The sequence below is a fragment of the Orbicella faveolata genome, unplaced genomic scaffold (genome assembly GCF_042242905.1).
Source record: "Orbicella faveolata isolate gen_17 unplaced genomic scaffold, um_ofav_v1 contig_47, whole genome shotgun sequence".
NCBI classification, from domain to species: domain Eukaryota; kingdom Metazoa; phylum Cnidaria; class Anthozoa; order Scleractinia; family Merulinidae; genus Orbicella; species Orbicella faveolata.
The window spans coordinates 20,527,723-20,588,670 of record NW_028301577.1 but is presented as its reverse complement, the minus strand read 5'-3'; the positions used below and the strand labels follow the sequence as shown (position 1 = coordinate 20,588,670).

At 40.1% G+C, this 60,948-nt stretch overlaps 7 protein-coding genes across 9 annotated transcripts in view; 2 read left to right on the top strand and 5 right to left on the bottom strand.

Moving 5' to 3' along the window:
- Positions 1-278: 278 nt before the first annotated feature.
- LOC110047584 (uncharacterized) lies at positions 279-2,446 on the bottom strand. 2 transcript variants are annotated; one of them, XM_020753325.2, is made up of 3 exons: positions 2,197-2,446; positions 1,482-1,797; positions 279-1,024 (listed from the first exon to the last, which is right to left on the bottom strand). In XM_020753325.2, exons 1-3 carry the CDS (start codon positions 2,354-2,356, stop codon positions 766-768), a joined length of 735 nt encoding a protein of 244 aa, XP_020608984.2. In that variant the 5' UTR covers positions 2,357-2,446; the 3' UTR covers positions 279-765. The 2 variants fall into 2 exon arrangements, with proteins under 2 accessions (XP_020608984.2, XP_020608985.2); XM_020753326.2 differs by having other exon boundaries at positions 2,257-2,446.
- Positions 2,447-7,937: 5,491 nt separating this feature from the next.
- On the bottom strand, positions 7,938-10,180 carry LOC110047633 (uncharacterized). Of its 2 annotated transcripts, none has more exons than XM_020753389.2 (3): positions 9,915-10,180; positions 9,137-9,452; positions 7,938-8,683 (listed from the first exon to the last, which is right to left on the bottom strand). In XM_020753389.2, exons 1-3 carry the CDS (start codon positions 10,012-10,014, stop codon positions 8,425-8,427), a joined length of 675 nt encoding a protein of 224 aa, XP_020609048.1. In that variant the 5' UTR covers positions 10,015-10,180; the 3' UTR covers positions 7,938-8,424. The 2 variants fall into 2 exon arrangements, with proteins under 2 accessions (XP_020609048.1, XP_020609047.1); XM_020753388.2 differs by having other exon boundaries at positions 9,855-10,171.
- Positions 10,181-16,224: 6,044 nt separating this feature from the next.
- LOC110047647 (uncharacterized) lies at positions 16,225-21,381 on the bottom strand. Its single transcript, XM_020753402.2, has 6 exons — positions 21,223-21,381; positions 20,408-20,464; positions 19,718-19,850; positions 19,101-19,329; positions 18,639-18,777; positions 16,225-17,304 (listed from the first exon to the last, which is right to left on the bottom strand). Exons 2-6 carry the CDS (start codon positions 20,448-20,450, stop codon positions 16,643-16,645), a joined length of 1,206 nt encoding a protein of 401 aa, XP_020609061.2. The 5' UTR covers positions 20,451-20,464; positions 21,223-21,381; the 3' UTR covers positions 16,225-16,642.
- A 1,719-nt stretch (positions 21,382-23,100) lies between these two features.
- Positions 23,101-41,056, top strand: LOC110047646 (uncharacterized). Its single transcript, XM_020753399.2, has 24 exons — positions 23,101-23,464; positions 24,960-25,012; positions 25,224-25,439; positions 26,197-26,279; positions 26,712-26,778; positions 27,142-27,178; positions 27,845-27,890; positions 28,624-28,681; positions 28,775-28,837; positions 29,014-29,115; positions 29,503-29,580; positions 30,277-30,370; positions 30,488-30,543; positions 31,280-31,325; positions 31,465-31,553; positions 32,206-32,297; positions 32,775-32,883; positions 33,353-33,386; positions 33,922-33,972; positions 34,072-34,225; positions 34,754-34,973; positions 35,924-36,040; positions 36,581-36,679; positions 37,425-41,056. Exons 1-23 carry the CDS (start codon positions 23,371-23,373, stop codon positions 36,674-36,676), a joined length of 2,055 nt encoding a protein of 684 aa, XP_020609058.2. The 5' UTR covers positions 23,101-23,370; the 3' UTR covers positions 36,677-36,679; positions 37,425-41,056.
- A 1,546-nt stretch (positions 41,057-42,602) lies between these two features.
- LOC110047685 (uncharacterized) lies at positions 42,603-45,056 on the top strand. Its single transcript, XM_020753451.2, has one exon. The coding sequence runs from the start codon at positions 43,018-43,020 to the stop codon at positions 44,293-44,295; it is 1,278 nt and encodes a 425-aa protein (XP_020609110.2). The 5' UTR covers positions 42,603-43,017; the 3' UTR covers positions 44,296-45,056.
- Positions 45,057-49,289: 4,233 nt separating this feature from the next.
- LOC149097536 (putative skeletal organic matrix protein 5) lies at positions 49,290-52,312 on the bottom strand. The gene is made up of 4 exons (XM_089280072.1): positions 52,033-52,312; positions 51,476-51,512; positions 50,923-51,061; positions 49,290-50,054 (listed from the first exon to the last, which is right to left on the bottom strand). Exons 1-4 carry the CDS (start codon positions 52,265-52,267, stop codon positions 49,536-49,538), a joined length of 930 nt encoding a protein of 309 aa, XP_089136198.1. The 5' UTR covers positions 52,268-52,312; the 3' UTR covers positions 49,290-49,535.
- Positions 52,313-57,224: 4,912 nt separating this feature from the next.
- Positions 57,225-60,948, bottom strand: part of LOC149097535 (putative skeletal organic matrix protein 5) — a 4,190-nt gene continuing 466 nt past the window's right edge. Inside the window, exons 2-4 of the mRNA XM_089280513.1 lie at positions 60,019-60,055; positions 58,870-59,008; positions 57,225-57,993 (exon numbers count right to left, since the gene is read on the bottom strand). Coding sequence (XP_089136639.1) covers positions 57,475-57,993; positions 58,870-59,008; positions 60,019-60,055 — 695 coding nt within the window. The 3' untranslated portion in view covers positions 57,225-57,474. The remainder of the gene's footprint in view (positions 57,994-58,869; positions 59,009-60,018; positions 60,056-60,948) is intronic.

The window sequence follows — 60,948 nt, the reverse complement described above, 5'->3', positions numbered from 1 at the left end:
ATAATTTTTAGTAGTTATATATGTGAAAGCGCCTGAAAACTTTTACAAATTGCACTTCACGGGAACTAAGATAAGGGGTGAAGTTTTAGATCACAAAGGCCTATCCCAACGAAAAATTCTGTTAAACAAAAAGGTCAGTTGAAAATTTTGAAACTTGACTTGAGATGCACTTTGCTGGTGAACGGGGTTTGCAAAATAATTTTTTTTCTTGAAAGGAGTCGATTAAAGGGGAAGACAGGGAAAACTTAACTATGTACTAACACAAGTTATGTGAAACATTTGTCGAGTTTATTATCCCTTTAATTGTTTCTGAGAAACAGTAAAATACAGTTTAACTTGCAACTGGCAACTCCGGCCAAAAGCTTTTAAGAAGCTTTCAGTCATAAAGTCCAAACTTAGCACTTTGTTCTTCTCAGGTTGCCATGAAGACTATTAAAGGACCCTAGTCAGCCTCCGCCGTTTTTGATGTCATCGATATTATTGATATTCTGCACAGTGAAGCGTATCTTATTGCTTTGCTGGAAGTTGTGTTCCTGAAAGTATGTTTAATTATGTTTAGTACTTACACAGTGATTTCCTTCGTTTCGATATGCTCCCAATAAAATATAATAGCCAAACTCTCGCATGCAAACAAAACTAAAGGTGTGGCTGACTAGGACCCTTTAAGCAACTATCAGCCCCTGATACGAGCGTATCATGCTAAGCTTGAACTTTATGACTGAAACCTTTTCTTTTTCAAAAGCTTCCAGACATGAAGTTCAAACTTCACAGCTTTTTGAAGATCCTGAAGCCAGTGGTGGTGTTTTCAGCGGCACACGACGATTTGCTGTTAGTGCTGCAACTTCGGGGATAAAAACGGCTACTGTAATAGTACAACCAGGCGCTGTTGAATGCGTACGGGTATTTGAACGCCACTATGTCACCATATTGGATAGGGGTACCATCAACAGCGTTCCTGGAGAAGATCTGGAAAGTGACGTAGTTGTAACTGAACCAGGTGTTCCCTGACAGGCTGCTGGTAGTCCTGAAGAAACACAGATTTTCTCTGGTTCATGACTTGGCATAGAATATTAATAATTATAAATTGCCCAGCAGCTATACTGAGATTTTCCTTAGTCTTTTGATTGGGACCTTACCCAACGGGACAGAGATTTCCCTTCTCTTGTCTTGCAGGGTATTGGGATCTTGAAAGTGCTAAGCGACTAGAAGCATGTTCTTTCTTTATTATTTTTATGTAATTGCACATTTCTGGTGCAATGGTTTTACTGGGACCCTGGCTGGGGTCACAGCATTTTCTTGGACAAGACACTTCGCCGACAGTGACTCTACCCACAAAGGTTTATAAAGAGGTACCAGCGAATTTGAAACCGAGATAAGTTCCAGCAATGCGGGCCATTTTGCCCTACGCAACCTATGCCTTTTTTTATGTGATCCCCTTTTTTGTTAATGGATTTAATGGTAGTAGATTGTTCAGCACTTACGAATACATGCGACATTGGTAACTGGTAGATGTGCTACAATAAAGCCGGTAGCTGGTTCCATGGGCCTTGGAGCTTATAGATACAATATCGCCACTGTTAATGGGCTGTCCGTCCAACTTTCCCATGGCATGGATGTAAAAATACATGTAGCTTGAACAGCCAGACCACGCCGCTGAAGTCATAACAGTACCCTTGCAGGTACCATACCAGCAGTAAGATGAACTACAATGCATCCAATACTTCGAGTAGCTGCCTGAAGGATAGGACGAGCGCAAGGCAATCATGTCACCACTATTGATGATGGGGTATCGGTTGCCTTAAGGAGTAAACATAGAACAACTCACAATTATTTTTTTTCTGGATGTAGCTCTTAAAATATACGCGACTGCGTAGTTTTCTTTCTAGAAAATGTCAGTTAATGAAGCAAAAAACAGTATACAGACTATTGCCGTAAAAAGTATAATTATGTCAAATGAAACTGGGTCTTTCAATATTCCTGTAATATTGTATGAGATTTCATGTTAATTTAATCGACATACTTTAAACATCCCAAGCCCAGCCGTAGACACTGCAGATGACAAGCGTGTTACTCGTGCTTCGCGTATTACGTTTTGTTCTTCGATTCAAAGAGCCTCCGTACCGAGCTAAAATTCGAAATTTATTTACCACGCTAGAATGGATTTTGAATACAAGAAACTGAATTATAAATTTTTACCGTTGGACAAACCAGCCCAAATCTCTTCTTTAGGACCGTAAAACTGAATTTGAGCGTTACCATTGAGCGTCAGTTGGCTGCTGGAAAGGCTGACGGACGCTGAATCCACGCCAATCGCCAAGACGAACGCCAAGAAAACGGCAACAGCGACAAACTTCATGTTCTGAATCTCGAGAAGGAGGTTTACGTTCTGCTCAGTGGAACTCCGTACGCTTTGAGGGTTGAATACCAACTGATCAAAAGCAACGTTCAACGTTTTTTTCAAGGCGGTAATTGTTTGGTTCATACGTGTGAGGCTAACAAGTTCCATGAACATGTTTCGGGCTTTTCAGAAATGTAAACCGAGCTGTCAAAGGAATGAAATGTTTAACAGACTGACTAAAACTTAATTTTTTTGTGTATGATGACGGCCACGAACGAAGTTTTTTCGCGTGGATAGTATAGCTTTTTCCCCAGTTACATAAGCAAGAAATGGACGAAAGAAATGAAAGTTGCCTTATGGCAACAAGTTTACCCATCCAGTTTCGTGAATTCCAATATTTAAGTCTAGCTAAAATTCTATTGAAAAAGAAAAGCAAAGATCTTTCCTCTTTCTTATTTATTCTTGAGGGCCGATGTCAATGCTGACAGCAAAAAAAGGAGTCAATTTGATCAAAAATAGTTACAGATACTTAACAAACAAACAAACCAGAAGACATTTTTCATGTTTGGAACTTCGCAACTTTATGACCACCGCAGGGCCAGAATTTAATTTCACGCACGCGTAGTTATCGACCCTTAGGAAAAAAACGTAAATGTAAACAACCGATTTTAGAGAAATATGTGGCACTATTACTTCTGCGATAAACTGTATAAAATCCTATAAACCTGAATAAAATGTTCGATCTGATATCGACAGTACAACTTCTCCTGATTGAAATTTCATTGTGGATCTAGATACCCGGCAGCCGGAAAATGTTTTAAAATATTACATACCCGGCAGTCTGAAATTATTCTAAAACTGAAGATCGTTGTTTAGAAATATCAAGCGATTTCAATTATAATTTTGGCTTTGTGGTTGAGGAAATTTTCGAGCTTGGGCATACTAGAAAATCTCGATGTTTCGACACTTGGAAAAAATTCGTACTCTGACTCCGATGTCAACTCTCACAGAATAATTTCTGAAGTTGACACCTTGTGAGAGCATTCGATATTTGTTCAGAAATGCGAAGCGATTCTAAATAATGTTTTGCTTTTGTTGTGGACGAATTCTCTTAGCTTCGGCATACTATAAAAACCTCGACTCACGGGCACGGTCGTTCAAAAACTAGATACCCGGCAGTCAAAAATTCATGAATAATCGAAACATTCAATATCCATAAAAATGATCATTGAAACCTTCCGAGACTATTTCAGCATTTTGATCTTTGGTCGGAAATGCCAAGCGAGTTTTTGGTTTTGCACGAATTTTACGAACTTTGGGTGACTCGGCAGTCAGAAATTCTTCCCGTTTTTCCACCAAAATTTCCATTTGAACCTGCTGAGAAGTCGGTGTAAAAATACCAAGCGATTTCCAACTTCAGGCCTTAACAATATTAATTGCCTCGGCAAAGTAGTACAAATGGCTACAAAACGCTTGAACGTTCGGTGACGAAAGTCCTCCAAAGAGAAATATGGATAACACTTCAGTTGCATGACAAAGGTTGCCCATGGTATTGGTTTTCGCGCCAAAAGGAACTTGGCGTTAGAAGCGTCTAAGTTCTAATGTGAGCTAAACTGCTTAGCGATGGAAGCGAAGCGAAGTTCTCTAAGGCCCAGTTCAGACGCCGAACTTTTCATGAGCCGTCAACGCAAGTTTATATCTGTTCACTTTAAAATGGCAAGGAAAGTCACTGTAAGTAAATTCAATTGAGTGTTTTGAAGTTGTGAGAGTTTGCTTGGTTGTTTGTAGCTTGGCGCTGTAATGGCGCGTAATCCTGTGTTTCTCTCGCCGTAAAATTTGAGTCAATTTCAGTCGAGTTTACCTCTCTGATCGTTGCTGTATTTAGGAGAATTTCTGTGGAATACACTTAACGAATTTCCTCGCTTTCTGTTATTCAATTTACGGTAGAAAAGTCTGATTTCAAGTGATTTTAAAAGCAACGACTGACAAAACTTGTTTTTGTAGTAAAACTTCAAACTTCGCACGAAATTTCACACCGCAAAAACAATTTTGAAGAACTTACCTGGTGAAATAAATGCAACTAACATAAAGAAGTTCGAAAAAAATCTGTTCTTTAATACATCTTTCTTTGTCTACTATCTGAGTTACTCGCTCGTTGCCAAGATTGTTTACAAATCGTTAGTAGACGGCGCGCAAGCCGATTCAATGACAAGACGTGCGTAAACAAACCCATTTGTAACCTGTAAAACCAATTTACCACAGGAAAAAAAAATAATAAATTTGTTATTTGCCGGCTTAGGGTCGGTCCGTACAGTGAAAAACTGTGACCTCGGGTGTCATAAAAGTGTGTTATAAAAGTGTCACAATAAATGAAAAAATTCAAAAAAAAAACAAACGAAATGTTTCTATATATATATTCACTCGCTTGGTATTTCTACACCGACATCTCAGCAGGTTCAAATGGAAATTTTGGTGGAAAAACGGGAAGAATTTCTGATTGCCGGGTATGTAGTTTTTGAAAAATCGTGCCGGTGAGTCAACGAAAGTTCGTACAATCTGTGCAAAACCAAATCATTGTAAAAACTCGTTTGGTATTTCCGACCAAAGATCAAAATTCTGAAATACTCTCGGGAGGTTTCAATGATCATTTTTGTGGATATTGAATGTATAATGATTATTCATGAAGTTTCGAATGCCGGGTATCAACTGTGCCCATGAGTCGTGGTCTTTATAGTATGCCGAAGCTAAGAGAATTCGTCCACAACAAAAGCAAAACATCATTTAGAATCGCTTTGCATTTCTGAACAAATTTCAAATATTCTCACAGGGTTTCAACTTCAGAAATTATTCTGCGAGAGTTGACACCGGAGTCAGAGTAAGAATTTTTTCCAAGTGTCGAAACATCGAGATTTTCTAGTATGCCCAAGCTCGAAAATTCCTCAACCACAAAGCCAAAATTATAATTGAAATCGCTTGACATTTCTAAACAAAGATCCACAATTTTTTTAAAAAGGATTGGATGGGTTTTTCCGTGGAAATTCTAGAATAATTTCAGACTGCCGGGTATGTAGTATTTTAACAACACTTCCCGGCTGCCGGGTATCTGGACACAATGTTTAAAATTGTGCCAAAATTGAGTCCGTAGCTTAAAGCTTCGCGCTTCCCAACAAAAAATTGAAAAGCAATAAAACTTACCTTCGTATCCCGCACAAATGTCTGCAACATCGAGTACCGTGCTCTAAAATGATGATTTTCCTTGCTTCGTGGTCACAACACCCTTGGTAAGTTCTAATTTGTTCGGTGCGACATTTCAAGTTGACATTCATCTCTTTTTAAGTTGTCCCTGTTTTAGCGACTGTAAATGCATCCTCGTCCTTCCCATCCCACAACAATGAAGGTCAACATTCGGGTCTCTACATAAATAACACAGCAGCGTGACGACATGGACCATTCGAAAATATTCTGTGCGTTACGGTACTGTCTATGCTGTGAAACATCGATCTCCTGTTGATTTCTATCCGCCATTTTGCTTTCATCGTTTGAGTTCGGCCTAAGTACTAATAATGCTCTTGTTACAGGACCTTTGATTGGTTTAAAAAAGACAAAAGATGATTATATATCCGGACACATAATTGGCGAAGATGAGGCCTGGCGAAGATCAAATTTGCAGCGGAATATAAATAAACGCGCGACAAATTTGGCACGTTCGTAGCATTTCATTCGTCAATGAAAGATAAAATCTTTTACTACAAACAAGAAGATCTGTTAGATCTTATAACCACGCTTTAAAAATGAAACAGTTCGCTTAGCACTACCGTGGGAACGCAGTGCACATTCTTGATTCTTTTCTTACTGTAGACATCACATCACTTGATCAACACAAACTGTGTTATTGCACCATCAGTGGTAGCCGTTGACAAATCTCCGATGACGTAATGGTCTTAATCTAGAACTTTCTTCGGGATATGTATGGGCATGAACGATATGAACGACACAATAATAACACTATTAACAACAGCTTTCTTTCTTAAAAGTCATGATTAAATTTAATTGGTGTTATCCACGAGTAAAGGGCTAGCAAAGTAGTCACACAAGTCATATCAAAAAAAAACCCTATCCCGACCGATGTATCGATTTTGGTCACTCCAGTGACCACAGATTGAAAACGTGACAGAAAATTGGCGTTACTTTTGATTCTCACCAAATTCGTCATATCCTCCCCTCGGGAGAATTTTGTTAAGTTAGCTAATTTAGTTTGCAAGCCACCGTAATGGTGGTCGCCGCGGCGAAATGTTTATTTGCTCAAAATTGGGGCAAAATCTTTCGGAGATGGAAATCAGGACATTTGTAAGGATACAGAAAGTACTTTGGGACCAGTTGCTGGCTTCTAAGGCTGAATTTATCCAGAAGTAAGCTGTATTTTCGTTTTCGTGCCGAAAGCCATGCGATGAAATATTATCGGTTTGTTCTGCTGTCTTGTTCTGCTTTTTCTCTTGGTCTTTTTTGTAGTCCGCCGAGGCCAGTCTTTCGTCTAAATCAGTTGAAAAAACTTCGAAAAAGATGTTCCCATTCACGTTTAAGCTTTCAGTCGATAATTCTGGAGTTTTTTGGCCGAAACGTTGGCTTTGTTATGTTCGTGCCTTTCGGTTCCTATGGGCGACCGTTGCTTCCTTTGTTAGGTAAAGTCTCGGGAGTGAAGTCACAAAAAAATTCTAATTCTGGTTTTGTTCGATTTCGCTGAAATTTTAACACGATAAAGCTGGATTGTTAAGGAATAGATTTACCGCCTGCCAATGTGTGGTAGCTATTAACGCTTAAGTGATATATCGCTTCGAAATCAGGGTTTTGAAGAGATTTTTTTGCAACGTGTGGGTTCGGCGTGATTTTGTAATCGGAGGTTTTCGTTGACCCCGAAGGAAAAAATATTCCGAAAAAGTCATTTCATCGATGATTCAAACGAATATAAATATGTATATGTTCCGAGCGAAATTTCTGCTCAAAAAATATAATTATTGACGAACGCTGGGTTTTTAATTTTTTTCCCGCGAAAGTCAGTCTCGGAGATGAGATTTATTAATGTTTCAACAGCTTTTCAACAGCTTTTGTGGGAAATTGTAATTGTTATGATTAATTGGGAACAGGACATCGTGTCATCCAATTCAGTCTGTAATCACACTCGTGGTCCATTGACCCTCCCCCTGGGACCCTGTGATATGGAATATCTTTGTCTTTCTTTCCCCTTTTTTGCTTTTCTTTAATAAATCCTTTTCCCTTCGTTTTTTTTTTTTTTTTTTTTTCCATCAATTTTAGAAGAAGTTGAAATAATTTTTAGTAGTTATATATGTGAAAGCGCCTGAAAACCTTTACAAATTGCACTTCACGGGAACTAAGATAAGGGGTGAAGTTTTAGATCACAAAGGCCTATCCCAACGAAAAATTCTGTTAAACAAAAAGGTCAGTTGAAAATTTTGAAACTTGACTTGAGATGCACTTTGCTGGTGAACGGGGTTTGCAAAATAATTTTTTTTCTTGAAAGGAGTCGATTAAACGGGAAGACAGGGAAAACTTAACTATGTACTAACACAAGTTATGTGAAACATTTGTCGAGTTTATTATCCCTTTAATTGTTTCTGAGAAACAGTAAAATACAGTTTAACTTGCAACTGGCAACTCCGGCCAAAAGCTTTTAAGAAGCTTTCAGTCATAAAGTCCAAACTTAGCACTTTGTTCTTCTCAGGTTGCCATGAAGACTATTAAAGGACCCTAGTCAGCCTCCGCCGTTTTTGATGTCATCGATATTATTGATATTCTGCACAGTGAAGCGTATCTTATTGCTTTGCTGGAAGTTGTGTTCCTGAAAGTATGTTTAATTATGTTTAGTACTTACACAGTGATTTCCTTCGTTTCGATATGCTCCCAATAAAATATAATAGCCAAACTCTCGCATGCAAACAAAACTAAAGGTGTGGCTGAGTAGGACCCTTTAAGCAACCATCAGCCCCTGATACGAGCGTATCATGCTAAGCTTGAACTTTATAGCTGAAACCTTTTCTTTTTTAAAAGCTTCCAGACATGAAGTTCAAACTTCACAGCTTTTTGAAGATCCTGAAGCCAGTGGTGGTGTTTTCAGCGGCACACGACGATTTGCTGTTAGTGCTGCAACTTCGGGGATAAAAACGGCTACTGTAATAGTACAACCAGGCGCTGTTGAATGCGTACGGGTATTTGAACGCCACTATGTCACCATATTGGATAGGGGTACCATCAACAGCGTTCCTGGAGAAGATCTGGAAAGTGACGTAGTTGTAACTGAACCAGGTGTTCCCTGACAGGCTGCTGGTAGTCCTGAAGAAACACAGATTTTCTCTGGTTCATGACTTGGCATAGAATATTAATAATTATAAATTGCCCAGCAGCTATACTGAGATTTTTCTGAGTCTTTTGATTGGGACCTTACCCAACGGGACAGAGATTTCCCTTCTCTTGTCTTCCAGGGTATTGGGATCTTGAAAGCGCTAAGCGACTAGAAACATGTTCTTTATTATTTTTATGTAAATGCACATTTCTGGTGCAATGGTTTTACTGGGACCCTGGCTGGGTTCACAGCATTTTCTTGGACAAGACACTTCGCCGACAGTGACTCTACCCACACAGGTTTATAAAGAGGTACCAGCGAATTTGAAACCGAGATAAGTTCCAGCAATGCGGGCCATTTTGCCCTACGCAAGCTGTGCCTTTTTTTATGTGATCCCCTTTTTTGTTAATGGATTTAATGGTAGTAGATTGTTCAGCACTTACGAATACATGCGACATTGGTAACTGGTAGATGTGCTACAATAGAGCCGGTAGCTGGTTCCATGGGCCTTGGAGCTTATCGATACAGTATCGCCACTGTTAATGGGCTGTCCGTCCAACTTTCCCATGGCATGGATGTAAAAATACATGTAGCTTGAACAGCCAGACCACGCCGCTGAAGTCATAACAGTACCCTTGCAGGTACCATACCAGCAGTAAGATGAACTACAATGCATCCAATACTTCGAGTAGCTGCCTGAAGGATAGGACGAGCGCAAGGCAATCATGTCACCACTATTGAGGATGGGGTATCGGTTGCCTTAAGGAGTAAACATAGAACAGATCACAATTATTTTTTTTTCTGGATGTAGCTCTTAAAATATACGCGACTGCGTAGTTTTCTTTCTAGAAAATGTCAGTTAATGAAGCAAAAAAACAGTATACAGACTATTGCCGTAAAAAGTATAATTGTGTCAAATGAAACTGGGTCTTTCAATATTCCTGTAATATTGTATGAGATTTCATGTTAATTTAATCGACATACTTTAAACATCCCAAGCCCAGCCGTAGACACTGCAGATGACAAGCGTGTTACTCTCGCTTCGCGTATTACGTTTCGTTCTTCGATTCCCAGAGCCTCCGGTACCGAGCTAAAATTCGAAATTTATTTACTAAGCTAGAGTGGATTTTGAGTACAAGAAACTGAATCATAAATTTTTACCGTTGGACAAACCAGCCCAAATCTCTTCTTTAGGACCGTAAAACTGAATTTGAGCGTTACCATTGAGCGTCAATTGGCTGCTGGAAAGGCTGACGGACGCTGAATCCACGCCAATCGCCAAGGCGAACGCCAAGAAAACGGCTACAGCAACAAACTTCATGTTCTGAATCTCGAGAAGGAGGTTTACGTTCTACTCAGTGGAACTCTGTTCGCTTTGAGGGTTGAATACCAACTGATCACAATTCTCTCAACGCGGTGAATTGTTTGGTTGATACGTTTGAGGTGAAACAAGTTACATGAACATGTTTCGGGCTTTTCAAAAATGTAAACTGAACTTATATTCAGCTGTCAGGGGAATGAAATGTTTAACAGACTGACTAAAGGTGAAAATATATATATATATATATTGTGTGTATGTGTGTGTAGTGACGGCCACACGTTTTTTCACATAGATAGATTGCCTACTCGCCGATTTTACAAACAAGAAACGAAGGGAAAGTAATGAAAGTTGCCGTAATGGCAATGAACTTAACCACCCTGATTCGTGAATTTCAATATTTAAATCTAGCTGAAGAAAAAATACCATTGAAATTAAAAAGGGACGGCAAAGATCTTTCTTATTTATATGATATATATATATACATTCTTGGCGGCCGATGTCAGTGCTGACAGCAAGACAATCAATTTGCGCACGAATAGTCAGTAATCGATATTTGACAAGCAAACCAACAAACCTGAAGACATTTTTCATGTTTGGAACATTCTCAGAACGATTAAGGAAATATATCTTCGCAACTTTAAAACTTCAGTCTCAGTCTGTCGTGCACTTGAAAGAGAAAAAAAACCGTTCCAAAGAAGAGTTTTGAAAAAATGAAAAACGCTCATTTTACGAAAAAAAAAATTAAAAAAGCGTGTTGTGAACCATGTTAATATGTAACGCTGACACGCGTAATAACGCCCGCATCTTTTTAGTTCCTGAGAGGCGAGAAACCTGTACAGTTAGAAACCTTTAACGCTGATTAGCAGCATTCTCTTTAGAGCCACTCAGTTCATAAAAGTGCAACTGGCAATTCGAAACAATCGAGATCTGAATGAAAACCTTTTCGAAAAGGGGGGTTCAATATGACCTCAGTAAATTATCAGATTTCTGTTCGACAGTGTCCAAAGAAGAAATTGGCAGTTAATTTGTTTGTTTTGTATAGTTTTTTTTTTTCTTCTTCTTAGTCAGTTTTTCGCCCGGCTTTTGGCAGAGTAGTAGGAATGTTGTTTCATCAAATTAAAGTACTCCTTAGTGGCAAACCTGAAAATTCGCTTTTTGAAGAAAGTAAAATCCAGACTTTCCACTTAGATTCCAGACTCACGGACGAAAATTTAACTCAAAAAATGACGGCATGATATAGCTTAACGAAATGTTGACTGTATTACAGAAGGGAAAGTGGCATAAGCCTGATTGAATAATTACGAGGCTGATGACTTTTCGTGTCTGAGGAAATATTTGTTTTAGAGCAGACCAAAAACAATCAATTCATTGTGGTAACCGACAGTTTTATGCGGTGCCATAAATTATTAGACTGAATCAGGTGAATTTAACAAACAAACTACTGAACTGTTTTTGTTCTTCTTCTTCACAATTAATGCAGCATAGGTCAACATAGATGTTACGCAAAGCTACACAAACTTAAAATCGAAGGTGACGAATCTGTTGGTTTGTTAGTGATCTGTGAGACTGACTAAAAGATTTATTTAATCTCAGAATATTTATAGGGAAAGTGGAGGCTGTAAGGGGTGACTTTCGTGAAGAATAAACAAAACATTTCTTAAATCGACATTTTGGCTAATATTATGTAGCGCTATTGTTGTTGGTAATCTCACAAAGTTTCGGTAGTATTTTCTCTGTCGGTTTTACAACCGATCTCGGAAGGTGATAATTCGCCCCGGGGCTATTTGACAAAAAAAGTGCACTATTCCACTACACGAGTCTAGCCGATATAGTTTGCTTTGAACAGTTGTATAACAAAAAAGGTGCGCGGGCGAATCATGATGAAAATATCATTTACTAATTATCACACTCGCTATCGTGTTTTCTTACCTATTTATTTTTTTTCGCGCCCGCTTTTTACTTAAAGACTTTCAGAGATCATGCAACAGGCGAGAGGGAAGCTCAGACTTAATATCAGTTCAGTGGATCGCGAGCTCTCAACGCGCTCTGATCCCGCGTGCTCTCATCACTAGAATTAAACCTGCTCAGACTTTGGTGTCGGAATCGGCGACCGGGCGATCAACAATGAGAAGAAAATCCCTCTCCTGCTCATATATAGTCCTTTCTGTTCATTTCATCCGGTCTTAAAATACATCTTAGTTTTCAGACTAAGTGATAATTTTTTTTCATATTCCTTACTAGCTCATTTGGTTATGGTCTATCTTTTACATATAGTATCTTTTTTTCTCTTCAGCCCATTTCTTCTGTTTTCAAAGTGATCTCTTTGTCTGGGTCTTCTAGAGATGTGAAGCTCTTTTTTTCTTCAATGCAAGATTCTCGACTGTTAATGTATAGAAAGTTGCTCCTTGTAAGTAGCGATTTAGTATTGGCTTTGAGATTTTCTTCTCCTCGGTCCAGTCATGTTTACTTCTAGAGTTTTCCTCTCCTTTGCCAGTATGTCTTGTTTTAGTAATTGGTAACGTAGTCTCAACCATAACATACAATGAAGATTTTTGTAAGTTAAGCTCAGGTTCCTAGACTTTTAACCGACAGCTCAGCCTGTACATGTGCTTTCAAAGAACGAGGCACGCAATTTTTCTTGAACTTCTTTGGTTAAGTCGCTGATCTGAAAAAAGAAAAGCAACCGTATTTTTCGTTACGTAATTGTCTTCCGTCTCGCTACTTCCAATACTTGTTTCGTGCTTCAATCTCGATCCCGGTTTCTGTAAAGTTCTCATAAGGAGTTGAAACGTGTGATTGCTCAGTCGCTATTCCTTTGGTCAGTCCACTTTAGGGGCCACATTTCTCTGTGTTTTCTTGATGTTCTCGTTCGGCGTTTTCGACGGTCTCGCCCTCTCTCGGTCCTCTCTCTCCGGCTCTCTTCAGCGACTCTCGCCCAGCATAATTTGCCTCCGTCGCATTTTCACTTTGAAATCACCTTCACTTTCTTCAAGCTGTCCTAATTCATCTCACAGTGCATCTTTATTTATTTTTTTACTCATCGAGAAATACCTGTGTCTCCAAGTCAACAATAGTTAACATGTCGGCAGGCATCAATCTACTCTTCCCACCCCTATTTGTAATATAATGGCTTTTGAATATCGGTTTGGTAGAAGATCTTAGAAGAAGATTCATAGACTACGTGCAATAGTTCTTTTCGTTACTTATTTTACCTGTTACAATTTAATGAAAGTTGTTGCATTTTAATTTTGTACTTGTCTATTGTATGCTGCATTTTTTCAGTGACTAAATAAAAGTTTACATTATTATAAAAGATAAAAAATATCTTCTCGACTTTTCGCCACTCGCTGTTATGAAAAGCCACCAAGACCACCAAGGGTCTTCGTACCATGCCACAAAATATTAACTCCTTAAACATTTGTTATATCCTGGTACTGTCGGGAAATATATTTATTCCTGCCCGTCTCGTGTCCTACAAATAAAACTGTAAGGGGATGTCGCGTTTCTTTAAACCCAGCGTGTTATGGTAGAATACTTTGTGTTTAACTTCGTTTTCGATTTTTTTGAACCAGAATCCAGTTGAAAGGGTAATTAAAGTATATTTGTAAAAGAAGTTCCTTTTCAGAAATGATTTAGTTGAGAACTTCCAATTTCACTGGCATTATTCACAAAGAGTTAAATGTTGCTCTCCAGTAGGCTCTACCACTATTCAATGTTCATCTGAAGAACCCGGACTGAAAATGAAATCCTTGTAAACTATAGCTTGAAATTCTCAGTTTCTCCATGATGTCAGACATAATCGCTGATTGATAAACAGTCGCTCCCTCGTACCTTCTTCTCGTTTTCCGATATATTTGCGAATTATTTTCTGTTCGGATGGTTTTACTTTTTAAACCGAAGCAATACCAAATGGGAACGGTAAATTAAAATTTCTGGGTGAAAAATTGTTTTCACTCGCCGCTCTTTGGCCTCCTTATGGCTTCGTGGCAACAGTGAAAGCTCTCTGAAAACAAGGCCTATTTTAGCGAAAATGCTCTTATGACTTGACACAAAACTTAGGCGAGATTTCACTGTAACGTACTAAGTTAAAATAGGTTCCCGAAACAGTAGATTTAGCTAATGCTAACTGCTAATGCAATACGTTTATTTCTCGGCATGATTTTGCTCGGTTTACTAAATTTCTCGCGATCCCAGCTGTGACGACTCCCTCAATATTGGAGAAAATAAATATTTCGCTATTTTCAAATTACCGACCCAACCTCTGACAGTGATATAGCTCAGTGACCCGCCGTTCATTGCCGCTTTGTCCTGAAGAACGCAGGAAAAAAGCGTCGATTTGTTTCGCCCAAACATTTTGTAGGAAGAAGCGCAAGAAGCGAGCGTGGAACGTGGAACGTGAGGCGCAGGTATTCACGAGTGACTTACGCGCGTGTGGAAATTACAGTGATGACGTGTACTTTCGCATAACTCGCGCGAAAGGAAAAATAGACACAACAAGCGAAAATTTTGGCGTCCAGACTTGGAGTACCACTGCCATAGTAATGTAACTAACTCCTAGACTTACTTCATCAAGATATCCATTCTTGTTTCCACAACTGTAGTAGATTTCCGTAGGAATGAATGCTGACTGATGGAGAGTCCTCCAGATATTACGAATAAAAGATCTCGTGTCTAATTACACCGTCCTCTTTTGGTTGTAAATTCTTTCGTGCCAAATCGTATCGAATTAAGGCTTAAAATACAGACATTTTTTGCGAGAGATCCCTAAATTCTCTCAGTTAAACTTAAAGTGGCGAGAGAACATAGGGCGAGGCAAAAAGTAGATCCAGGGTGTAGGGGGGGGAGTCAAAAAGCCGAGAAGCAGGGAGGGGTAAGGGGTGTTTTCGTCCCCAGGGCCATTCGTGTCTTTTTGGCCCGTGGAGGTCTTAGCTGTTACCAGTCCTCTAGGGCTAATAGACCCGAATGACTCTGGGGACGAGAATGGAAAAAGGCGCGAAAAGAATTCCCTTTGCACCAGTTCTCCTCATCCTCCTTTGGCATCGAAGCACATGGGACAATTCAGTGATTGCCTATGGGTCCATGTTGTCCTTATTTTTTGAAGTAAATGCTACAATTTTTGTGTGAAATGGTCAGGCAAGGAGGTTATGTAAAATTATATTAACGTTAAAAGATAAATATGGAATCGAATATAAACCAATGACACAGGCATCATACTGAAATCCAAACATTACGATTGGGAGTGTCTGATCACAAGAAAAACAACAATGGTAAGTAGAAAAAATAGCACGGACAACAACAAGAAGAATTCGGCAAAAAGAACAAGAAGAAACAAAAGAACAAGAACATTTGCAAGAACAAGTACAAACAGGAGCAAGTACACTGCAAGTAGAAAACGATTAAGACCATAAAGAGGGCCAAAACAAGAAAAAAAAAAACGATAAAAAATAAAGCAACATCAAGAAAAAGTACAAAATCAAGAAAATGAACAACAACATCAAGAGTAACAAGAACAACTTGAAGAAAAAAAACACTGAGTAAAGGAACAAGAACAATGGGCATGCTCAGGTATACAAAAGGGTAGGGATTTCACAAGTTTGGGTATGTGAAAGAGTAGGGAAATCTGCCATTTAGTTCTTTTAAAGAGCCTTTAATTGAAATATTTCGAACGGACGCACCTTGTGGCTGTATCATTTCATTTATTAGGCGCTAAACGAAAATGGCAAGAACATTTCATTTCTTAGCGGTTTATTCATAATGCGGGCTGGTTATGAAAGCATGTTAAAGGAAAGTCTTTTCTCTATTAGAAGTATACAAAAGAGGTACTCTTTCTGTCAAAATGGTATAGAAAAGGGTTGGACCTGGGTGCGGATCCTCCCCTTTTAAAACTTTGTAGAGTACCACCCCCCTTCCCCCGTGGCGTTTCTCTCTAGACTGTCTGATATCAAACGAATGAAAAGGGGTTTGCAAAATTCTTTTTTCCATCTTTGTTTATAGGACATTTTACCTGCGAAACTTAACTAAATTTTAAAAACTGTTCGTTCATTAAAACGTAAAAAGATAATACCTATGAGCTTCTAAGCATCATAACAAACTTGACAACAACAGCAACAACCTCCTTCAGTTACATCTAAAAGTTACCGGGGGTTAAATGAGTAGAACAATTTGACTATACTTCTTACAGAACTGTTTTGAAATGACTGTCATAACAAGTTTATGCGGCAGTCTAAGTGCATGCCTGTTTATTAGCTAGGTGTAGCTAAGCGCTTTGATCACAACAACATATGAACATGTTTTTGAATGATGTTGTATTTCCACTAGCCAGTCACAATACAGAAAGAGTGTAATTTATTAATCAGAACTGAAGAGGCAAAAAAGGTTCAACCAGCTAAGTCAAGCCGCAATTGTTTTATTTTGCTCCTGTTTGGTTGAGAAAAGCCTAGTGTTTAATGGTGATTAATTAGAACAATTTACATGACGTCCTTTCAACCAATCACAGATCTCGGCAAACAAAAAACCAAAGGAAACACAGAGTTATGCTCGACAGTCAGTTAAGAACTGTTCAAATGGACGTTTTTGTTATGTTAACTCCCGTTCACTGCGAGTCATTGCTGTGCTGTAACCACGTTGATTAATTTTGTTTGCTGTTGATTATTTCTCCTCTCTTCTTCCTCTTTCTCTCTGTTGCTTCTTTGACATCTTCCACTTTGAATCCCAATCTGTTATCCTGCGAATTCAACTTCGTGTTTTTGGACAAGACGTGCCTGGGTTCGAGTTTCTGCATCTCTCTGTTCGCCATGGTCCTTTCCCTCTCGTTCGCCACGAACAAATCAAACTCTAGGTTGCTCAGCCGAGTGAACGATCGTCTGGGAATGGCATCAATCTCTGCTATGCTCAGACTAGCCAGCTGGTCATGACACAGTTTGTAGCTCTCATGAGTAGGGTCGTCGTACAACACGCAAACCCCTCCGGGCTGCTTGAACTGATCCAACAAGTTCTGAGGCCTGAGCCGGGGGGATATTCCATACAGTTTGATGGTGCCTTGAGTGTAAGCGTTCTTGTAGCGGCTACCCTTCTTCTGCCAGTCGGTCCAGATTTTGTCGGTGAAGGCGTGGTGCAGAAGGAACTCTGGGGCATTGGCTGAATAAATGCCGCACATGGTTCCAGTATTCCCGCCAATTCTGCAGTGCATGTCGTTGTGTAAGTTGACGCGGAGTGTCCTCTCAAATTCGGGGAAGTTGTTGTAAGAGGTGCGAAGGCATTTGTGAACTGCTATGCAATCTGGTGGTTTTCCTTTTGAATAAAAAGAGTTCATATCAAAGAGAGAATGTGCCTATCGTGTGAGTTATCCTCAGAGCGAAGTGTCCCATACCACGGGAGCTTATCTTGGTTTCTGCATTTATTGCAAGGTAACGCCCAGCACCCATTTACAGACCTCGATGGATATAGAGGGGCCTAACAGGGAAAGTTAAGATGTCTTGCCCTGGGAAATAACGCAGTGATCCCCACCAGGGCTCGTACCCGGAGGTAAGGTAACTAACTTTATTTTATCAGGGTAGTGCATTCAGCAATGAAGCTATGAAATAAAGATACAGTGTAATCCCGATTTCTCGAATCCTCATTTTTTCGAACCTCGCGATAACTTGAACCAAAAGTCGTCTCCCTCTCCACAGTCGAACACTGTAATTTTACCGTCGATTTCTTGAACTATCCGAGTTTTTGAACCAATAATTTACGTTTCCCTTGGAGGTTCGAAAAATCGGTATTCCAATGTATGTAGTCTATGTAGAAGTTATAAAATTTAAAAATTAAGTACAATTTAAAAATTTAAAATTAGCGAAAAAATTATTAAAACCCTAAAGAACATTTAAAAGGCTAAAATACGATAAAAGATTTTTATAAACTTCCAAGGAATAAGAAAATACAAGTAAGCATGCTTAATTATCAGACTTTTAAAATTGCTCAAGGACGGAGCACTTTTAATTCAAGCGGGTAAATAAGTTGAAGCAGATTGTTGCTGCGTGCTGAACTACGGAACGTACAATTTGCAGTTCAGTACGCTAACCATTACGTCACCGCGCCTCCTACTACATCGTGAAAATATGTTTCTAGCCACACAAACGCGTTTTTTCTCTCAATATCTAACCACTTTTTCTCGCTATAACTTATAAAAGACTACACTGTGTAGATTGCGTTTAAATCAGTGCAGTCTATTCAAACCTAATAAAATTTGTATTTTTGTATATCTTATTCAGTTCACACAACTATTACTTCTTAAAATTATCAAAAGCGCGACCAAAACAAGATCAGCTAGGCGTGGTCCTTGCGTCGGCGTTTTCGCGCCGTCCTTCGAGCTCATTAATGAAAGAAACATATAAGACGGCTGTGAAGAGAGTAACATCTTTCAGTTCAAGAGGTTCCCATGCAGATTGAAAGTTTGATCTCCAACCAATCAAGACGCTTAAATTTTTCTAGCAGTTCTTTAGAAATTTGTCTTCGCCCAGTCAATCATTGTTTGCATTGTCACGCGTGGTCACGCAACGATTTTCCGTAACGTTCCACGTGACAATATAAACCAAATAGCGGCTGCGAAAGTTCTGGGATATAGTTTTAATCGTTATTTTTACCGTTAAACTTTCTTTTAAGGCATCCACCGTCAGGTAACCACCACTGGTCTTTCCTAAAAGGTCCGCTGTACACACAATTGTCTCTTCCACCACCGTTACCGCCAAAACCCCATGGTGCATCGCTCCACACGCTCATAATCTGAAAAAAAGCCAATGACGTCGTCAGAGAGGTTTAAGAATGTCAAAAATAGCCTCGGAAAGTTGAGACGTGGGAAGAAGCATACAAAGAAAACGGGAAAATAGCTCGTGGGATTACGCTTGAGAGTACTTCACTTTCGGCCGCGGAGCCGCGAACTGAGATCAGCGGCAAAGATGCGAGAAAATTTATGGGAGCAGCCAGGCCCTATTAAATTCTTATCGCAGCTTCGTTCAGCACCTATTGGGAAACCCATCCACCGAAATGCCACCTGTTACGGTACTGAAATCCCGCCAGGGTCACAGAAGTGAACCGAAGTGAAATACCTCATTCAGCCAGGGTTCACCGGACCACAAACTCCAGTCCCAATAGGGCACCGTGACAATTGGGTCCACTTCGCGCAGAATGTTTTCCATCTTCAGGAGGTACCAGCGGTGCCACGCTAGGAACTGCTTTTTGTTATGAATGCTTCGGAACTGCTTGGTGTGTGTTTTAACAAGGTTTTGGTAATCTTGTCGCTCAGATGCCATCTTCAGGGTGTGAATAAAACGGTACCTGGTGAAAAGGAGAAATAGGGATTGTGGAAAATGAATCTGCGCTCTTATCCGTAAGTGACAAGGGGAAGGGAAGTCACGCGAAAAATCGCCATGTTTGGGTCAGAAGCTGGATGGGAAAAACTTAAAAGATAGGGGCATTTTGGGAAATATATATGAAAAGATGCCATCTGGTACAGAGAATCTGATGGTCAGTCTGTCGCAAATTATTCTGCAATTTAACAGGAAGTGCGTTTTATTTTATTGTTGGGCAAGTCAAAGCCGTGAGATGGAGAAGGGAAGAAGGCCGCAACCTCGTTTCCAGGGATTTCCCAATCTCTAAGGAAAAGCCCTAGTAACGAGGTTGACAGGGGCGCTCACGCTGACACTGGACTACAGACTATACTCACCTCTCTCCGGGATGCATCCCGATCCATTCCCGCCTCACGCGACAAGCGATCAGTTTCCCGCCACGACACACATGCCGCTGGCCAAGTTGATCATCTATCACTGAGCCTTCCTTGCAAGCTTGCGATAGCGTTTCTGTGGGCAAGGGGTTAAAACAAATTTAGAGGTGAAGATGGGAAGATGTGAAAATTTTGGACATTGAGCTTGCTAAGAAGCAGTTCCGGAGTGCTCAGTCGCGCTAATTTTGAGTGGTAATGTCTGGATCCTCCTCGAGGTATGCGACGATTGTATGTAAACTGCACTATACGAGTCCCGGCCACTCGGTTTATTATAGGAGACATAATTTTCTCGAAAGTATTAGTCATGATCAGGAGGAAAAATAAAGTTTATGCAGCCGAATATATACGCCATGCACTTCGCTGTAGTGCGAGTGTTTGGCAGTGCGCAAACCTTGCATATACGTTCCCAACAGCTATAAATAAAAATCACTGATGAAGAACTGACATACCCCTTCCTTACAAGCTTGTAAGGAGGGGGTATGCGAGTTTGTGTATGTGAGTTTGTGAGTTTATGGAGCGAACAGAAGGCGTGAGTGAACCTAAAATACGCAATTCTTCAGCTTTTTTTCCGTCTTCAAGTTTGTTGACTTGTCACAGTCTAAGAAAGTGGGTTATCATAACTATTTTACTTGCCTGTTATAGTTATTGCCAAAAGTAAAATTAAACTGGTCTTCATCTTTTTCCTACAAACTTACAGAAAAAAAAAAACATCGTTAGCAGATGAACAAGTTCAGAGGGGAAAAGCACGAAAAAAAACATCTTTTTATTTTGGTGATGAATCTCCAACTTCTCAGAACTTACGTAAAAAGAAATTTTTAACAGCGCTAGCCAGTAAGGAGAATTGACCTCTCGAATATTTATCATGTTAATTTATTTGAATGTTTTTCGCGCATTGGTTTAAGCTACGAATTAAGCGAAAGACGTGTATGCCTGGACCTCTCTTTGAGTCTCGTAGGAAGTGGAGGCTGCTAATGTACAGAGCTAATTTGCAGTAGCTTGTCAACTCTGAAACCAGTTCTCGACTGCAACGAGTTTTGCCTCTTATCAGATTATCAAGCTCTTAGCGAAGGACTGTTCTAAGCATTTCTCAGTAGTGCAAATTGGATAACTGTAAGAATCCTGTGAATGATGTTAAATGAACCTAAGGTATGTTTGGATCGACAGTTTCGAGTATTTACTCTGGGCCGTACACTCGTGAACACTGAGAAATGTTCTTTGTATAATGAACAGAAAGAAACGTCGCCCACAGAAAAGTCTATTTTTGTAAGTCTTGAAATCTTTCCTCATGGACTCTTTAAAGAGAATTAAATTTCCATGCATACTGAAGTTGCTGTTTGCTTCCATTGTGGACATGATTACAGTAACTAAGAAATTGCTCCTATCGTGAGCTCACAGAACGTTTAAGGCCATTTTCTCTACAGAAATTCAAAATACGAAGATATACTTACGCTGGAAGTTTCGCCCGGCGTTGCCTTACACTGAACGGACGTCGATCTAGTCGCATTCAACTACCTACCAAGGAATTTATAAATACTTTTTCTCGTTCTTAATCAGTTAAGTTATTTAAATTCTCTGGCGCTATTTGCAGAAGCAGCAATAAGCTTTAACCCTGTGCATTATAAGTTGGATGACTGTGTCAACACTTTTTGCGGCGAATTAAAATCTCGGTGTCTTACGAAAATACAATCTGTCAATCATGTGGGTGGTCAAATTATGCGTATCTTTTTTTTTATTTATTAGCCCCGCGGATAGTTTCAGTCCTTTGACTTTTCAACTGCAATTCCAGTATGGCAGTGGAAAATGTGCTAATAGATGTGTTTCCCTTGGTACCACAAATAGATGCTCGCGCAGGGTTGTTTCACTGCAACTGCACTGCAACCTATTGCGGGAGTTATTAGGTCATCCTTACCTTAACATGCAAGTGGGATTAAAAGAAGAGACAGATAAATAAAAGAAACGATTTGAATAGTACGTTTCCCACTCACGCTAACTGGAAGGGAGTAACTCAAAAAATTAACTTCGGCAATTTCGCCCCTGAAACCCGTATCACGCCAATCAGTTTTCGAGTGAGGAACCGTGAGTCGAGAGCAAGTCTCTTTATCCGATCCCGTGCTATTGCTTAGTTCCAGTTGATATTTCCGTCATTTTTCTGTTTTGTTTTTTGTTATTATTTTCTGATAACATTTTCTCATTGTTGGTTAGTATGGTGCACGCTTGCATCAAATTGCGTGAAACGAACGACGTTGGAGTCGAAATTGTCCCATCTTGACCTCAGGGCCTTTCGGGCTTTTAAACTGTGTAAATTTTGTTCTTTTCAATCAATCTTTTATCCTCTCAACACTTGTTGTTCACACAAGCGCGCTTTTTCCGCCACTAACCGAACTCTGGTAGGGCATCCTTGGGCAGTTTAGAGGACGTAGCATGTTCGAGCAGGGGAGGCTCTCGTCGGTAGTTTGGGAACGGTAAAAAACAGGTCAAGTCTGTATGTGCACGAAGTGACCCATCAGGCCCGGCCGGTGCTTATCCCGGTTTCTGTAGCATGAAGCAACTAGGGAGTATTTCTACTCCTCCCTGGATGGGATGCTAGTCCGTCGCAGGGTTACCCCCAGCATTAAATTCGCCGTCACCCATTTATACCCCTGGGAGGCGGTGGAGAGAGGCCGGCACGGCGAGAGTAAAGTGTCTTGCCCAAGAACACAACACAATGTCCCAGGCCAGCGGCCCGTTTTTCGAAGGTCCCGAAAAGTTTTCGCACCCGGAGAGCCGTAGCGAAATCTCAAACCTTCTGATTAGAGAACTGTTTTATTTACGTATTCTTAATAAGAAGAGAGGTTCTCTTCATACAGAACGTTTCAGGTGTAATATACATCCTCTGTTTTAGATACAGATTAATTTAAAATTGCTTTGCGGACCCGAAAAGTTTCCGGGGCTTTCTAGAAACGCCCCTAGGGCTCTAACCCAGACCACTCGATCCGGAGGGGAGCTCACTAACCATGAGGCCACCGCGCCTCCACAGGTTGGGGACGAACGAAGGAAAAAAACCGTGGGGGACCCTCTTTCTACGGTTTATGTCCTGTCCTGCACAGGGGCTCTGCACTGGCTGCACACTCCTGCTGAATTGTACAAATGACACCTGTGATATTGTCAAAATCTCCTGTCCTCTGAAAGGATAACACTTTAGAATGGCGTCCCTCGTTTTCCGTTGTTTATTTTCCAACTGACTGAATATTTGTTTTTCGCTCCCATGCAGAACAACTAACAGACTTTTAAAAGCCAGCAGCCAGCGGCATGCCAAAAATAACAAACGCATGCGCATTGACAAGCGTCGTTCACGCGCGCAACTTTTGTCTTCAGCGTCTGTAGTAACGAAATTCGGTTAACATTTATTTTGAGCTACTTTCCTCGAGGATAAGTTTCGGACTCAAAGATCATCAGGGAAAAATCTTTTATCTGGAGAAGAGTGAGAAGTGGTTTGGGGCGCGTAGTCAACACCAAGGCGAGGGTTTGTTGTCATTTGTGCGATCACGACGTCTGCGTTCGATCAGTGATTCGATCGAACCGAATTTTGATTGAAATCGAACGTTTTTCGTTGATCAATGGATCGATTTGGTGGATCACTTCCCGTGAAAGGATACAGTGGCGAAATGGCTGGAAAAAAGCGAGTTCAACTCCCAGTAGACCTTGGAAAAGGTAGGTAGACGTCTTGTGTTTATGTTTAGCTTATAATTATAGAACTCCAGGTGTCCATGTTGAACTCTACTCAAGCGTCAAATTCAACTTTCTTTTAATTTTCAATCGTGAAAAATTACATTTCAATTAAACTTAAATACCTTTCTCTCCTCAACAAAAGGTGCATTAATAATTTGTACATAAATACGTTCTCTGTGAATTAACCTGTTTGCCAAACAGGACACTGGATATAAAATAATCAAGAACTAAAGTAAGCTTATTCTATTGAGGTCGAAAACAGTTTGTTTCATCAATTCCAGAGTGCGAACACTGAATGAACTTGTCACTTCAAATTTCAATAGCAGTTTTGAAGGATTTTTAGGTTTAAGTTTGATTTTAAGTGAATTTTACAGATACAAGTTAAAATTTCTAATTGCGCGCGGGAACTTAAACTCTTGAGATTGGTTTGAAAATGACCCGGCATACTTCATCACCAATAAGTAATAATCTATGTTTAAAACTGAAATCAATGAACAATTAATGGCACGTGCAAGTATTTCTATGAAGCAAAAAATATTGGCCATTGAGCATCTATGGTTGAATTTACTGCTACTTTTTCAAAATATTTTTTGAAGCCAGTGTTGTACATTATAATCATGATCTACGGTATTGTGATTGCCAAATACAGTTGAAGCTCGTTGTCTTGAACCCAATTAACATGATTTCACATCACTTTTGGCTCTAAATACTTTTTCACCCATTTACACTCTCCTCTTAGGTATCTAAATAGAACCCTCTGCTATCTTGAACTATTGTTTGCTTTCCTTGAGTGCAAGGTAATGCACTGTAGCCCAGTTTCCCAGGATCACACAGGGTTTTTGCTCTATTACAGTGTAACTCAGGGTTTGAAAAAAGTGCCTTCTAGTCAGCCAGGACAAGTAGATTTTTCTACCGGGCAAGTAACTTTTCATTTCACTTGCCCAATGGGCAAGGGGCCCAGGCAAGTCATCTGCCAACAAGATAAAAAAACAAAGTGACTTACATATGAGACTTGCCCAGGGCAAGCAAAATTTGTGGGCTGTTTGTCCCATAACAATATAGAATTCAAGTGTTTTTGAGCCCTGTCACACACTTGCTCACTCAATCATCCTCTTTGTGCCTGTGAGGATACTGTTCCACCTCATTCTAACTTCATGTAGTCCAGCCCAGGTCTTTTTGGTTGGCCTCAACAGTTCTTCTCCTCATAATCTTCAGTCTGCCGTGCTTCTCTTGCCTTCAGCGGTCCAGATGAGAGCAACTCAACAGTTGGCAGTCGAGAAATGCATAGCCACAGCTGCATTATCAATCTGAGACATGATCGATAATGGATCTCTGTAGATCTCAAGAGCAGCTGGAATTTTTTGGCCCCAACGTCAGTTAATTTGGTCTCGTAGAGTATGTGTTGTGTTTGTTAAGAGGGGCTACATGTACATGCAATTTTGACACATGTTTGTTTTCCTTCACATCTACATTATAGGTCATAGTTCATATGATTCAAGTAATTTATTCCACAGCACGCCCAAAACAAAGGTGAGAAATTATTTCTTTTTATAGAGTAATTTTAGAGGATTTGTTACCAACAGCAAACTTTACATTTATTTTAAACACAGGTAGCATGATAAATATTTCAGCTCCCTGCAGTGTGGCAAAGACATGGCGTACATGTAGTAGACCTCTCTAACTGCTTTGATTCACGTTTTGCTGAACAGATGCAATTAATTTTATCTTTTTGCAATTTCAGCCCATATCTTCATCTTTCTCTTCAACATCACCAAGTATTTACAAACCCAGAACAAGCAACACAAGCTACCAGACAGGTGTTAGTCCATCCCGTGTCCAGCGGAGTAAATCTCCATTGCGTAGCACAAGTCCTGTCCGTCGACCAGTAAGTCCTAGTATACACAGAGCAACAAGTCCAAGACTACACAACAGCTCCCTCTCTCCTACCAGTAAACAGGTTGGTTTATGGATTTACATTTTCCCAGAGCAAGTCAATGGTTTATTAATATTTGTGGAGGGTGCTGCATCTTTCAATACTGTGCAAACTCTGCATGTTCATAGGGGAATATTTTTTGCTGTTGTCAATTATCCCAGCAGCTTTCCCAGGAAACAAAATGTTCACTTAGTGGGTTCAAAAGGCCATTTTTTTGGCTTGCAATGGGTTCATTTCAATCCATTTCGTTTGTTTCTTTTTCAAGGGTCGTTGAATGTTTTCAAATTGATAATTGATGGAAGTGAAAAATGCAAGCATTACTAATATGTACATTTTTAACTTCTGAGTTCACATATTATTGAAGGTGGCTATTATTTAAGGCTAAAATAGCTCAAATGTAGGCCTGAGCAATTTGATGCATACATGTACATGTAGATGTGAGCTGGCAGGGCTGTCATCAAGTCCTGAGTCACCTGTAGTCTTGATCTCCACACTGGTGACAAACTTGTTATTTTATTGATATTTATATCACTAAACAGGCAAGTTCACCCGTAACATCAAGGGCCCATCAAGCATTCTCAGCTGTAGCAGGTATTGTGGGTTACGGTCCTTATTGACAGCCCTGGCTAGCATAAGATCGGAGTTTAAGTTGACCCACAGAGGTGCGAGACTCACAGGGCCCATCTAGGAAGAGCAACAAATGTGACTGAATAATCTCGTGCAAGGTAGTCACAACAGAAATTGGAGCTTAGTCATATTTAATTTTGTAATATGTTTTCAGCTCTCTGACGTTGACAGTGATACAATCCAAAGACAAAGGCGTGAACTTCAGTTACTTATAGGAGAACTCAAAGATAGAGACAGGTAATTATACTCTGAACTGGTTTATTATCCATTCTGACTTGCTCTTTTTTCATAAGCATACAATAACCATCACAGATTAAGAATAAAATAATGATGTGAACAGTGCCTGAACATAGTGCCATCCAGTTGTCCAGGACAAGTAAATTTTCCCTCTGGGCAAGAAGCCTTTCATTCTCACTTGCACAATGGGCAAAGGATCAGGCAAGATGTCTGTCAACTAAATCATTAAAAGAGCAAACTAAGACTTTTAATAACTTTAACTTTAATTTTAATATTACATTACATTGAACAAGACTTAACCAGGGCAAGCAAAATTTGAGAGCAGTTTGTCCCAAGGGCAAGCTGAAATTCATGCCAAGTTTTTTTTTGAGCCCCTTGTGAAATAAATTATGCATGATGTGTTAATAATCTCTATTTGTCTATTTCAAATAGAGAATTAAATGATATGGTACAAGCCCATCAAAAACAGATTGTAGCATGGGAAGAGGACAGGCAGAGGGTGAGTAGCATTAAACATATTACATACACTGTAAGTTACAGTTTTATCGCTGGTTAGTACTTCATGTTGTAAGTATGCACTTTTAAAAGCTTTTTCTGAATTAGGGGAGCTTGATGTCTCATCTGTACTGGAAGTTAAATAATAACTGATCTGCCTCTATTAGTATTAATTTTCTCAACTTCAATTGAAAGTTTGTTTTAATTGAAGTTGAGAAAATTAATACTAATAGAGGCAGATCAGTTACTATTTAACTTCCAGTACAGATGAGACATCAATTAAGCTCCTCTAATTCAGTTTGTGTGCTCAGACTATAAATTGTTGATATACATTTGGGCTGACTTTTAAAATTTCCTTTTGGTGTAGGTGTTTGCTCTTGAGAAAAGATCCTCTAGGCTTGAAAGTAAGTGAGACTTATTTTTACGGCTAGTACATACCTAAAATACATGTACTGTATGTGGAAGATGCTATTATAATTATCTCCTCAGAGCTTTATTATCTAGCTCTCTGCATGCACTGCAGGCCTATGACGAGGGAGCATCATAGGCCTGCAGTGCGTGCAGAGAGCTAGATAATAAAGCTCTGAGGAGATAAATTATGCCGTAATCTATGTTGGGAGGTTGAGGGAGCGAGACATTTTGAACACAGCACCTCTCTCTCGCCAGGAGTGACAATAAGTTGACAAATGAACTGTCCTGCAACAGGAAACTTGCAAAAATGCTGTGTGACCTTTTTGTTCCAGAGCTGGTGGCCTAAAATTGCCTGGTTTAATAAGCAGGGCTGTCATTAACTTTTGAGTCTCCTATACCCTTGTTCTGCACACCTGTAGCAAACTTGTTACTTTGTGGATGAATTCTATCAACAACAGGCAATTTCACCCATACCATGAAGGGAAATTCCAGCATACTCAGCATTAACAGGTGTTAAGGGTTACGGCCCTTAATGACAGCCCTGATAAGCACATTAACACTGGTTAGAGCAGTCCAACATGTGGCTTTTTTGTGAAGGTTTTTTTACAGTACTTATTTCAAGAGCAAAATTTGATTCATGATATACTTTTTTACAACAGGTGAACTTAAAAGTAGAAATGAACAATTGAAAGGAATGCAAGCAAGGTAATTTTTATTATTATACTCATAATGTAATCATTACATATTTTTACATTCAGTGTAGTTGGTAGTTTCAAAGTGTGTCCTACAGTTTATATATCAGAGTCAACATTTAATTCTGTTGTGAATAGAGGCATTTAACACCAGGGTTTTCACATTAATGGCAAATGGCGAACAGCAGTTTCAGGTTAGGTGTTTGACATTTATATGTTAGTCCTCTCCCAGTTTAGCTACAAAAGCATGTCACAACAGTTATTTCACTTGAAGAGGCCACCATGTTTAATTTCCGGGCAACAGCAGTGTATGATTTTCACTCATTTGCTAAAAATTACAATGTTACTAAACTTGACCCTAAAAGGACTGGTTTACTGATTACATAACTTTCTTATTAGTATGTGGCATAAACAGAAATTCAGGACAAAAAAGGACTGCTAGGGCTTAATTGGTCTATTTACTTCTCGAGGCTTGCTCGTTGTCTTTCCGCTGAAAACTGTGCTGCTATATATCAGTTTAATGAGTTACATAATGTGCATGTACAGTTGTACTGTGGACCCCTGGCACAGTAATATTGAATATTTACATGTAGTTGATATTACATGATTGTGTAAGTTTGACCTCTGACCTTGAAATTCCCTGATGTAAATTTGTATCACAGCTACATTTACATGTACATCATAGCATGACTATGTAACTACCGCATACATGTATGTTACTGATGTGAAGCTAACTCTGTCTTAAGGCTAAAGGCTTCAGAAACAGAAGAAAAGAACAAAGGCAAAGAACTGGAAGATACTCAGGTATAGAACTGAGGATAGAGCAGATTTTGCTCTCAGTCATAAAGTACAATATTATAGATTTAAACCAATTTGCCATTCTCTTTTTGTCTATAGCTCCAACTTCAACAAGTTTCTGAGCATGCAAATACTTCACTTCACCAAGTGCAGGAACTTGAAGTAAGTTTTCTGTTTATTCTTGTATGTAGTTCTTAAAGAATAATGATTTGGCCTGGGTCATTTGAGTTTTCAGAGGCTCTCAATATTTGCTTTGAACAATCCTTTCTGTACTTGTATGATTTACCTTTATAGTCGTTGCCAACAGATGCAATGTTATTGATTCCTGTTATTCTTAGGAGAAGAATAGTGCTTTAACGTCATCCATGAGAGAGTTATCAAACACAATAGGACAGCTTCAAGCCAGAGAGCAGGAACTTTTAACAAAACTTAAACTTAAGGTATGTTACAAAGTATGTGCTATTTTTCCTAAGGTGTGGCCTTGTCATCATATCAAAGAACTTGATCATGTTTATGTACTTGCACTGAAAAGTTTATTATAGTTCAGTGGCACATCTAGGGGAAGGCCTGGGGGACCCAGCCCCCCTTATTTTGGGTAAAAAAAGAAGAAATCACAGAAGGACGAAAAGCCAGCAGGGCAAGCAAAACACTCCCCTCCCCCCCCCCCCCTCCCCCCCCCACCCTGGTTCAAGTTCTGGACCGCCACTGTAGTTTCACCTTGCCCAAAGAGCAAGCTTGTAGAACACAGCAATACTGGATCAAACTATATAAGCATTTTTTTTTTTATTCTTGAAAATAATGTAGACTTTTCTTTTGTGTCTTTTAAGGATAACGACATCATGGAAGCAAATGTAAGCTTAGGGGAATTACAGCAAAAGATAAAACGACTTGAAGGCCTGTGTCAGGTAAGTGCCAGTAATTTGTACAATGAAGTAAACAAACCTACATACTCAAGAAATAAAACTGTACATTGATTGTGTTAATTTTATGAAAGTTCTCTGCAAGATTGATGTTTAAAATTTCATATGCCATTATTGCATGACTATGGCATTTCGATTGGTCATGGATTGACCTGCAGCTGATTGCGTGCATTCTGGCGTGTGCCTGAACTCTCCCTTTGTCCACTTGGATTCAGATTCTGCATGTATGTACATGTAGGGTAGGAAAGGGGAAAGAAGATCATTCTACATGCTTAGTTCACGTTCCACACTCCCCTGCGTGTGTCATGCTCACGTAGGCCACAGGTTCAAATCTCGTTGAAGCTCTGAACTATTTTTCCGGGCTTTATTTGCAATTGCTTGAATTGCAATTACAACTGTGCTGGTCGCATCTTCATTTTATTCATGCTCGTTTATGGCACTTTGTGCAATGTCCCACTACCCCGCCTGTTCTAGAAACTAGTTTGTTAGAGTTCATAAACCATTACCACCAAGTCAACAACAACAACAAGTCACTTCAACTGCATGACCAAACATTTTTACAGATTGCAAATAAGGATACAAATTTTCAGTACAAGAAACTACATGGTTTTGAGTAAGTAATATGTTAAAAGGTAACCGGTGACAGAGAAATACGGTCTATTGACAACTCTTTTTCTGCAGGAATTAAGAAAAACTGAAAGCTCATTGAGGACAGAAAGAGACCAGTGGAGAGACCAGGCGACAGCGAATAAACATGAAGTAGAAAAACTTAGAGGTACTTTTAACTGGACAGCTTTTTTTTTGGCAGTTTGAAAATTTGGATTTTTAAAAAAAAAAATGTGCATACACGTTGTACTTGACAGTTTTGTTGTTTCTTTGTGTTTTCGTTCAGGTGATATTAGTAAACAGTTTAGTGATGCAGACGAGGTTCAAGCGGAATTAGCAAAGGTAAAATTCTCATAACTAACCGTCAGAACTGAACGAAATAATTCTTTCAATTCAGGGGCCCGTTTCTCGAAAGCCCCGGAAACTTTTCGGGCCCGTAAAGCCATAGCAAAATCTAGAACCTTACGATTACAGAGCTGTTTTATTCACATATTCTTAATATGATTTTGCTATGGCTTTCTGGGCCCGAAAGGTTTCTGGGGCTTTCGAGAAACGGGCCCCAGGGCCAGGTTTTTCAAGCTAACGAGGATAAGCGGGAGTTTTGATGTCACTATTTTTGTGACTTTTCGGTGAGATTTTTTGTTTATATTGTTTGTCCTTCAGTTTTGAGTTTTAAATAATCTCAAACTACGCAAAATATATGCAGTGAAAAAATTTATACAACAAAAAACAATACTTGGTAAATGTTAATCCTGGGTTAGCGTTAACCGGCTTTCAAACAACTCGACCTAGGCTGTTTGGCACACACACAAGGCGGATTGTAGGGGATTATTAAACAAAGCACTTGAAGATAAGAAGGAGGCCGGAGCAGACTGATTTAGTTTACTAAACGAATGAAAGTTTACCATCACATCATTTTCTTATTTTAATGACTGTATCAGACACCTTGAGTAAAAACGTACTCTGGTTAAGAGTTTTAAAACGTAAGCTTTCGGATTCTAGTCTAAAGCCTTCAAAATCTAAAATGTCAAAGTATCAAACGTGAATGTAATGTTTGGTTTTCCTTACCTCATTTCAGACAAAACAGGAGATTTTAGTCTTGCAAAAAGAGCTCTTTTTATCAGGTAAGAAGAGAAATTCCTATCTTAAAAGTCATAAGATCTTTTCAGTTATGTTATAACGGATTGAATCGGAAACACAATGCCAAAAGTTGATTTATTGCAGTTTTTTTTATAATAGCATTACATATTTGTTCTTCTTGAGGTGAGAGAGAAAAGAGGAAAGATCAGCTACTTGATTTACAAAAGTCAAAACAAGAAAGAACAGATTCAGAGCTTCAAAACCTTCGACAGGTATGTACATACATGCACAGTGATCTTTCCCAAAGTATTATAGTCTCGACATTCTTCCTTCCTTATAAGAAAGGTTGTTATAAAATGAAGTGTAATGAAGATAGTGCTCATAATATTCGCGCGCAAAAAGTGGAAAGGCAAGGACGTTGCCAGGTCGTCCGGGGGAACTCGGATGAGGGTGCTTCTCGGAAATTTTTTAAGATACCAACATCCTGTTTTGTACGTATGGCTTGAAATGTTTTTCACCCCTTAGCCCCGGCCAAACGATCGCAACATACTGCAACATTGTTGGGCGCAATATGTTGCGTTGACATGTTGTGATCGTTTGGCCGGGGCTTAAAGAGGTATCAATTATAAAACAACAAATTATCTCGTGTCATATTTTCTTCGGCTCGATACCCTAAAAAGTTCCGCAAAAGCTCCTGCTGTGGACGTTTTGAGGCTGAAAACCCCACGAGGTAACAAAACCGCGTTTTTAACCCCTAAAAGGTACGGCGAGCTCCCATGTCCGTTTTATAGGGGAGGGAGAATGATCGTCCTGACATTTTCTTTTTTCCACTTCCCTTCCAGTGTGATAGGCCTGGACCAAGCTAATATAATAAAACACCATTTGTAGCAACGCATTGTCTTAATGTTGAATTTCTCTTGGCAGATCTGTGAACGACAACAACGCGACATTTCCTACATGCAGCTCCAGTTACAAAGTTCTCATGATATGTTATCCAAACATGTCACGGAGCCTGAGTAAGTTGTAGTTTTCCATCGAATTGTTTTGTTAGTGAAAAGTTTTTTTTTTGTTTTAATTTCTGTTCAGTGTGGCCGTCTGTATTTCTTCAAGTTCCTTGTAATGAAACTGGGTCCGTGTGAAGACGTCAATCACGATTAGCATTGATAATGTAACAGAGATGCAAACTTTCAAGTACGATCCAAGTTTTGCGATAAAGTGGAAATGGCTAATTTGCGTTCAGGAAATAGCAGTAAGTTCTGAAAAGGAGAAAAAAAAAGACAAACGAGTAAGATTTTGCTCCTGGACATTTTCAGCCACTGTGACTTTAGTTTTCAGGTGGAGATAAACAAAGCTATAAAAAGTTTGTTTGTAAATTTCAATTGTTAAGTTCTCCTGTCTCTGGTGCAAGAACTGAACATGGTAAGCTAAGGAAAGCACAAGCTGGTAACAATATTTCATTTATTTGCTAAATTCAATTCACTTTTTTTGTGCAGTAAAATCTCAGAGGTGGAGTCTAATCCTCCAGATGAGGAGAAGAAAGCTATCAACAGCTTTTACGATGCGACAAGTTACAATCTCAACGGCGATTACTTCGACAGCCAGGTGAGTATCCAAAATCTCTTCTCCACAGAGGCGTCTGTTTTTGGCTCGTACAAGCGAGTGTCGAGAGACAGAAAAGGGAAATACAATGCGCGCGGTGATTCTCTCGGGAACCTCTGCGGAGAGATTAAACATTTTTTTTAATAATCAGTTTCTCTTTGAGAGTTCAAAACAGCTCATACTCGAATTCAGTTCTCCTTATAATAAAGTTGAATCACTATTTAAATCCTATTTGACTTGGCTTTCCTTGGCAACAAAAGAAAGTGACCACGTTTTGATGTGGTAACAAGGCGGGCTTTTTCAAGCACACAGCCGACTTTGGCGCGAAATTTCAAACGCGATAAACAACTGATCAGAAATCCCAGATTTTTGTAGAACTACGTCATAAGCGCGGGAAAGACCCACCTGTGTACTTGGGCTACCCCAGTAAGTGTGCAAATCTTGACTTGTAGAAATCTTTATACTTTCCTAGGACGAAGCATCAACCAGATCAATGGATTATGACGGTATGTTGATTTTTCATTTTTTGTGGCGGCATTGGTCCTGGAAAAATAATGCGGTGAAAAGCATTACACGCGAAAAAGGGTGAAATGGTCTTTGCTGATAGAGAGATTATTTCAGAATGACAAATTTAGCAACAGACCTTTTCAGTAGCCTGTGACAGACTTCAATTTTCTCCTACTGTGCACAAGAGTGAAATTTGATGTCAGCTCTTTGACTTGCATTGTTTGTGAAAAATGCAATAAGGATTTCTTTAGGCGTTCTGTTTGTTTGGTTAACTGCAAACTAAGTTGTTACACATGCAATCGTTGGCTCTGACAGGTTTGGAATTCCGACTGAAAGTTGTCAAAACTTACTGTTACATGTATCTCTACTAAGCTTAGCCTAGGAACGCTTACGTATTTCCGGCTATCGCTTGTCTCCTGCCGAAGACAAGTGACATTCGGAAATACGTCTGTGTTCGTAGGCTATACTAACCTGGAAGTGGAACGGTTCTGATGACTGTGAGTAACTACTGCACTGTTTTTTTTTCCCTTGTAGGTCCGATAGTTTCTAAGGGAGTTGATGGCGATCTGTCTGCCTATATTCCCGGTAAGAAAACGAACAAGTTTTGCTACAAATTTTGCGTTGTCTGTTGCCTGTGATTGCTTTGCTTGGCTAATAAGGGGCATCCCTACTACGTCATTTCAGGAGGTGGTGGAGTGTCCGCCCTTTCCATGCACGCCACAGCCGGAAGTGACTTGACTGATGACTTTGACAACCTATCTCACGATCCATTGCAGTCCGCAATGACTTCAGACAGAGGCTTCGCAAGCTCCAATGTAGAAACGTTCTTGCCACCAAGGTGAAATAAAGTTTTGCAATTTACGATTTACCGCAGGGAATATTTAATACTGTTTTTTCGGGCTAAATCGTCTTGACTGGCACCTGTCATCTGCAGTTGTTTTGACTGTATATTCAGAAACTTGAAAACTAGAAGAAAGTCATCGTTTAGGCTTTGTTTGGTCTAGGCGAGTATCAGTATCTTCTTCGTTCGCTAGGAAAATTTATAGGAAATGTCCCGACAAAGTGAGATGGTACATTATCATCTTTCAATAGATAAATTAGTTTAGTACGGTAGAAATATATGTTAAACACGTCTAATAAGCAAGGATGGCTTACATTGGGAATGATTGAGGTGGACAGCAAACCAAGTCTAGTGAGACTAAGTTCCTTTGAGTTTAACTAGCTCGCGAACAAGCTCACTTAGCAGTCCTTGGAGAAACGGGAGTGTAGAGTAGAGGGAAGGAGAGCTCCCCCCTCCCAACCACCTATTCTGGGAGAGTTTGCTTTTAGACTAGACTTAAACAGGTTTTACCTTGTTGTCCTTCAGAAATCCATCTTACTTCAGCACTCCCAACACACGAACCGACATGTACCCACCGATAGGCAACATGTCAATCACGAGCGCCAGGACAGAGGACCACACTAGCTTTTTACCTTTCTCGGCTGGTAGGCCTGTGGAGTTGAATTCCGCGACAACGTCAAGGCCTGGGGATGCGTTTTCTCCTTATTCAGCTGGTATGTCTGTGACGAAGTCGTCACCGCCTAAGGTGAGTGTTGCGTGACAGATTTAGAAGGTTTCAACGGTTGGACGTAGAAATACTGGCGTTTTTGCCGCAAAATGAAACAAGCGATAAAAAACGGTTGTTTTTTACAGCTCGGAAACTTATCTTGACTTATTCAGATAGAATGAAATTTTCACAATGAGACACCAGTGTGAAACAGCTCTCTTTTCTTGCGGTCGTATTCCCGGCTCTGTGTATTGACTGAATCCGCGATTTTGGTCAGAGGAGTTGCTCAGCAGCAGCATGGCAGGTCGCTAATGGCAACTAGCAGATTTTGCAACGTTCGAACTTTACTTCATTAGGGAGGGTAAAACGCTGTGGGTGGTTGCAACTGGACCTATCTTCAACGACCAGTTTTCCAAAATAACAAAAGTTTCCAAGTCAAATTGCTATATTTGGAACCTCTTGTAAGTGACCACCTCTCGTGAGCGACCGCGATAATAAGATAATAAGGTGTTGTAACGTTATCACATTCCTGGGTAGTACAAGAGACGGAAATTTCACAATGGGAAGTACCGCATTTTTCTCGAAATTTACTTTTCACAGGAATAAAGCATTTAAAACATGGAGTAAGTCTCTTTAGTTACCATATGCTAATGAGGCTAAATTTTGACCCAGTATGGTCTAAGCTCTCGTAAGCGACCACCTAGGCTTGACATATTGGGTGGCCGCTTACAGGAGGTTCAACTGTACTCCAACTTATTCTCGTTACCTGTTTGGATGTATGTCACTTAACATGTTAAAGAGAAGTCAGGATTTGAAAAGTTTTATATGTTACACATAACTACTAACGTGACTCACCAACATAATACTATAGATAGGACTCATAATACACTAACACAAGTTCCGATAACTTGCGTGACAGGGCTGCCCTGCCCCTTGGAAAGTTAAGTGAACTCGTCTTTTCTTTCTCCTCTTTTTCGTTCTTACCCCAGGCGGAGGGGGACAGTTCACCGACCAGTAAACTTCATCGTCTGCTGGCGGAGTCTCGTCAAATGGTTCAAAACCTCGAACAATCTTCCACCTTCTCTCTGACCGGAAGTCCTAAGCAGGTTAGCTATCGTGTCACGCCATACCACCTCAGAAAAAAACGTTCCTTGCATTATTTTTCTGTCGGTCTTTTGTTAAGACTCGTGCATTCGTGTTATAATAGTCACAGCGTGAATACCGCAACGATAACAGTAACATTTATAGTAACTCCAGACCGTTCTCTTTAATGCTTCAACCAGTAATTACTATCTTCCTTTGTAATCTTCTTTCTAATTATTTAGTCCTTATGCCACAAAACATGTAGCATAAAAGAATGATAACTAGAGAGGACATCCTTAGAGCATGAGTAAGTTAGTCGCCTGAACGATAGACTTTGGGTGCTGCCTGGGGGCAAGTAAATGATGATTTTTGTTTTTCTCGATACATGTCTTCTCCATGACGTATTGATATTTAGGGAGAAATTTCATGTTCGTTATACTCGGGGTGGATTTTATAATTGCCCGTGGATGATTCAAACGACCGGAGTCCCGGGTTGGCTCTGTGGCGATGAGTCAACGAATCTTTAATGTAACCGACCTGTTTCTGTTTCCGTTTTTGTGTAGGACTCTACAGTTCCTACAAGTGACCAGTACACACCGCCACAAAGACATCTGGCAAGTCCTCTACAATCACGTCCCCTTCATACGTCCGCCGAATGAAAAGTACGTGTGAGTTATTTCCATTCTAATTCTGTAGTGCGCCCTGTGTGGTGAACTTTAAATTGCATAATAGACGTTGCTGGCTGAGATTCCTGTTGTCATGATGTGACCAGACCTTGAGTGGAACCTACTACGCAAGGAGTTTGCTAGAAAACATTACACAAACCACAGCGGTCAACCAAAAGCGGCAAAAGCGGCAAAAGCGGCAAAAGTGTTGTCTAACAAATAATCTGGCTATATGTAAGATCATTATTCAATGGTATGCGAAGAGGGCTATGTTACAGTGTCACATTTAGCACGCATCTTGAAAGTCCTATAGTTTGAAAATGAAAATTTATGGTCTTGAAGATCCGTGGAAAGTATAAGTTGGATCCTTAAAAAATCTTAAAATTTGAATGAAAAGGAAGAAGGGGGCCAAAGAGCTTGACGAAAAAAATTGTCCACTTAATGAAAGAACAAAACAAGACTTAGTCTTGAACGAGTTTGGCTATCTCTCCTCAGGGAGAATAGGGCCATGAACGAGTTTGGCACCAAAAAGTGCACAAACTCTCCACAATGTAGGTTTAGCTTTTGCACGCATTGCATGCCTATATTGGTATCTGAAAACAAATTCTTCTTTCGGCGGATTCGGACGTGTCCGGTAATACACAAAATTAAAAATGTTCCGTCGATCACCAACAAAACCCGGTATCAAACGTTTTTTCGCTTATTTAAGCATGTGTAACAAAATTTTCATTAATTTTCGTAGGAAGAGTCGTCACGACGTTCAACTGATCATTGCAGAGTCCAGCGTGTGACACAGCACCATTTATCCCATGCTATGTGCCAAGTTTGTGAAAAGACATGTTAACATCGATATTATTGGTTGACTTGACTTACTGCCATCTTGAATCACGCTTTCCATTGTTTTCCCGAGTGTTCTCGGGCACCTTCGTAACAAATTCGTATGATTGTCGGAAACCCGAGTGCTTGGTCAGGAGTCGATACTGCTCGATTCAAGATGGCTGCAAACAATTATCCCAGTGAATATAAATATTGTTTTTAAATAGATAGCTTAGCTTGAGTAACGCTTGTGTTTTAATCCGTACATAGAAAATGTTGGATAGAGACCAACCCTATTTTATTTTTGAGTTTACGACGCATCTCGTAAAAATCCATTCCTTTAAATTCACTTCCTCACGCGTAAATTAAAAGGAGCTCAGTCACGTTATTTGGAGTTATTTTGTAAACATACAAAATTACATTTAAGGGACCGTTCATTTTTTATGAGGGAGGGGGGGCTGGTGGGATTTGGGAACCACCATTTAAAAATCGCATGACCCCCCCTCAGCTTACCAATTTTTTGACATGACCCCCCCTTATAGCGGTCATTTTTTGGGCTGACCCCCCCCCCCAAAAAAAAAAATTGAACAAACAATATTTAGATTTCAACTTTTTAAATATTTCTCTATTATCCCCCTACTTCACGTTATCGTGCTCACTATGAAGACAATATTTACAATCTCTATACAAAAGAGAGCTGTTGTTTAAAAAACAAATCAAAAGAAAGAGAAGTCAATTTCGGATCTCCTAGTTATGGCTCGCCCTGAGCGTGTGGCATTTGGCCTCTCATTGGCATCTTCCTCATCTGAATTGATGAATGCAAGAATGACGTCACTTGAGTCATCTTCTCCCCCAGAGTCAATGGCATCACTGTCATACTCATCATTGTCACTTTCATCCGTTTCACTGCTGTCAGCACTTGCCCTGTTGTCATTTTGTGTCAATGTCCTGGCATTTCTCAGTGTTGGTTGGCCAGCTCTGAGAGGACTCTTCTGCTGCAAGCATGAATGTCTTACAATTGCCTTTACTTTCTCACTCTTGCTGCTTTTCAAATGCTGCTTCAGCCCGTGGTGGTGTGAGTACTTGTTTAGTTCTGGAACACGTAGCTTTTAAGCTTGGTTAGATCTTCGCACAACTCAGTCCAAGGATAATCCTCCTCCCTACTTAACTTTACCTTTTCTTCTGCTCTCTTTTTCCTTTTAAATTCCAGCACTTCAAGATGCTGAAGATAATCCACCACAAACTTCGATTTGACAATAAACTTATCTGCAAATAGAGCAACGCTCTCTGGGTCAGATAAAACCAGCCTGCCACTTCCATGCTCTTTCTTCTTTATATTGTTAATCCAATCGGGGAAAGAGCGCATTACTACATGAGCATCATGAAAGAGGCTCATTCCAAAATGCGCAATAATGGCGAAAGCGACGAGTCGTTTAAGAAAAGGTTTACAGCTGAACGATCCAGGCAGTTTGACATCTTACAAGCAAAAGAAGCAATTTTTCTAGGTGCGGATGGCTGTTCAGAAAGGGCGAGTGAGTTTTCCATGCAAGGGTACCAGTTGAAGCCCATCAAAGAGCACAGAGCAATGGTGGAAAAGTTGAATGTCATATTGAAAGATGTTAAGGAACACGATTCCACACTCTTTCAGTCCAATGGGCTTGCTTTAAAGCAGGGCGAAGAATTTGCCCACAGTTTTAATGTAAAACAGATGAAATGTACAGAAGCTAAGTTGACGAAGGTCACGTAAGACATGGAAGCACTAGAAAATAAGAAGAGCAATTATAACAGCATATTCAAAGGCATTCTCAAACAGCACATCAACAAAAGGAGAAGGAAAAAAGAAAACCGCAGAAAGTCAAATGAAAGAAAGAGGAAGCGGACTGAAAACAACGTCCAACGAGTTTATGGAATCTGTGTTGGAAACCCGCTAGGAAAAGATCTTCCACAATGCCTTGTGTACCCTCCTAGAACGGCCGTCCCGGAAGAGTGTCTTAAAGTTGAGGATGTTGCCACGTCGATGTTTAGAAGAGATGGGCCATACATAGCACAGCTCTTGGAAGGGAATTATTTCACCAATGCTGCAAGAAGCAGAATCACCACCAGCCTTGAGCGGGAAGTCAGAGATTATGTTTACACCTTCATGTACCCTGAAGAGTACACTCTGACGGAAAGCATTGCTGCTTCTTGCAGCATTGGTGAAAGAGACTCCCATAGCAGCACAAGCGACGACGAAGAACTCGACGACAGCAGAGATGAAGATGAGTGCCAGTGAAAGTTGCATTCGAAAATAACAGTGTTAAATACTTCTTTTCAGTAGCTACAAATGCTTTTTGTCGCCAAACGTTTTTTTAAAGCAGAAGGAAAGTTTGTAATAAATTTGTATCCTGCCTTCTATGTTTATTCTATAGCAATTTTTTTGATATTCAAACATTATGCCATTTTAAAGTTTTACTAAAATATTTCACGTGACCCCCCCCTTTTTCCCTTATTTTTTTGGGATGGCCCCCCCTCGAAAGCCATTTTTTTTCGCATGGCCCCCCCCCCCAAATCCCACCAGCCCCCCCCACCTTATAAAAAATGAACGGTCCCTAAATTGAAGGAAACCTGAAAATAATACTTAACTAAGTTTGAGAAACACAAAAGAGATAACAGAGACAGTATTAAACTATAAAGGAACAAGGATGGTTAAGGATGCTGAAGATTGACACGGATTACAAACGACGAACTTGAAAAATTTAAGCTAGACTTTTTAAAATGCGCAAACAGTGACGTAGCTCCTTTATTTAAGTTCTTCGTTGGTTTGACATTTTATTCTTTATCTTGCCTAAGAACAGCAGAAAACTAAGGTGTTCTTTAAGCTCCTCAAAGTTAAAATGTATGATTTCAGTAAGCGGCCATATATTTTTCTTAAACGAAGGCAAATGCGTTGATTTGAAAAAGTAAGCTGTACTTTCACGCCGGAATACCGCCTGATGTTTTTTCTCTTTATTCTGTGTTGGCTGAAGGTTGTGGTGAACACTCCAGTGTAAAAAATCCAAACTGTCTCTATAGTTGGTTAGAGGGGACGGGAAGTCTCTCTTGCGAAAAACTGCTGACAAGACGCCGTTTTTTTCTCGATTCGTCACTGTAATCTACGCCTCCGCCGTCCAAACCCTTTAAATCCGTATTCGCACGAATTTTAAGCGCATGAAGCCAATTCAATGAAAGAACCATTTCGTCACTTTAAATTCCCCATAAAATGTCTTTCATCTCTGCCAATATTTAATCAAAAACCCATCGTGGATCATTCTAGATTACTTACAATTCCCTCCACTGTAATATTGAAGCATTTTATTCTGTAGTTAGTTTCCATGATCATTTCATCTTTTTATTTTCATATAGGGTTTTTACTAGGTACAAATGATTGTAGGTAGATCTTCATATTTAATAGATAGTATTTAAATGATGTGAATGTAGACTTGTGTATGAACAATTGATTTATTTAATTCAGAATCCTGTGATCTGAACGAGTGAAATTGAATGGGAGAAAATGGATAATAAACTGTGAGAATTCTGAAAGTTGTGTTGAATATTGCTTTGTCCACACTACGCCGGAGAATTTTGAAAACGGCGTTTTCACTCTGAAAACGCGTCAAAAGTTTTCCGTCCACAGTACGCTGGAGAAAATTGAAAACGCAACGATCACCGGTCATTTTGGATTTGTGTTTGAGGAAAACTCGGGCAGGTAAATCACACGATTATCGCGATGTTATCGTTTTCGAAAAACTCCGCTTTAAAAGTGTTTTCCGTCCGTTTTTGAAAAGTCCTGTTTCCGTGGCGGATTAGTGTGGACGGTAGGCCTAACCGTAGAAATAAAACTGCGTTTTCAAATTCCCCCGGCGAAGTGTGGTCGGGGCCTTAAAGTGGTCTCGTTAATCGCTAATTTGTTATGAACGGAATAAAATTAAATGGTAAAGAAAATAAAGAAAATCAAGATTCTTATGGCTGGGTCCTCGGTGTTCAAGCGTGCTCGTAACGTTTTCTTTATTCTCGGAGTTTTCCAAGCAATATAAGTTAACGTGATAATTAAAAGTGAGAGGAAATTGTGACAAAGTTGCAGTCTCCATTTACTTCAATTAAAGAAGGATTTTCTTTAACTTGGTTGTGTTCTAGCACCTGTTTACTCATGTATTTTACGATTCGCGCGATTCGTCATATTTTGAAGACAGAAAAAACCGAGAAAAAGACGGCGGCGGCGAGGACGACTCCTTTTAGAAAATGTATTTATATCAATACTTCAGAATTTCACGTTCTTCAAGAAACTTGGTCATTTCACGTTGTTGATTTGCAAAGGACGGTTACCGGCGAAACGTAGAAAGGTGCATAATGAACGGTCGGCTTTGTTACCCTTTGAGAGGACAATAGGACAAACAACAGAATCAATGCCCCTAATACCATAATTACAACAGCTGCTAACAAGCAAAAGAATAACCAGCTTACGAGGGCTGCTACACTTCTTGTTCTGTTCATAAGCCCGTTGTTCAGTGACGTTCTCGCTGCCGTTCATTGCCGTCATGTTTTACGTAAGCTCTCTACTTTTTCCGCGTGAAAAGAAAGAGTCCACCTCTACACGGAGCCTATATTTTCATTACCTGTCCACTTGATATTATATTCATACTGTAAGGAGAAAAAAGTGTCGAATTCTGTTGGGAATTTTAGGTTTCAAATTCAACTTGCGACTTGGACAATTTTTTCCGTGCTGTTGTTGCACATGTGTTTACTTTACGCGCCAACAGTAACATTGAAGAGGGCGGGAAAATTTGCCTCATCGAAAATAATCTGTTGGAGGAATATGCAAGTATTTGATTTTATGACAGCTGCTTTGAAAATTATGCAGATATCGAGTAAGTAGGTGTAACGTTCGTTTCCAGTTTTCAATTTTCAGCTGGCCAAAAATCATTAGATTTGTTTGATCAATTTATCGATACCACTCATCCTGTTAAATTCTGTGTATTAAAAATGCCAATTTTACTCGTCAATGGAACGGTTAAAACTTCCTCTGCAAAAATAGACTTATTCAATGATATGTAAATAACACGCGATCTTTGGCCTAGAAATAATTACTTAGCAACTTCAATGCAAATGGAAAATGTCGTTTTTATTCACCGGTAAACCAAGTTTGTGCTTGGTTATTTTTTACCAGCCGCGTCGTTTTACGAATTTAAAAGAATTATCGCTCGTACATAAATCAACACGAAAATCGCTTTGTGTCTGGTATTTCAAGAGGAACGAAAAAAAACACAAATTTGCATACAGTGATCTCTTGAAGCTTCTTGGACACCGTGTAACTGAAGATCAAAGTCCTTCTAGCGACAAGTTTGGGTTAAAAGCAACTGGACAGAGCAGTCGAATTAACTCTCAAGTGGCGGTTGTGATTGCCTTTTTTGTTGCAAATTGAACGTTTTCCGCTTGGCGTAGGTGTCGACGGAAGACAATTCTGAAAAGATTCGTTAGCAGAAGATTGATATGTCGAGATAAACATGGATCGAGCAGTCGATGTGTTGCGAGATGCTTCAATATGGCTTCGGTCTTTGCCTCAGAGAGATAACAAGAATATTGAAGGAGATCCCTTCAAGAAAAGCGAGCCACCGAAGAAACCCGAAGCTATTTGGTCCAAAACTAAAGAACCAGAGATACTCCTCGAAACAGAGTCGTTCGAGAAGAAGAAACCCAAAGAAAAACATGACGAGTTCGATTTCGCGAAGACCCGAAAGAAACTTCGAGAAAAGTTTGATTCGGTAATCGCTTTTCCTATTGAACTGAAGGAAAAGTTTCAGGCGAAATTTATGCGTGACACAGCTGCTCAAGTTGATATTCAGGAAACGGAAGAGTCAAGAACCGGGAAGGAAATTGATTTCGATCGCGAATATGACATCATCGAGTTACACGAACACATATTCGTCATCGGAGGGGCTGCAGAAGGGCAGGGGAGCGAACCTACGGCAACTGTTGAAGTGTACGACTGCACTAACAGGCAATGGCGAAAAATCGCTCCATTACCGGTGAAAACCACGGCTTGCTATGCCACGGCAGTTACAGGTGTCCCTGCGCTGGTTGTGGTGGGCGGGTTTGGCGGGTGGAAGGCCCTCAACACTGTGCAGATGTACGACTGGGTGACGAACGAATGGCAGGTACTCAAGCATATGAGAAAACGGCGCTGGGGATGTTACGCAACAGGGACAGAGCATGGGATACTGGTGGCTGGAGGCTGCGACCAAGGCAGTGTGCTAGACAGTGTGGAGCTCTACAACGTGAATAAGAAAGAATGGTTTACACTGCCGCCTATGCTAGAGCCCCGATGCAACTTCGGGGGAGGAATTATCGGTCGCAAACTGCTAGTAGCCGGTGGCGGGTCCGGCTTCTACTTCAACAGCGCGAAGAACTCCGCCGAAATTTTCGACGGGGAACAAGGAAAATGGACGAAATTGCCCCCCATGAGGAGAAAGCGCTACGGCTGCACTGCCGTGGCGTGGAAGAAAAAGCTGATTGTGGTGGGAGGTTGCGATAAAAACGGCACAGATGTGTTGGACGTTGAAGCATTCGATTTGGAAGGCCACGTATGGCTAGATTTGCCTCCCATACCCGTGGGATATTCTTTATGCCGGGCTAAAATCGTGCAAAACATGTTGGTTGTCTTTGGCGCCGATGGAGGTGAAAATACTGTTTACGCCTTTGATTTTGAACTAAACCGATGGGAAACATATCTGGAACTGCCGCAAGGAAGAAATGCTTATGCCATCGCAGTTATCGGCATTTAAAGACAACAAACTAAAAATTAAAAATACCGCTATGAGGAGAAATTGTTTTCGGCGGAGTTTTAGGAGCTACGTGTAGGAAAATAAAATGAGCTAGAATGACTGATCACTAGCTTCTGGCAAAAGTATTTAATTCATATTTAATTCTCATTTTTTAAATATTTTACAATTTTTTTCTTAATTAGTCTTATTATTTTTGCTGTGAATATCGCTTAATACTACGTTTAATTGCTTTAGGGAAATTTGTTTTGAAGAGTCAAAATACGAACGTTGACTTGTTTTAATGTTTATCTTCTTGCGGTGTAGTTATTTTTACGTAGAGGTCGCCTCAGGCTATTAGATTGTTTGAGAATGTCGTGTACTTGTACATACTTTTATTGTGGAGTTGATCCATTTAACTCAATTTATTCAAAAGCGAATGAATTTAAACTGACGTAACTTTTTCTGTGAAAGTGAGCATTAAATGTCGCCGTTTTAATGTCTTTCAACAAACCACAAAAATATATTTTGGTTTTTCATTTTTGTCGAAGTTCTCGCCGAAAAATGAATCATTATTGTACGCCTCAGTTGTTTTGAACGACAAAAGTCGAGTCTAGAACTTTTTAGGAATTTTTAACATTTTCCTTGAGGGATAGAGATGTGATTTGCATATCGTTTGTTTATGCTTTTGTAATAACCTATAATGGCTTCTAAATTAAATCAAAACTTATGCCTTTGTACCACAGCCCAATTTTGTTATAATTGAATAAATTAGATCGTCAAAATCGTCATTCTGTGATAGATAAACAAACATTGTTACTGAATGAAATTTCAATATTGGTAGGTTTTGTTTCTCGTGAAATTTACTTCCTGTAAACAGCCCAAGGTTAACAGAACACTCAGCTGGAAGTCAAGTAGATACAAATGAAATGCTTTGTGAAATCACTGTCATGTCACGAGCACGTACGTAAGTAACAAGTCCTTTACACATTCTTGAAGTTGAGGCTTGGGCAATTTTTCTGAGCAAGAAATTTTTTCCGCAACTTCAAGTTGTGCATTATTTTGGGGGTTTTTGCTAGTAAATATATTTTTGGTGGCTTGTTCGGTATTTTTTTTTTCCTTTTTGTAGCCTGCAACGAGGTTATCCTTTCTGAGCCTTGCTTTGCACGATGTTTTCCCTTCTGTTTTTGCTATGCAGTAATTTTTTGTTGCTCACCCCCTCAACCCACTGTCCACCCGGAGACATTTGAAAACGGCGTTTTCACTCTGAAAACGAATCAAGTTTTTTTCCGTCTACACTGCGCCGGAATTGAATTGAATCAACAATCACCGCTCATTTTGGATTTATGTTTGAGGAAAACGCGGGCACGAAAGAAGACATAAGAAGAACGAACCCACTTATTTGTCTTGTGCAGTTTTCACTAGTGACGCGCTCGACATAAGCATAAGCATAAGCACAAGAAAAACGGAACTGTTCGTTTTTCTTGTGCTTATGCTTATGCTTATGTCGAGCGCGTCATTAGTGAAAACTGCACAAGACAAATAAGTGAGTTCATTCTTCTTATGTTTCTGCTTATGCTTATGTTTATGTCGCGGCTGTTTTCACTTGTGCTTATGCTTATGCTTGTCCTTGTGCTTATGCTCTAGTGAAAACCAGCCTTAACAGTAGAAATAAAGCTGCGCTTCCAAATTTCTCTGACGTAGTCTAGACGGAATAGCAGCCACAAAAATTCCAGGAGCTTCCCGGAACGTGGAAAGCGCGGGAAATTTGCGCACAAAGTCGCCATTAGGTTGGATTTAACTCCATTGATGGGTAGAGCTCAAAAAACGTAAATCTATAAACATTCTCATTTCTTGCGTTCCTGTAGCAACCCAAAGTATACGTCTTCATGTCAAAATCCGGGAAAAAAATTTAAGGCCGCAATTTCAATCGCGTCGAATGTAAACTGAGAAGTCCGTTTAGAGCGAGATTTTACGGAGTCAGAGGTTCTCTTAAAGTGTGTATTAAAATGTAGTTAAATAATGTAATAAAAGCGAGATTTTTGTGACTTAAAAATTAACTGATTGGGCCTTGAAATCGCCGAGGGGGGAATAGGGTGGGGGGTTCTAAACTCTTTCGTTCCTCTTTCTCTTTGCCCCTGCTATCCTTTACTAGAGAACCTGTTCACAGGCTACTCTCGGATGGACCATCCGGCGAGAAGAGAACAAGTGAACATCACTTCCAAGAACCACCCTTCCTTAGAGCCCGGAAAATATGAATTATATGCAGTATACAACTAGTCGACCAACATGTCTGACACTAAATAGAGAAGATGACACGGGAGCAGCAACTTGCTTCAACAACCTAACTTAGAATATGCCCTGATGGCAAAATTTTTCAGACATTAATTGATTGGTTAAAAGTTGTGTTTCTATTAAGCAATTAGATTGTTCGCTCTCGATTTCTATGCGTGATAGTTGACTGAGGCTGCGCCCTCGTCAACTATCAGGCATAGAAATCGAGAGCGAACAATCTAATTGTTTTAGTATAAATCTACTAGTCGTTCAAAACTTTATCTAAATACTATCCACAGACACCTCGAAAACGCCAAGAAGCGGCCATCATTTTGTTAACAAGCGCACATTGCTACGCTACTCACTATCTATCACAGAATAGACAGTGAGTAGCGTAGCCAGTCAGAGAACGGCATTCGTGATAGAATGCTGGTAGATTTATACTAAAACTCGGTAGAAACACGGTACATGTTTTCTATTTCTTAAATACAATACAATACAATACAATACAATACAATACAATACAATACAATACAATACAATACAATACAATACAATACTTTATTTAGACACGTCCCGTCTAAGAGCTATACAAGCTCGTTGAAAATACGTACGTGTATTCCTAAAGTACAAAGATAAACGTAATTTACAAAGTGTAATGAAAAATGCCTCTTCATTCAAACAGCAGATTTGATCTCCTTCAACACGTCAGCAGTGTGGAGGGGATTATATAAGGGAATTTTTTTGCTTATTTACGTTTTGTTTTGGGAAGATAACATGAGGAGTTTGTTGGGGATTTCTTTCATAAATTTTCAGCATATTTTCTATGTAATGTCTTGTGTGTGAATGTGGAAGGTTTCGAAGGCTTATGAATACGAGAATCTTCTTTATTTAACTTGGTGATGCCAAAAATTAAGACATTTACTCACAAGAAAACAAAGCGATAAAGATAGTTGGGAAAATAGCGAGGCTGCAGGACAGAGCCGATTTTGTTTTCCAACTCGTTTGAAGTATATTTGATGCAGTAAGGTTATTACATGCAGGAAATCTGTGTTAGGGTTTTTATCGAGAGGGAGGAGGACGCTAGGCCGAGTTCTTTCACCAAGTTCACAGTTTGAGAGGGAATTCACCAGAAGTTTGAGTAACAAGTGGACAAAAACTTTATACCGAATTTATCTACAGTACACTCTGTCGTAAACTTCTGTTCAACTGTTTTGAATATCTTCTCAAAAGAAATCGTTTCGATTCTAACAACACCAAATGTCGAAAACAAATTTTGAATCGAAGCTCTTATGAAACACTTGAAAGTTCTGGTGAAATGGAACTGATGATGAAATTTTATCTGTGTTCGCACAATTTGTTCTGATCTTTGAAATTTAGTTCCTCGAGTTCCCATGGAAAATTGGTTTTGGTGTTATCTCAGGCAATCATTTATTCCTTTAGCTTTTAGAAAATAAAAAAGAGGACTGTAATATAATTAAAATTATTCTGGTACAAGGGCTTTGTCCACTTAAAACTGAAATGTCTCGATTTCGTCTTAAAGTTCCATTTTTATTTGTCAAAGATTTCTGATCTGCGGACAATCATGATCAGTAATTTGTTTCAGAACCAACAAACTATGATGAGGCCGGGAACAACTATATGCAATATGTGGGTTGAGAACAATTCGGAACGGTAACAAATGCAAGTGACTACGAAGTGAGCCAAAATCTTCATCACTTCTTAGCTCGGATGACTCTGAATTTAACCCCAGCTGTGAATATGCCCTGACGAAATTCCAAGCACTTTAATTTTCAAGAAACCAAGAAAACAAAATTCACCCTGGTAGCTGAAATCCCTATGTCGGTCGATCGTTAGGTTGTGATACTGCGAGCAGAAAAATGCTCATAAAACTACTCGGCATTGTTAACGCACTTGAAGATCACTCCTCTGAAGTTGAAGCTCATCTGTTGAGTTTTTTTTTCGTAGATTTAAAGAACTGATGCTGTTCACTCCAATAATAATAATAATAATAATAATAATAATAATAATAATAATAATAATAATAAAAGCTTTATTTAAAACTGAAAGACCGATCAGCGAAGTCCGGGAGGAAGACGCTGGTATAAACCGATGATCAGTATCTATAAATTACATGGTAAAAAACAATAATCAATCAAACAATACTAAAAAAAAAAACTAAACACTACATTTATGATCAGTCGTGTCTAAATCACTAAAAAATGTAAAAAGTTTAGTTTTAAAAATTTTCGGACTACTGCAGTTTCGATGGTCGTTTGGGAGGTCATTCCATTCCTTGGCAGCAGCGCACATGAATGTGGTCTAAATGGAGGAGTTTAGGAGTTAATTGGCGCGGTCATGTAACGCAACGGTCCTCTGTTGTGAAGCTTTATCTGACGACCCAATCAAAAGTTGCAAAGAAGACGAAGCAAATCACGATTTTAAAGGTCCTAAACCACACACCCTCCCTTAACACTCAAACTGATCTTCCTTAGCGCCAAATGTACCAAAAAAACCTTAACAGTGTGTGTCCTCGTATAAATTTCTCCCAGAGGAAAACTGCGACAATTCAGAGAAAATGGTTGACTAAGGGGAAGCCGTTTAAGAGAGTTCCTCATTTCCATCGCTGGCGACAATATCTTGATACTTGTTACTAATAGATGACTTTTGGCCCTCTTCACTTTATTTTCTTAAAAGCTGATCCCAATTAACTCCTAAAAAAAACAGTTACAAAACAAGGAAAATGGTTTTCAAACCTTTATTTCATCAGCGTCTTCAGTTATTTGTGTTATCAACACAGAATTTAACACCATGCTTGTTTGTACTAAATATGATCATTTAAAAGTCTTATAAAGATCCACTTTGGATGCATGGATGCATCTTAGCTGCTAATCCCTGGACCAATTTGTACCAGTCCAATAGTAGTACTAGTCTAATAGTTCTTTATTGGCTCTATATAAACCCCATAGCCCCAACAGTTCTTTATTTCTTTATTGGACCAAAATGTACCCCATAGCTTTAATATGCTTGTCACCATTGTCCGCACCAGTAGTCGCCTCATTGCCACAGGTGTTTGAGTCATCATTCACTCCTCCGGTTCCAAACCCGATTCTGGAATCAGGGGTGTTGCAGTCATTTTGTTCATTACCCAGTATGCCGATTCTTGCTTTACCGCGGAAAGTTTCAACTCCGATATTATTGAAGCCTTCCCTGTTACAGTTGCGTTGCAAAGTGGCAGCTGAGCCAATTAGAGTTTTCCACTTGTTTCGACCCAGAAACGTACTGCGGTGTCGTCCGTCGGCAATCACCGAGTAAAGAGAGGCAGCAGTCATGGGGAGGAGTATGAAATTCATTTGATCGTTGGTCTTCATTCCGAGGCAGATCTTGGTGAAGGGCGTGTTCCAGTATGTTGGCAACTTGACTTCATTCGTGTCGAGTGCCTGTCCCGCAAACGAGGACCCGTAGCCTGTTTTGTCACTCCAGTAGGTTGAATCGTAATGAAACGTTTTCTGCGTATAAGAGAGAACAGAAAAATGAGCGGGACTGAAATACTTCGTGGATCCTTTCAGGATATATGCTTTTTACACCTTTTACAACCACCTTGCATACGGCGGCTACGATCGCAGTACGAGCGGCAGTCAAAACTTAGCTGTCCTACCGAAACGACACGATAATAGCCTTTTTCTCCAAAACTAACAAAACTAAGGGCAAAGTTTAAGTTGCTTTGGCCTCTTCTAATAGTTAATTTGATCGTGAGAGTTCCGGTTTTAATTTGACGACAAACAGCATATTTTGCTCAAAATAACACAACTATTTCACTACCTGGCGACACTTCACGAACTACGAGCGAGTTGCCATGCCGGACGCCGACAACCCACTTTTGGCGCCGAATTGGAAGCTTGGAGACACAAAATGTTTCATATTTTTCACTTTTTACGATCTGATACGAATATTTAATGCCCTTTTCAGTGAGAGAAGTTGCCTGATTTCGATGCTATTCCTGTTAACTTACATTAACGTCAGGACAGTAAAGTTTTTCCACCTGCTGAATACTGATCGATCAATTCAAATTTCAGACGCGCCAGCCGTAAGCAAGGTGGAGGAGAGCAAGATAAAGAGAGAGAGATGCCGCTAAATCAAGATGGCACCTTAGTGCCGTCAATCTTCATAACCAGCGTCAATCCCTCATCGCCGCGACCACCAAGGCCATCAATCTCGTACCCAAATCTCACTCCGTTTGCTTGGCCGTGGGAGATCTGGGTTCTAGATTACAAAGCCTCAGGCCGAAGGGAAATACGAAAATAGCCCGGCTAAAAAACAATCGGGAGAAAACTGGGGGCGAGGAAAAGAGGGCGTGCTCGCAATTCGTAATGGTACCTGATTGCCGTCTATTTTCATCACCAGAGTCCAGCCCCCTCCGCCGCATTCACCAAGGCCCCTATTACTCATGTGACAATAAACAGGGATTTTTCCAATATTCGGCATCGTCAGCTCGTAGGCTTTGTCGTCCTGAGCGCTGCAAGATCATAAGAAAAGTAGATTTGAATGCAGTAAAAGTAATGGTGGACGTTAAAATAACCGGAAAGCATAAGAATCATGTGGTTCTGGAACGGTCTTACAAAGGACATTATGAGTTTCAAAACCTTACAAAAATAATCTTCGTTTTATTGCCCCCTTTAAAATCCTACAAATAATCACCCCCTAAGCTTTTGGTGCGAAAAATGAATAATCGTCTCCGGCTATTATTGGAGGAAATACGGTAGGGTAGGTATTTTATGCTCACACCATCAGACTTGCACATCCGCCAAACCGTGAAACTATTCTTCAAAAATTGGTCACAGTGTTGTGTTTTTTTCAACTGATCATGAAGAGCGCACGCAAGAACGTCAAAAACAAGAGTAGGTCGAGTATGTAGGTCAGCAATACTCACTTCGTATTGTCATGAATATCTTTGCACGAAGTTGATGCTAGAAGAGAGAAAAAGAAAGCGTCATACTTACATGCTAATCCTCGTTTGATTTACTTAAGATTATGACTTCTCGGAAATGGCAGGGGACTCATTGAGAAAGAGGAGTTCACAGGTGTAAGTGTGTCAGGGGTGTGGCGTCGGGGGAGGGGGAGGGAGAGGGGGGTGTGGCATTGGACAAATTGACCTGGTAGGAGTAGACTATTTATCACTGTCCACGAATCCTTCCCCGTTTAAGCAAATTAAGTTAAAAGCAATGCATCCCCAGGTTTTCCGGCCGTGTGATTTTCTCGGAGCTATAATTGACGCTTTATCTTTGTTTAAAGAGGCGCTACGTCACGGTTTGTGCATCTTGAAAAGTTTAGCCTAATTTTTCTTTTATTTTTTTCGATTAGTGACTGAGCTCCTTAGAATTCAGAATACACTGAGGAAAAACTCACTTCCGCCACTTCCGCCACTTCCGCCACTTCCGCCACTTCCTCCACTTCCTCCACTTCCTCCACTTCCTCCACTTCCTCCACTTCCTCCACTTCCTCCACTTCCTCCACTTCCGCCACTTCCGCCACTTCCTCCACTCGCCAACATCTTGTGTAGCGTGGTATTTACCAGGTCTATTTTCGCATTTGCCTTGTCTAACTGCGCGCGTAGCTGCCGAATGTCTTTACACGGGTGGCATCTCCGTTTTCCTGGCTCTACCACATGGACAATGCTAGTGAAAGAAAGCGACAGAAGAATCATTGTCGCAAACATCTTCATCCTTCAAGACTGCGGGAAGAAAAATCCAACCTCCACTGCACAAACAATTTCTTCAAGTGCGTGCTGTTTAACCAGTCAGAGTCTTTTTATGAGCATTTTTCTGCTCGGATGGTCATCACAATCTATTAACAGATAGTATAGAATGACAGCCACCAGTGTGAATTTCTCTCATTATAATGTACAGAGAATCAGAAACAATTGCTTAGTTGCTCATGCATGCTTCACACACTAAATTTCTTCTTTATCACGTGCTAGGCATAACCCTTTCCCATCCTCATTGTTAGATCATTTCATTTATTATGGGTGACCCCCTCCTAACGACAACCACATTCTACGCTAACGGCAACGCGTTGGCTGCTTTTGGAATCGAGATTAAAGAATGGTTTGGGTTTGTCAAAACACCCAAGAGTTTCACGGAATCTGACCTCTAATTACAATCTGCTCTCTTACACAGGAGAGACATATTTCCATCCTTAACTGCACGTCCTTGGTTAATTTCTAGAAAATTGACGTATTTAACGTTTCGTCAAGGCATAGTTTCAGGTTCATCTGCGTGTCACGCTTCCTCATCTAGTTAAATGAAGAAAATTCTGCTCTTAAGTTGTTGTCATTTACGTTTGTTTCCCTTCTAAATTTTTTCACCCAAGATACAAACTGGCATGGATATCGTTATTCCTAAAGAATATTTTGCTGGCCTTAGAGTGGCTGGTGTTAAATATGCAGAATTTTTTTTTTTTTTGAATTAAATTTGAAAGTAGAGGGAACCTCGCTGGGCTCACGGTTAATAAGCTCGTCTCCGGATCGAGCAGTCTGGGTTAGAGCCTTGACTGGAGGCATTGTGTTGTGTTCTTGGACAAGACACTTTACTCTCGCAGTGCCCCTCTCTACGCAGGGGTATAAATGGGTAACGGCAAATTGAATGCGGTGGGTAAGCATGTGATGGACTAGCATTCCATCCGGGAAGGAGTAGAACTGACTCCTAGTCGCTTCATGCTACAGAATTGAAACCGGGATAAGCTCTGGCCTGATGGGCCTCTTAGCTCTTGTGCAGACTTAATAAAAGGAACTTCCAGACTCCCTCTGGCTCTAAACAAAAAAAATCCTCCAATCTCTCAAGGATGGAAATTGGCCTCAAACGTGTTGAAAACAGATCTGCCCTCTGATGCACAAACAAAAAGCATACATATGTGATTCCTGTCCATGTATATTACCTTGGTTTCTTGTGAATGAATGTTGTTAAAATGTTGTCGTCAGGTAATATTCTAAACTCAGGGCATATTCTAAACTCAGGGTCAATGCAACAAAGCTGTAATGTAAACTCACACAAGATACAGCTCACTCAAGAGCCATTTGAACACCGGCTACACTACAACACAAATCGTATATTGTTTTTTGTCATTATTCGAAATAGTGTTAATTTTCCAAAATAGGCTCCGCCGTCAGATCCACTGTGGCAGACTGGCGCACTAGCGCGCTCAGATTCTCAAACAATTTGGCCCAATGTTTTCAGTTTCTATCGTGAAACTCATCCAAGGTTTATATCGTTCTCCATCGTTGCCATCCTTTAGCAGTTCTTACAATGGACATTCTCTAACTGCTGCTCCGATAATAGTAATAATTGAGCGCGATTTCCATTCAGGCAGAACTAAAAATAGAACAACTCAAAGCAAAACTGCATCTTTTAGAATGAGTTAAAACTCATTTTCTTTATTTGCTACATTTTGACGTATATCTTCTCTTTTGTTTTGTTTTGTTTCGTAATCAGTTTGTTCTCAGGATATAATAAACATATCACTATTCCAGCTGAGATATAAATGAGATATTTTGCCTGAGTTAACGGCATATCATGAGAAGCACGACAACAAACTATTGGCAATATGCCTTTTCAGCGTAACAGAGCAGATATGATCTCCCGTCAGCGCGTTAACAGTGTAGAGGGGATTTAGTATCAAAGGAAATTTTTTTCCCTATCTATGTTTTGTTTTTTTGGAAAAGAACAGGAGGAACTAGTTGGTTTCTCTTAAGTTGTCAGCATATTTCCTGTTTTACGTCTTGTGGGTGAATAACGAAGGGATCGAAGGCTGATGGGTAGACAATCAGTAATTGTTTCGGAGCCAACAAACGATAAATGAGGCAATAATGATATGCAGTATGTACGTAGCTTTGGAAAAATTCGAAACGGTAGCGAATGCAAGTGAGTACGAAATGAGAACAAAATCCTCGTCACTAATTACCTTGGATAACTCTGATAGTGACCCCAGCGATGAATGTGCCCAGGCGAAATTCCAAGTTCTTTAATTTTCAAGAAACCAAAACAAAAAATTTACCCTGGTAGCTGAAATCCTTATGTCGGTCAATCGTTAGGTTGTGATACTGCGAGCAGAAAAATACTCATAAAACTACTGGGTGTTGTTAACGTATTTGAAGATCACTCCTCTGAAGTTGAAGCTCGTCTGTTGAGTTTTCTTTTGGCAGATTTAAAGAATGATGCTGTTCATTGTAACATGGAGGAGTTCAGGAGTTCGCACGGTCATGTAACGCAACGGTCCTCTGTTGTGAAGCTTTATCTGACGAAGACGAAACAAATCATGATTATACAGGTCCAAAACCACAAACCCTCCCCTAACATTCAAATCGATCTTCCTTAGCGCCAAATGTACCAAATGCATGAAAAAAGCTTAATAGTGTATGTTTCGTTTGAAAGGGGCTTGATCCGTCACCAGTCCTCATACAAATTTCTCAAAGAGGAAAACTAGGGACGATCCTTACTGCGCACGCAAATTCACACGCCACGTCATGTATGAAAATGCGCGCTAAGTAATAAAACGAACAATGATATAGCATTGCTATAGCTTTGCCCGGATTTAACGATCTTGGACGTTGGGTGACCCCTACTATCTATCTATCTACTATCTATCTATCCATCCATCCATCCATCCATCCATCCATCCATCCATCCATCCATCCATCCATCCATCTATCTATCTATCTATCTATCTATCTATCTATCTATCTATCTATCGATTTTATCTACAAATACCTCCACATTGTCCAAAAATGAACAAAAATTCAATGTGGAAAGTTAACAAATTTCAAGATTTCTGTCCACGGGACATCGAATCCTGCCATCTTACGGCTGCAAAGCGCGTGAAACTATGGCCGCTAAATGCGAACTTGTTCTTTAAGGAACCTCACAAGTTGGCTAAATTCACTTAATAGGTCCACTTAAACAATATTTGGCAGAGAAAATTTCACTTCAAAGATCTAATTGCAATATTTTTGGCCTTACAGACACTGAGGCCTTATTCGCTAACGAAGCCCGATTTTTTCAGATTTAGGGTGTTGTTCCGGGCCAGGAGCCATAAATGGGGACGGAGACCGTAAGTCTTGGGATCCGCGCGCACCTATGATACGGGACAATTTTTCTATTTTTAGAACAAATTGCGCCATCCTGACGTCATATATCCGCGCGGATCCACGCACATGTCGGGGGCTCTCGCGTGGATGTTGTCACGTTGCGTGATCAAATGGTGAGAATTGCGAGATTCTCTTGCAGATTTTTCACAGCGATGGCAGAGAATAAGGCAGGGAATACGAACCAGGGCGCTTATATGTAGTTTTATGCTCCGAGCTAAGGGAAAAGGTAGGTTTTTCAGGGTCGAAAACAAGACTTCAATCTCCCGTTGGGAATGCATAATAAGATCCGCTCGCGCTAGTTGTAAGCTTACGCGTATGTTTTTGCGTTTGTTCTGACTTAAGAATATAGCAAGAAAACTCTCTACTCTGGTATCGACTTAATTTGTGAGTTTCTCGAACAATGGTTAATCATAACCAAAACCTGTTTTGATGGTTTCTTATTGTTTCTGCTTCTTTGGTGAGTTTGCAAAAGTTTTTGAAAGGAAAGTCTGACGCGTACAATTAGCTCATTTGCATACTGCAGCTCGTGCACTTTCAAGTCCGAGTCGGTTTTTCAATTGTCAGCAAATCTTGACAAAGATTTCTTTCGTTATCTTTTGTGCTGAGATGCTGTAACAAATTTCACGAACGCAAAAAAAAGGCTACTAACATCATGTGTGTTTCTTCAACATAAACATGGTGAAGTTTTACACTGCGAAAATGAAAATAGACAAGGAGTTTTAACTCGATACCAGAGTAGAGAGTTTTCTTGCTATATTCTTAAGTCAGAACAAACGCAAAAACATACGCGTAAGCTTACAACTAGCGCGAGCAGATCTTATTATTCATTCCCAGCGCGAGATTGAAGTCTTGTTTTCGGCCCTGAAAAACCCACCTTTTCCGTTGGCTCAGAGCATAAAACTACATATAAGCGCCCTGGTTCTTAGTCCCTGCCTTATTCCCTGCCATCGCTGTGAAAAATACGCAAGAGAATCTCTCAACTCTCACCATTTGATCATGCAACGTGACAACATCCACGCGAGAACCCCGGACATGTGCGTGGATCCGCGCGGGTATATGACGTCAGGATGGCGCAATTTGTTCTAAAAATAGAAAAATTGTCCCATATCATAGGTACGCGCGGATCCCAAGACTTACGGTCTCCGTCCCCGATTATGGCTCCTGTCCCATATCATGGGGACAACCCCAATACTAGAAATGGCGCACGCTTACGGTCTCCGTTCCCGATTATGGCTCCTGTCCGGGCATGTTCTCTCCAAAACGAAGTCAGTGACCCCTCATCCTTTTTTACATTTTTGACATAACTAACTCATCACCTTACAGCGGTAAAAGTCTCAGAAAAAAAAAATCAATGTTGGAAAATTTTCAAGCGAACGTCCTTAAGAGAGTTCCGCTCATTTCCATTGCTAGTGGTAACATCTTGGTCTGACCTGTTAACAATAGATGATTTTCGGCCGTCCCAACTTCATTTTCTTATAGCTGTTCCCAGTTTACTCCTAAAGAAGAAAAAATACCATTTCCAAAACAAGAAAGAAAGAAACATGGTTTTCAAACCTTTATTTCATCAGCACCTTAACATATTTGTGTTATCAACACATAATTTAACACTATGCTTCTTTGTACTAAATATGGTCATTTTTAAAAAGTCTTATAAAGATCCACTTTGGATGCATGGATGCATCGTAGCTGCTAATCCCTGGACCAATTTGTACCAGCCCAATAGTAGTAGTATTCCAATAGTCTTTATTGGCTCGATATAAGCCCCATAGCCCCAACAGTTCTTTATTTCTTTATTGGACCAAAATGTATCCCATAGCTTTAATATGCTTGTCACCATTGTCCGGAGACCAAGTCGCCTCATTGCCACAGGAGTTTGAGTCATCATATAATCCTCCCGTCCCAAATCCAATCCTGGAATCAGGGGTGTTGCAGTCATTTTCTTGATTGGCAATTATGCCGATTCTTGCCTTACTGCGGGCAGTTTCGGCTCCGATATTATTGAAGCCTTCCCTGTTACAGTTGCTTTGCAAAGAGGCGGCTGAGCCAATCAGAGTTTTCCACTTGTTTCGTCCAAGGAACGTACCGCGGTGTCGTCCGTCGGCAATCACCGAGTAAAGAGAGGCAGCAGTCATGGGGAGGAGTATGAAATTCATTTGATCGTTGGTCTTCATTCCGAGGCAGATCTTGGTGAAGGGCGTGTTCCAGTATGTTGGCAACTTGACTTCATTCGTGTCGAGTGCCTGTCCCGCAGACGAGGACCCGTAGCCAGTTTTGTCGCTCCAGTAGGTCGAATCGTAATTAAACGTTTTCTGCGTGTAAGGGAGAATAGAAAAAAATGAGCGGGACTGAAAATTTTCTTGGGTCTCCTCATGATACATGCTTTTACACCTTTTAAAACTGCCCTGCATACTGAGGCTGCGCCCGCAGAACGAGCGGCAGTCAAAACTTAGCTGTCCTACCGATGACGTCACGATAATAACCTTTTCATTCGAAGCTGACAAAAATAAAGGCAAAGCTTAAGGTGCTTTGGCCTTTTCTAATAGTTAACTTGAGAATTCCGGGTTTAATTTGACCAGGAACAGCATATTTTTTTCAAAATAACACAACTATTACCCTACCTGGCGACACTTGACGAACTACGAGCGAGTTGCCATGCCGGACGCCGGCGACCCATTTTTGGCGCCGAATTGGAAGCTTGGAGACACAAAATGTTTCATATTTTTCACTTTTTATAATCTGATATTGTTTTGTGAATTGCAAATCCCTTTTCGTGAATATTTAATGCCATCTCCAGTGAGAACAGTTGCCTGATTTCAATGCTATTCCTGTTAACTTACATTGACGTCAGGACAATAAAGTTTTTCCGCCTGCTGAATCCTGATTGGCCAATTTAAATTTCAGGCGCGCCACCCGTATGCAAGGTGGAGGAGAGGAAGATAAAGAGAGAGATGCTGCTAATCCAGGATGGCACATTAGTGCCGTCAATTTTCGTTACCAGCGTCAATTTGCCATCGCCGCGATCCAAGGCCATCAATCTCGTACCCAAATCTCACTCTGTTTGCCTGGCTGTGGGAGATCTGGGTTCTAGGTTACGAGGCCACGGGTCAAATAGCTCGGCTAAAAAACCAATCGGGGGAAAATAGGGGGCGAGGGAAAGAGGGCGTGCTCGCAATTCGTAATGGTACCTGAGTGCCGTCTATTTTCATCACTAGAGTCCAGCCCCCTCCGCCGCATTCACCAAGACCACTGTTACTCATGTGACAATAAACAGGGATTTTTCCAATATTCGGCATCGTCAGCTCGTAGGCTTTGTCATCCTGAGCGCTGCAAGATCATAAGAAAAGTAGATTTGAATGCAGTAAAATAACCAGAAAGTCTAAGAATCATGAAGCTCTGGAAAGGTAGGACATGATTTATGAGCTTGAAAACTTTGAAAATACTTCAAGAGCTATACTCAGGAGCCCATCACTAGGAGCGTGCGACCACCCCATATTCCTGTCACGGTGTTTTCACAGACCGATCTATTTTTAATTTGAATTTACCTCGAATTCAGATCCCCGCAGGAACCTCAGTGATGAACCACAAGCACGGACTTAATTTTAAACTGAAGTCATCATTTCAGTGATGGGCTCTTCTAGTGTGGTAAGCCATTTTCTACCTTACCGATGCGCGCTCATGTAGACTGGAACTGACCCATTTCACGGAAAAAGAAGCCTAAAATAGACCGGTCGATAAAAATGCCGTGACATAGGCTTAGTATGGGAGTTGCACGCTCCCAGTGATGGGCTCCTGGTATACCTGACAAAGAATATGTGTAAACCCAGGCGCAAAGTTGTAAATGCTTTCTTTTATAGGAAGATTTTTTCATAAGAACGCTGAAGCTAGCAATTGCTGCGAAAGACCGTTAATTTAGGCCTCAAATTTGGTCAAGAAATGTATAATTTTGTTAGTTAAAGTTGTAAGAGTTACAAATGAAAGAAATAGTTTTGTCATCCCCGGTAGTGACAATCACGTGAAAAATTTAAATGATGTCGGCCCTTAAAAGATTTACTGCTATATCATTTCACAATTAAAGAAATTTCGGTTCAAATCGATTAAGAAATTTATGTCTCAGACTGAAAAAACAGGTGGACATATAATTTCATAAAAAGAGCATCGCCACACGGAAACGGTACTCTTATGAAAGATAGTTAGAAAGCGATGTATGTTTAAACTCTTGACACTCTTAAAGCCGTTCTTGCAAAATTGGTAACATACAGTCCTTTTTCTCAACCGCAAAACGCAAAACGTTCAAAAACAAGCAACGGACGAGTATGTAGGTCAGCAATACTCACTTCGTCTTGTCATGAATATCTTTGCACGAAATTGATGCTAAAAGAGAGAAAACGAAAGCGTTACTTTAATATATGGCTTATCCTCGTTTGATTTACTTAAGGACGTTCGTGCTTATTATTTCTGCTCAACCTTACTGCGCACGCAAATTCACACGCCACGTCATGCATGAGAACGCTCTAAGTAATAAAATGAGCAATGATAGGGCATTGCTATAGCTTTGCCTAGATTTAACGATCTTGGACGTTCCGTGACCCCTACTTTTCTTTCCAGAAACAGATTTTATTTGCAATGAGATCCACATTGTCCAAAAATGAACAAAAATTCAATGTGGGAAGTTAAAAAATTTCAAGGTTTCTGTCCACGGGACATCGAATCTTGCCATCTTACGGCTGCAAGGCGCGTGAAACTATGGTCGCTAAATGCGAACTTGTTCTTTAAGGAACCTCACCAGTTGACTAAATTCACTTAACAGGTTTACGTAAACAATATTTGGCAGAGAACATTTCACCTGGGCTTACAGACACTGTGGCCTTATTCGCCAACGAAACTCGATTTTTTCAGATTTAGGGAGTTCTTCCAGGCATGTTCTCTCCAAAACGAAGTCGGTGACCCCCCATTTTTTTTTTTTTTATACATTTCTGACATGACTAACTCATCATCTTTTAGTGTTTAAAGTCTCAGAAAAAAAGTCAATGTTGGAAAATTTACGCGCGAACTTCCTTAAGATTATGACTTCTCGGAAATGGCAAAGGACAAATTAAGAAACAGGAGAGTGGCAGGGGTGTGGGAGCGGGGAGAGGGGAGCGGTGTGGCAGGAGACAATTTGACCCAGGAAAAGCTAGCTATTTATCACTGTTCACGAGTACTCCCGCGTTTATAGTTTGGCTTAATCACGATCTGGTTCATTCTTGCTGTATGTCTCGATATAC

Excerpts from the sequence above, each read along its gene's own strand:
- LOC110047584 (XM_020753325.2), bottom strand. The coding sequence starts at position 2,356 with ATGAAGTTTGTCGCTGTTGCCGTTTTCTTGGCGTTCGTCTTGGCGATT. Across the intron at positions 1,798-2,196 it reads TTGGGCTGGTTTGTCCAACG|GCAACCGATACCCCATCATC; the intron begins GTAAAAATTTAT and ends TTACTCCTTAAG. Across the intron at positions 1,025-1,481 it reads TACCAATGTCGCATGTATTC|GACTACCAGCAGCCTGTCAG; the intron begins GTAAGTGCTGAA and ends GTGTTTCTTCAG.
- LOC110047633 (XM_020753388.2), bottom strand. The coding sequence starts at position 10,014 with ATGAAGTTTGTTGCTGTAGCCGTTTTCTTGGCGTTCGCCTTGGCGATT. Across the intron at positions 9,453-9,854 it reads TTGGGCTGGTTTGTCCAACG|GCAACCGATACCCCATCCTC; the intron begins GTAAAAATTTAT and ends TTACTCCTTAAG. Across the intron at positions 8,684-9,136 it reads TACCAATGTCGCATGTATTC|GACTACCAGCAGCCTGTCAG; the intron begins GTAAGTGCTGAA and ends GTGTTTCTTCAG.
- LOC110047647 (XM_020753402.2), bottom strand. The coding sequence starts at position 20,450 with ATGAAGACCAGTTTAATTTTACTTTTGGCAATAACTATAACAG. Across the intron at positions 19,851-20,407 it reads TTTGGCAATAACTATAACAG|AAACGCTATCGCAAGCTTGC; the intron begins GCAAGTAAAATA and ends CCTTGCCCACAG. Across the intron at positions 17,305-18,638 it reads CCTTAAAAGAAAGTTTAACG|GAAAACCACCAGATTGCATA; the intron begins GTAAAAATAACG and ends TTTATTCAAAAG.
- LOC110047646 (XM_020753399.2), top strand. The coding sequence starts at position 23,371 with ATGGATCGATTTGGTGGATCACTTCCCGTGAAAGGATACAGTGGCGAA. Across the intron at positions 31,554-32,205 it reads AGCTTCAAAACCTTCGACAG|ATCTGTGAACGACAACAACG; the intron begins GTATGTACATAC and ends TTCTCTTGGCAG. Across the intron at positions 36,041-36,580 it reads TGACCGGAAGTCCTAAGCAG|GACTCTACAGTTCCTACAAG; the intron begins GTTAGCTATCGT and ends GTTTTTGTGTAG.
- LOC110047685 (XM_020753451.2), top strand. The coding sequence starts at position 43,018 with ATGGATCGAGCAGTCGATGTGTTGCGAGATGCTTCAATATGGCTTCGG.
- LOC149097536 (XM_089280072.1), bottom strand. The coding sequence starts at position 52,267 with ATGAAGATGTTTGCGACAATGATTCTTCTGTCGCTTTCTTTCACTAGC. Across the intron at positions 51,513-52,032 it reads AAGTGGAGGAAGTGGAGGAA|CATCAACTTCGTGCAAAGAT; the intron begins GTGGAGGAAGTG and ends TCTCTCTTCTAG. Across the intron at positions 51,062-51,475 it reads GATATTCATGACAATACGAA|CGCTCAGGACGACAAAGCCT; the intron begins GTGAGTATTGCT and ends ATGATCTTGCAG.